This window comes from Carassius auratus, unplaced genomic scaffold (assembly GCF_003368295.1).
Source record: "Carassius auratus strain Wakin unplaced genomic scaffold, ASM336829v1 scaf_tig00216365, whole genome shotgun sequence".
In the NCBI taxonomy this organism is placed as follows: Eukaryota; Metazoa; Chordata; class Actinopteri; order Cypriniformes; family Cyprinidae; genus Carassius; species Carassius auratus.
The window spans coordinates 60,695-132,283 of NW_020528528.1; the positions used below are offsets into that span (position 1 = coordinate 60,695).

At 37.0% G+C, this 71,589-nt stretch overlaps 6 protein-coding genes and 1 long non-coding RNA gene across 7 annotated transcripts in view; 5 read left to right on the plus strand and 2 right to left on the minus strand.

Moving 5' to 3' along the window:
• Positions 1 to 16,444: 16,444 nt before the first annotated feature.
• Positions 16,445 to 17,591, plus strand: LOC113097669 (uncharacterized). Its single transcript, XR_003288915.1, has 3 exons — positions 16,445 to 16,744; positions 17,012 to 17,095; positions 17,548 to 17,591. It is a non-coding gene; the product is annotated as an uncharacterized LOC113097669 (long non-coding RNA).
• Positions 17,592 to 27,125: 9,534 nt separating this feature from the next.
• LOC113097683 (uncharacterized) lies at positions 27,126 to 31,409 on the plus strand. The gene is made up of 5 exons (XM_026262945.1): positions 27,126 to 27,312; positions 27,396 to 27,588; positions 28,328 to 28,479; positions 28,790 to 29,006; positions 31,017 to 31,409. Exons 1-5 carry the CDS (start codon positions 27,277 to 27,279, stop codon positions 31,124 to 31,126), a joined length of 708 nt encoding a protein of 235 aa, XP_026118730.1. The 5' UTR covers positions 27,126 to 27,276; the 3' UTR covers positions 31,127 to 31,409.
• Positions 31,410 to 31,680: 271 nt separating this feature from the next.
• On the plus strand, positions 31,681 to 36,566 carry LOC113097685 (prosaposin receptor GPR37L1-like). Its single transcript, XM_026262947.1, has 2 exons — positions 31,681 to 33,356; positions 35,529 to 36,566. The coding sequence occupies exons 1-2, from the start codon at positions 32,763 to 32,765 to the stop codon at positions 36,432 to 36,434; spliced, it is 1,500 nt and encodes a 499-aa protein (XP_026118732.1). The 5' UTR covers positions 31,681 to 32,762; the 3' UTR covers positions 36,435 to 36,566.
• A 3,457-nt stretch (positions 36,567 to 40,023) lies between these two features.
• Positions 40,024 to 46,322, minus strand: LOC113097670 (ADP-ribosylation factor-like protein 8A). Its single transcript, XM_026262929.1, has 7 exons — positions 46,055 to 46,322; positions 44,290 to 44,370; positions 43,716 to 43,789; positions 43,546 to 43,639; positions 43,371 to 43,438; positions 43,211 to 43,281; positions 40,024 to 42,702 (listed from the first exon to the last, which is right to left on the minus strand). Exons 1-7 carry the CDS (start codon positions 46,241 to 46,243, stop codon positions 42,653 to 42,655), a joined length of 627 nt encoding a protein of 208 aa, XP_026118714.1. The 5' UTR covers positions 46,244 to 46,322; the 3' UTR covers positions 40,024 to 42,652.
• A 1,039-nt stretch (positions 46,323 to 47,361) lies between these two features.
• Positions 47,362 to 50,734, plus strand: LOC113097668 (bombesin receptor-activated protein C6orf89 homolog). Its single transcript, XM_026262928.1, has 8 exons — positions 47,362 to 47,490; positions 47,598 to 48,015; positions 48,093 to 48,258; positions 48,740 to 48,876; positions 48,945 to 49,039; positions 49,122 to 49,257; positions 49,334 to 49,457; positions 50,403 to 50,734. Exons 2-8 carry the CDS (start codon positions 47,827 to 47,829, stop codon positions 50,483 to 50,485), a joined length of 930 nt encoding a protein of 309 aa, XP_026118713.1. The 5' UTR covers positions 47,362 to 47,490; positions 47,598 to 47,826; the 3' UTR covers positions 50,486 to 50,734.
• A 2,008-nt stretch (positions 50,735 to 52,742) lies between these two features.
• On the plus strand, positions 52,743 to 60,086 carry LOC113097667 (zinc finger protein 76-like). The gene is made up of 13 exons (XM_026262927.1): positions 52,743 to 52,870; positions 54,387 to 54,474; positions 54,854 to 54,937; positions 56,072 to 56,149; positions 56,224 to 56,357; positions 57,248 to 57,319; positions 57,400 to 57,516; positions 57,699 to 57,900; positions 58,149 to 58,328; positions 59,041 to 59,241; positions 59,309 to 59,463; positions 59,536 to 59,640; positions 59,836 to 60,086. The coding sequence occupies exons 2-13, from the start codon at positions 54,402 to 54,404 to the stop codon at positions 59,917 to 59,919; spliced, it is 1,485 nt and encodes a 494-aa protein (XP_026118712.1). The 5' UTR covers positions 52,743 to 52,870; positions 54,387 to 54,401; the 3' UTR covers positions 59,920 to 60,086.
• Positions 60,087 to 69,785: 9,699 nt separating this feature from the next.
• The window catches only part of LOC113097684 (protein BTG2), a 2,067-nt gene continuing 263 nt past the window's right edge, over positions 69,786 to 71,589 (minus strand). Inside the window, exons 1-2 of the mRNA XM_026262946.1 lie at positions 71,543 to 71,589; positions 69,786 to 71,035 (exon numbers count right to left, since the gene is read on the minus strand). The exon at positions 71,543 to 71,589 is cut by the window's right edge and continues 263 nt beyond it. Coding sequence (XP_026118731.1) covers positions 70,680 to 71,035; positions 71,543 to 71,589 — 403 coding nt within the window. The 3' untranslated portion in view covers positions 69,786 to 70,679. The remainder of the gene's footprint in view (positions 71,036 to 71,542) is intronic.

Below are 71,589 nucleotides of genomic sequence, written 5' to 3' on the forward strand. Positions count from 1 at the left end.
TTTTCCTACAGAAGAAAAAAAAGATCATATTGTGCTTCTCTTCATTTTCATGTCATTCTCAACAGTACAAACAGCACTTTTAAAATAAATTGATTAAAACAGTTTATTAAAAACAGTAGATCTGTGTGTAATATTTTCTCTGATCATTTATTTTTTATTGTGATTTTTAAACTACTTTCCTCATCACTACTTTTGTATTTGAAATAATGATCACAAATAATAATAAATGTTTCTATATATCGTGTATATATGATTGATCTCGTATCAGACGCATTCGGTTGAGTTGCGCAGCAGTAAAGCGCTTGATTGTTCGGTGATTATCTCTTCAGATAGCGAGCAGACAAACAACTATGACTGGGACTGTCATACAGATAACATTATAATGAGGACACTATTATAATAAAATGCTGTGAATGTTAAGAGTTTAGTTGTGTTTCTGCTCGTTGTTGTGTGAAGATCGCTTCCACAAAAGGAGTTCATTCAGAGACACACAGACACGTTCACTTCTGCGTTCAGGGGATTCTGTGCAGATAGATATAAGTCCTAATATTAATGCTATGCTGTATAAATAACGAAGCGTTTAATATAAGAGATAAATGATGAGTTAAATCCCGTTTATTATAAACCTGATATCAGATGCCTCATTAGTGGCCGGGTTTCTCGACAACGATTGATCTGAGAGTTTAAGAGCGTTTTCTGCGAGTCATTTTACGATCTTTCGTTATTGATTCACGTGTGTTTCTCAGAAATGCACTTAACACAATCTCAGTATCTGTGCTTTAAGAGCTGCTTAGAGTCGCTGTCCGTTTGTCAAGTGTTGAAATCTCATCTTATAGAGTGACTCGTGATTGTAGCACACGCTCGTTTACTGAAATGTTCATCTAATGCTGTGTTCAGACTCTGTCAGCAGATTGTCATTTGACTGACAGCTTCTGATCAATCTGGAAGCAGCCAAATATCTCCAAATGAAAGAAAACTCGGGTTTATCTTTGCAACAATACCCTTCAAAAGGCGTTCGGATGAAGAAAAAAAGAGGATAAAGGGGCTTGGATCAGATCGACTCAACTTGTGAATTCATCAGTAGTCAAGTGATCTCGGTCGAGCTTACACTCGGGGCTTTTCCATCACTTCTGATGGGAATCACTGACTAGCTGAAGTGATTTTCTCTCAATCCAGGCCGACGAGACACCGATATTGCCACACAGTGTCCACTTGTGCTTCTGCTGCGCTACACTGATGCCAAAAGAATGGTACAGGAGAGTTTATTCCTCTGGGTTCAACCACAGCTGAGTCCATCACTACAGCACTAAAAGAGTGTCTTGCTGTCATCCTTCCAGAGGATCAGAAGAATAAACTCATCTCCCAAGCGTATGATGGAGCCAGTGATGAGGAGCGACACTGCAGGGGTTCAGAGGAAGATGAAGATGTGGACCCAAATGCCCATTACATCCACTGCTATGCACATCAGCTCAATCTGATCATGAAACAGGCCACTTCACACAAACCCAAAGTCATCATCAAACAACATCATGCCACATGTGGACCTCCTCTATGCCAAACTCCAGAAGAAGGACACAGATTCAGTTCACATTTAGAGGAGCATCCAGCAGTTCCAGCAGGACAGACAGAAGATCAGGTCACAGCTGTATTCCTCCTTTTGCATTTGTTATTATTATTATTATAATTATTACTCCTCCTTTGCAGAAATTCTCTCCATTCGCTGGTTGACCAAAGCAGTGAAGGTGTTTCTCAACCGAAGAGGTGGCGGTCATCAGCCCAGAGGTTCATGAACGGATCACAGCAGAGCTAAGTTTTTATTGCAGTCCATGTTAATCTGCAGGATTTCATAGAAAGCTATCAGAGGAAACTATCAGAAAGAGAAGTTCAGCTGCATTGATTCATTTACCCTCCACGGGCACTTGTCTTCTCATGTCTTTGATGATTTTATCATATTTGTGATTAAATATTGTAGTAAAGAGTAGATCTTTCAGTTAAAGACATATCTATATAATATAAATATAATAATAATAATAATAATAATACACATTTTCTCCCCTGCAGGGTGGCCACAGGTTCTTAAAAAGTGGTAAATGTAACTTGTTTATATCTGTAGACACGCTGTGATAGATGTGTGTGGGATTAATGGGAGGAGTATATCTTAATATTACTGAAATATTGAAGAAAACATATTGTAAAGTCATCAAAGGCGTGAGAAGATATTTAAAATTACCCATACAAGCTAACATTTTTTTTAATCTATGTATGCATTTATTTATTTTGATAGCTCCCTCTTTTTTTTTTTCTTTTTTTTTTACAATATAGCCAAAAGTGTCAATAATAAGGATCCAAGCACAGTGGCTTTTGTTGATGATACAGTTATACAATGGCCATGTCTCTTTTCTAATAAGAATCTTTAGGTGTCTCGTTTTAGAAATATTATTCCATTTAATACATTAACTTATTCTAATTTTATATTCACTTTCCTTCAATTGGGCATATATTCAGTCATAGTTGGCAACATATGTTTTCAATATCATTTGGATATAAAAATATTAATGATAGTATGTATTTTTGTATTTTAAAGACACAGTCTTTAAATAGTGATCTAAAAGAGTTTGTTGTGTGATTTCCTCTAGTGGACAACATTAGTATTACAGCCTTCATCTCTGTTAGCTCCCCGAGCAGCAGAAATTCATCAAACTTGACTTATTTACTCAGAATGTCTTGTCCATGTGTATGAATTTCTGAGAATTTATGGATCCAAACTAGGGCTGGGACAACGCGTCGAGGTCATCGATGACGTCGACGTATTTTTGGCAAAATATGCGCATCGACCTGTTTTTATAAAAAACGTTTGCAAAACGTTTACTTTATGTGCGCTGAATATACGCGATTGCCGGATCAACATTCTGTCCAACGTTATATAACCAATCCAGGGGTTTTTCTGCATTGATCTTTTTTTTTTTTGGCAGCTGTCAAAGCCCTATTTGCGCTGACAGGGCGCGTAAGAGAGAGAGCCCCGGCTGCGCGCGAACACTCACAGTCTTCAAACAACACGAGCGCTTCTTGCTCTCTCTCTCCCTTGTGCATATTAATCAAAATCATTAAACACGATAGAAAAAGGGCGAAACACCAAAGTTTCACGCACGCTCGCGCACTCACAGTCTTCAAACTACACGAGCGCTGTCTTCCTCTCTCTCTCTCTCTCTCTCGTCATTTCCGGTGCGAGCGTGAGTGTGCAGAGCGTGTGGGTGAAAGTTCTTCGGTGAGATTGAGTTTCTTTTCCTTTTTTTCTAACCTACTTTTGCTTCTGTCTGCCAGAGTTTAACTTAGGTTTGCGTAAGGTGTTCGGGAAGCGCAGTCTTCCAGCGCGCGCTGGTTGACGATGGCGTCTTCAGAGCGCGTGAGTTATGAGCGGCTTTCTCGCCGGCATGGAATCAAGATCGCGCCGGTAATGAATTGCTCAGTTGAAGACTGCAGTTTAGCGGTCGGACAGATTGTTGGACACGACAGTATTATGTCAGCATCTCGAATGAATAGTGCTGTGGTGATCTTTTTGGATAACGTTGAGAAAGTAAACAGGGTGGTGGAAAATGGAATTTCTATTCAGGATACGTTTACGCCAGTAATTCCTCTAGTCCAACCTGGAAAAAAGATAATTTTGTCCAATGTTCCCCCGTTTATAAAAGATGACTTGTTGATAGCAGAATTGTCTAGACATGGAAAAATTGTTTCACAAATGAGGAAAGTTCCGCTAGGCTGTAAGTCCCCTTTACTTAAACACGTAGTCTCTTTTAGACGACAAATCTTTATGGTTCTTAAAAGTGAAGTCGAGGATTTAAGTGTGGCGTTCAAATTCAAAATTGATGGCTTTGACTATGTTGTGTATGCAAGCTCTGAGACTATGAAATGCTTTAAGTGTGGATCAGAGAGCCACATTCGTAGTTCGTGCCGGGTACAGAGCGTGGATGACAGCGCTCATGTCGAGGCTGATGAAGAGGTTGTAGATGCGGTTGTCAGTGGTTCGGCTGAAGCTGATCAGGCTGAAGGTGCGTCTGCTGCACCAGCGGCAGGAGCGAGTACTGCTGTGGAGGGAGAACCCGAGGTGATAGCGGAGGAAACGGTGATAGATGCTGTTAAAGCAGCTAAACGGGTGACTGGAGAAGAAATTATTACAGATTATGTGGGCGATGACGCACTGTTTAAGACACCTCCTGTTAAGAGAAAAAGAAACAAAGCAAAGATGAGGAATGAAAAGTCAAAACAATGGTCTGAAACACAGGTTGATGAATGTGATGATGTTGAAAGTAGTCCTGTTGAAGATTCTGACAGTGAAACTCAGGAAATTAAGAGTAGAAGGAATACAAGTAGTGATTATTCTTTTGATAAAGTCAAATCTTTTCTACAAAGATCAAAAAATGTGAAAAATGTGCAGGTTACAGACTCTTTTCCTGATCGCAAAATGTTTGTTGATTCTGTTGTGATGTTGATGAGGAGTGAGGGTGAAGAAAAGTTCACTGTTCAAGAAATATATAGATTAAGGAAAATTATTGCTAAACTAAGATCAGAACTTCAGGCAGAGGATGGGTTTGAAACAATGTAGTTCTCTCTGTCTTTACATGCTGAAAGCTGCTTTGTGTGTAATCCTTCTCTCATTCTTCTTGATGAGTGTGGTGAGAATAGGCTCTCTTAATATTAATGGTGCACGAGATGCTTATAAAAGGGCATTGTTATTTGAATTAATAAGACAAAAGAAAATTGATGTGATGTTTATTCAGGAGACACACAGTGATGTGTTAAATGAAACCGATTGGAGGAGAGAATGGGAAGGGGTGGTGGTGTGCTCTCACATGAGCTCTTCTAGAGGAGGGGTAGCTCTGCTTTTTGCTACACATTTCACTCCTGTTTCTTTTGAAGTGAAGCAAGAAATTGCTGGTAGACTAATTTTTGTACGTGCACAGTTTGAAAAGTTTAATGTGGTGTTTATTAATGTATATGCCCCTAATAGTGGTAATGAGAGAGTTTGTTTTCTTAATAATCTTAATGAAACTTTGCAGAGCTGTAATTCAGATGAATATGTGTTTTTAGGTGGGGATTTTAATTGTACTGAGAATTGTGTACTAGATCGAAATCATGCTGAACCCCATACAGCTTCCAGTCGTACCATGCGCACCTTGATTGAAACCCATAAACTGTGTGACATATGGAGACGTTTAAACGGAAATGATAAACAATATACATGGTTGCATACTCGGGAGAATTTTATTTCTTTGGCCAGATTAGATAGACTCTACTGTTTTAAACATCATTTTAATATTGTCAAAAGCTGTGTAATTAGTCCTTCTGGGTTTTCTGATCATGCTATTGTTATTTGTAAAGTGTTTATATCAAATATAAGGTCAAAGAGTGCCTACTGGCATTTTAATGTATCTTTGTTGAGTGATGCAAAGTTTAAAGAGGTTTATCGCTTTTTTTGGAAGGAATTTAAATTAAAGAAAAAGTGTTTTATCAATTTAAAACAATGGTGGGATGTTGGAAAAGTTGAAACCAAGTTATTATGTCAACAGTATACTTTCAATGTCTCTAAAAATATCACACAAAAAATGAAAGAACTTGAAGATGAAATTGTAGAGGTGCAAACAATATTGGAGTCCACTGGAGGACAAAATGGTGTTGATGTTCTCAAGTCCAAAAGGATGGTTCTTGCAAACCTGCTAGGCGTGAAAGCAAAAGGTGCATTGGTTAGGTCACGCTACCAAAATTTAACACAAATGGATGCCCCATCCAAATTCTTTTTTAATTTGGAAAGAAAGAATGGCTAGAGTAGATACATTCACTCCTTGCGATTGGAGAACGGGCAAGAGCTTACAGTGCTGTCTGAAATAAGACAAAGGGCTGTAAGGTTCTATAAGGATCTGTATGGGAGTGAATATAAACATGATGAAGAAATGTCTTCCAGTTTTTATCAAGGTTTACCGAAGCTTCCAAAAAAGTCAAAGGAGGCACTAGAGAATCCTTTGTGTGCACAAGAGCTGTGGAAAGCACTGCAGACTATGGAGAGTGGAAAAGCTCCAGGAATTGATGGGCTCCCGATTGAGTTTTATAAAGCCTTTTGGGAGGTGTTGGGTGAGGATTTTTTGGATGTTCTCAATGAGAGCATAGCTGAAGGTCTCTTACCAGTGAGCTGTAGGAGAGCTGTGATCACTCTCCTACCCAAGAAAGGTGACCTTCAGGAAATTAAGAACTGGAGACCAGTGAGCTTGTTGTGCTCCGATTTGAAATTTTTTTCTAAAACTCTGGCAAATAGATTAAGAGAAGTGATGGGGGACATTATACATCCTGACCAGACGTATTGTGTGCCGGGCAGGTGTATTTCTGATAACATTTTTCTTGTTCGAGATGTAATGGAGGTTGCTGGCCTTTTGGGCATTAATTTAGGACTCATCTCCATTGATCAAGAAAAAGCTTTCGATAGGGTTGAGCACCAGTATCTTTGGAACACCCTTGATGTTTTTGGTTTTGGTCCAGGTTTTATTGGAGTAATCAAAGTGTTATATAAAGACATTGAAAGTATGCTAAAAATCAATGGTGGTTTGTCCGCCCCTTTTAGTGTTAACAGGGGCATCAGACAAGGTTGTGCACTCTCTGGAATGCTGTACTCCTTAGCAATCGAACCATTATTAAACAAATTACGGTCTAATATAGAAGGTTTACTGTTACCTAACGTCAATCTGCAACACCAGATATCAGCTTATGCTGACGACGTAATGATAATGGTCAATGGGCAGAATGACATAAATACTCTGGTAAAAATTATTCAAGAGTTTGGGAATGTATCTGCTGCTAAAATAAATTGGAATAAGAGTGATGCCTTAATTGTTGGAAAATGGGAGAAGGGGCCACCTTTATTACCGGGTGGGTTAACTTGGAAAAAAGGAGGTCTTAAATATCTAGGTGTGTTTATTGGAGATGCTGTCACACAAGAAAAGAACTGGTTTGGGGTGATCGAAAAAGTAGAGGGTAGGTTAAAAAAATGGAAGTGGATTCATCCACAACTTTCTTTTAGAGGACGTGTTTTAATAATTAACAACTTGGCTGCTTCAACATTGTGGCACAGACTGGTATGTGTAGACCCTCCTTCCGGTCTGCTTTCAAGATTACAAGCAATGCTGGTAGACTTTTTTTGGGATCGGCTTCACTGGGTCCCTCAAAGCATACTTTTCCTGCCTTTGGATGAAGGAGGTCAAGGTCTGGTGCATCTGTTCAGTAGACTTGCAACTTTTCGCTTGCAGTTTATCCAGAGACTGCTAACTGGGCCTGAAGATCTAGTCTGGAGGAAAGTGGCTCAGAACATATTACAGAGGATTGATGGACTTGGACTTGACAGTACTCTGGTATTTACGGATCACAAACAACTGAATTTCAAAGGACTTCCTTCATTTTATCATGGACTATTTAAAATGTGGGGACTTTTCAGTATTATCAGGGTTTGTAAAACAGAGTCACTGTTTTGGTTACTTGAGGAGCCTTTGGTTAAAGGATCTCGTTTTGACTTGTCAAATGAGTGTTTGCCAGGTCTATCATTAAGACTTTGTGGCTCTGGTTTAGTAAAGTTAAGGAACTTAATTGATGTGGCTGGGCCTCATTTAAGCGATGCTCTTGCACTGGCCGCCATTTTAGGTCAGAGATCCACACGCCAAACTGAATTTATTTTAAAACTCTGGAAAAAAAGATTAACAGAGGAAGAATTAACTATGTTACAAAGCTTTGCTGATGGAACTTTGATTCCAGATACAAAAGATCCTTTTAAAAAAGTTGCCATTTCTCCTGATATGAGAGGTATGTCTAGCATACTGCTAGATATAGAAGGTCTAAAAGATCTGGATCTGAGTTGTGCTGGAGGAAAAGAGCTTTATAGGGGTTTTGTTAAAATTTTGAATAAAGGGGCATTAAACCAGAAAAAAGACACTAGTTGGCGAGAAAAATTTGGTTTACGAGAGGAAGACAAGCCGGTTTGGAGGGTGCTATACAAACCACCATTGAATAAGCAGTCTGGTGACCTGCAGTGGCGTATCTTACATGGGGCTATAGCGGTGAACGCCTTTGTCTCTGTTATTAACTCAGATGTTGTTGATAAATGTGTGTTTTGTGGGATAAGAGAGACTGTTTTTCATTGCTTTACAGAATGTTTTCGATTGGGACCGATCTTTGCCTTGTTAAAGGGCTTATTTTTAAGATTTCAGGAAAACTTCTCTACTAATGCCTTTATTTTAGGATTGAGATATTGTCAGAAGCAGAGAATAAAGTGGCAGCTGATCAACTTTATTGTTGGACAAGCAAAATTTGCAATATATGTTACAAGGAGAAACAGAATTGAAAACAGACCAAATCAAGATGCTGTAACTCTTTTTAAAGCTTTTGTAAGGGCTCGAGTGAGTGTTGAATTTAAGTATTATCAACTAATGAATGATTTGGAGTCTTTTGAATTACAGTGGTGTTTTAATAATATTATTTGTGTTGTAATTGATGGAGAATTAATTTTTGATATGTTGTTAATTTGAGCTTGGGGTATATGTTTTGATTTGATTTGGTCTAAGTTGTTTTGTAATGTTTTATTTTAATGTATAATAAAGGTGTATGAAATCTCTCTCTCTCTCTCTCTCTCTCTCTCTCTCTTTCTCCCTCGTGCATATTAACCAAAATCATTAGAAACGATAGAAAAAGGGCGGAACGCCAAAGTTTCACGTGGAGCATTCTGAGATTTTTTTTTTCTCCATGACAGGCTGCTGGCTCCCACTGTTAATTTTTATTTATTTATTTTTTTGTAAAAGCACTCTCTGTATTAGCTTAAAGCCCTCAAGTTTTCATTGGTTACTGTATTCTTTCAATTGCTCTAAACAAGTATTTTGGGTGACCTTTTTTTTTTATTTTCATCTGAAAGAATAACGTTTTTTTTTCAGTAAGCTAGGCCCTATGTGTTCAGTAAGCTTGTTTCAGTAAGCTATGTGTTTTCAAGGCTTCAAGGTTTTATTGAATGCTATCTCTATACAAGTGCAAAGTAATGCATTCTTAGTCAGTCTTTTATATTGTAATTTTAAGAGCAATAAACATATATTGCAATGTTAAGGAATTCATGTTTTTTTCATTCAGATATGTAAATCAACATAATTTGATATAATAACAATTTATATTATATTATATTTATATTACAATTTAATAACAATATAAATTGTTAGTAGTCAATTAATGGGGAGATAATCGAAATCGAATCGGTCTGAAAAAATTAATCGTTAGATTAATCAATGCATCGAAAAAATAATCGCTAGATTAATCGTTTAAAAAATAATGGTTTATCCCAGCCCTAATCCAAACACTGACACTGATCTCTCATAATCACCTGATTAATGGATATTTACTGTCCTGCGTTACTAACAGTTTAGTTTTTCATTTTGTGCAATGCCTCTTCAGTCCCTTCTGTTTCTTCTGCAGTGGAAAGATCAGTTTTGTAGATAGTTTTTGTTTTATAGGATTGGTAACAGCCCTATATTGTCTTATATTAAGTGAAATTATTAATAAAATGTAAATGTAATAGAATTTGATATGAAAGATGATGCATGCATTTAATTACGCTTAGGGAAAATGCCCTTTGAATAGGTTAAAAATGACATGGAAATCAATTGAAATAAATTTTTGTATGCAGTTTTAAGTCATATACTGTAAAACAATTTTCCAACAACAAAATCATGGCCAGTGAAAATGATAGCAATGCTAGTAGATGTGGAAAAATTGTTAATGTCAAGTATATATCCCAGGGAGTCGATGTACAGAAATAAAATGTAGGAATATTCTTGTTATTTTTTAGCATATTTAGTCAACCTTATCCTATTATAAGTTTCAGTGACTAAAATTTCATTTTATTCAATGAAAAATTTACGTGAAAGCAAGAAGGTTATAATTAAACACACAGCAGTATTAATTTTGGCAGCCATTTTTAATTTAGTCTTAGTTTTACTCAAATGTAAAAACTCAATGAAATGTATGTCCATTTTAGTCAGGTTGCAGTCAATGAAATCTTAGCCACATTTTCGTCATGCTGTATAATGGTTAAACTGATAATGGTAATATTTGTTGTTCTTTGAGAAATGTACTTTTGTGTTTCAGGTATTGCTCTTTCACCAGTAAACACAAAACAATAGAAGGTGGACTCATACACATGGTTTATTTAATCTCATGTAATGTGCTGATTTATTGGACTTTTTATTATATAAAATAACACCATAGACTTATGCACTCAGTCTGTCTACATTATAAAAACTGGTGAAACAAAGAATAATATTCTAACAGTGAAATTCCTAACAGTTATTACATGATTCCAAATGTCAGTAGCCTTTTTCTGTATTAAAACAGCAGCGGTTGAGTAAGTGTTTTTGCGCTTGTTATATCAGATTCGTTCAAAGACCTCGTCATGAAGAAAAACATACTACTTTTGGGAAAGGACATATGGAACAAGGATGAAATCAGGGGTGTTCATGTCAAAAAGAAAATGTTGGACACCAGCAACGAGGTGGAGGCTAAAAAAGTGGATATGAATAAGTCTTTATGTAATATTGACAGCTTTATGTCATAGTGATAGTAATCTCTTAATTTTCCAGAAGATATGCTAAATGTAAAATTGATTCCATGCATGTCATATTAAATATGAGTCCCTAATTACACTCTGTACCTCAGGTAGTTCACAACTGTGCTCATTTTGAGAACAAAAAAACCAAACACAGATACATTATCATGCTCATTTTTAAAATCCTGTCTTGAGGTTACTTCGTTTTTCTCTATTTGTACTCAAATTTGGGTATTGTACGCATTCTGGAACAATAAACACTATATATGTTTCATTCATAGTCAAAGCTATAGAGACCTCTCTCATGCAGAAAGTCCACAAGTAAGACTTAAACAAGTTAAAAAAATAAAATCAATCCAGTATTTTTTCATCAAAGAATATGAAGTTATGAGTTTCATAAAAGATATGCAGCATTTTTATTTACACTGTTCTAATCACATAAAGCTTACAAATAAAGTGTGTCATTCTGCCATCTCCAGCAAAGCAGTAATCTCAGATATTACAGTAAATGATCAAATAAATCTTTGGCCAGACAACAATTCATTGTGACTGCTGCCAAAATATTTTCTAATCAGAAAAAACAATCTGAATCAAATTTCAGTATACCAGCATGATGAAAATTTGCATTTTTTTATGTACACAAATTGTTTCTCTCTTGATTTTCACACATCTCTTATAATATATATATATATATATATATATTGGTTTTCTCCAAAGGTTTTTTCTACATCATCTGATGGTGTTTGTGCCCCCTTGGTTTAGGTAGTCAGGGACAATTTCCATTTAGCAGTATTGTTGATTTGACTGCTCTAACACTATTAGATGAGAAATACTTGAAAATAATTGTGCTGAATAATGGCACTACTCTCTTATTATAACTGAAGTGAACAGTTTTCTTTTACAGTTACTGCTTTTTTGTGTTTTTAAGCCTTGCCAATTTAAACAGTCAAGTGCAAGAAGATGTAAAAGAGAAGTCAATGACGTAGTTGTACTTTGTGAGATGTTTTATTTGCACGCACATCTGAGGCATGTACATAAAGCCAGGTGTCAGCAAGCCCACAACTCACAAATTTAGTTCACTTACACGCATTTTCTTGTTCTTGAATGAACAAATACACACACATTTATGTTGAAATGCTTGTCTTGTTGACTAGTACTCACAATCAATTATGCCTGAAGTAAACAATGAGTCTATGTATTGGCAACAAAGTCACGATACACAATGACACATATTTGACAAAAACATGTCTGTCATATGAGAATTTTAAATGCCAGTAAAATTTGACAATTCGTTCCCCCAAATACTTAATGTTGTCTTTTTTCTTTGATTTATTTTTTAAAATATTTATTTCTGGCCATTGTATGCCTTTAATTGGAAATGACGGTTTAGAATAGACAGACAAGCTTTGGGTGAAGAGAGAGGAAAGCGGGATTGGCAAAGAACGATGATCCGGGATGAGTGCAGTGGCTCTGTATGTCAGCGCAGTAACCGTGTGTTTTTATTATTATTATTCTATGTCTCATACACATACGTTTGCATATGTAAAAATAATAATAGCCTAACTGAAACTGCAGCAAGTGATTGTCTGTCACTTTAAGACTGAATGCAAGGATTCTGTTCACAGCTTAATGTGCTCTTTTTATTTTTTGTACATTACTTGAATGATTGTTAGCAGCAAAAAAAAGAGAGACCATTTTAAAGCAAAGAAACAGAATCCTGCACTGTAATTGTTTAATTTCATTTGCAATTTTTCATGATTGCTTGAAGCAAAATTAAAAAGTAATTCAATTACTTGCACAGCCCTATCTTTTATGTCATTGAATTTAATTTGAGAAACCTTGCACTTCTTAAAGTTCACCAAAAATGAAAACTTCTGTCGCTAATTCCTTCCCCTCATGTAAACATGCTGCGTAACTAGTGTGTGTTTTGCTGCATGTTTGACTTTCAGGAATATGCTGTTTATGTTCACAGAAAAAAGATCTTCATTTCTGTTCCAAACATGAACCAAGGTCTTCGGGGTTTGGGACGATATGAGGTTGAGTAATTAATGAAACATGTTTCTATTACTTTTTATTTATGTCATTACATTGATTTTGGGTGGGACCAGTGAATTTCTGGCAGGCCAAGTAAGAATTTGAAGCATTGGCCCAAGCAGGGCAGTAGCAAAAGTCCTTAGCATTAAGGCCTACAGCTGTTTTACAGTGGAATTTAAATTTGAGTTTCTTTCCTGACTTTTTTTATTGTAACAAACATGTCAACGTGATATGTGACTTTAATGAAAAGTTGAAATGTTTTTTTTATTTTATTGGCTGTTAGCAGATAAAAGCCAAAAATGCTGTCTCAAATGGATGAAGAAATCATGACATCCCTTCGTGGTAGGTATTCAGGTTGGCATTGGAGGGATTGACATTACAAATCCCACAATACGCATGACTGCCCTGCACTGAACATTAGTACCAGTATTTCTGTAATGCTGGCCAGCTTTTACATGTCATCCATCTGTCCAGTGCCACAGATGCACAAAACAAAGGTTTTCCCCTTTTCCCCTTTACTGTCACATAGAGCTCCCAGAAATGATTAAATGAATGAAGGAGTGTGTGCAGTGTGTCCCTCATCAGGAATGTCTTCCTCTAGTACTGTGCCCAGTGAGATTGAAATGGTGTGAGACCCATAGTTAATTCATAGATGTTTAGAATGCAGAATCTCTACCTTTTAACTTCATGGTAAAATGGATCAATATTAAAGTCATCCATCTGTCAGAACAGCAAGCAAGTCATTAATTGAGTCCCTTTCACATTTAATTGCCTTTAGATGGCTTCAAATTGATTGAAAGATTAAAACAAACAAAATGAAATGACAGTTCATACAAATTTTAACTCCATAGTGAAACTTACAGACTACATTGTTTTCCCCCAAAAAGCTTGTTTTATGCACTTTACTGTAATATTGGGATAAAATGTATTCCTCATAGATACATCTCCCTAATATGTATTATTTTGTCAGTTGAGTCTCTCTTTCTCTCTCCCTGCTGGTCTTTATTCAGCACTCTTTGGCAGAAAGTGCAGTGAGTGTTTTCTGAAGAGGGTCTTCCAGCAGCTGAACAGATCTCACAGGACCATTTCTGCCCAAGAGCGGGCTGTTCTGGAGACCACCCTAACAGGGAAATCTGTGAGAGGGCCCCCCAAAAACAGCTGGATGTTGAAAAAGTTCAGGCCATAACAGGTCTGCAATTTTGAGCTAATTTTGTGTCTGGAAAATTGTTACTGAAAATGTTAATTGTACAGTAGCAGGATTGCATTGCATTGCAGGATTGAGTATTGTAATCAATTTCATGTTTTGATTTTGATTCAAGCTTGCCATTTAGTTCAAATTATGATTCATTTATTTGATCAAAATACAGAAAGGAAATAAAACTCTTAGGCTAATGCAGTTTCTAATATTGGTTTTCTAATTTAATATATTTTAAAATATAGTGTATTCAGTAGTCTTCAGTGTCACATGATCTTCAGAAATCATGAAAATATGATGATTTATTATCAGTGTTGAAACTGTTGTGCTGCTTAATATTTTAATCATTGATTATGTTTCAGTTTCAGTTCAGTTTATTGTCATATGCATATTCGTACAGAGTACCACAGCAATGAAATACAATGTGCCTCAGCACTCTCTCAGCACCGGTCAATAATAAGATAGAATAGAATAAAATAAACTAAAAATAAAATAAAACAAAATAAAAAAATGCTAATAAAAAGTAAAAAAGAACAGCATTGATTAAAAACATAAATATTTTCTAACACTTTACTATAATTTTTTTATCCATTTAACACATCCTTGCTGAATAAAAGTATTAATTAAAAAAAAAGTAATAAATAAGAAAGAAAAAATGTACTGACCCCAAACATAGTTTGAATAGTTGTGTATATTGTAACACAAAATTTCTATTTTGAATAAACCCTGTTCTTTTGAACCTTTTATTTCTCAAATAATCCTGAAATAATGTTTTTCCAACATTATAAATTAGCATTTTAGAATGATTTCTGAAGGATCATGTGACACGGAAAATTCAGCTTTGCTTCACAGGAATAAATTATATTTTAAAGTATATTAAAATAGAAAACTTTTATTTTAAATGGCAATAATATTTCACAATATTATTTTGTGAAATAATATTCAGTATTATAGATACAGCCTTGATAAGCCTAAGAAACTTCTTTAAAAACTTTACTGAACTTTCTCAGGTAACTTAAAATGTAGATAATTTAGTTATATCAAGGGTCAAATCAAATATAAAGAGCACATTAGAGTTAAAAGCTACACATGTTTTTGTGCATGCACTGTTCAGGTCTGGTATAAAGAATGTTTTTGCTCAGGTGGCTGAAATGTTCCACTAATAGAGAAATGCTTCAGATGGTAGTTATCATGTCAGCCAGTATTGTGGTGCATCCAAAGACATCCATCTATAAATGTCATCCCCGTGCAGAGACCTTTTGTACTTCTTGCAGATGTATTTTCTTTTATTTCTTTGACTTTGGGGACTGTGTTTCCAATAGAATTTCTAACCTCTCTTGTTTGAGTATTAATAAAATAAAATAATCAAATTATTTTGTAAAGTGTTTTTCACTATACATGCCATTTCAAAGCAGCCTTATAGAAAATGTGCATGTCTCTATTACAATTTAGTCTGATCTATAATATAAATATACTTTTCAACTTGATTTGATTTATATTGTGATGTTTCTTCTCTTGTAAACTCTGTTTGATTAACACGCTGGAAGCAATATTGACATTTCCTCACTGCTATTCACGATGTACTTTTATTAAGTATTTTGGGTGTAATACATTATGTTTACTGTCTGATGTAGTGGCAAGTAAAAGTTGTATGAACATGTCCTCTGACCTTCCCTATTTTACTTTGTTAACAGACTGTTTCCACACACAAGAAGAACTGAAGTTTGCTTGAGGTCTTGGAGTCTTCACTGATGAGTTGAATCAGGTGTGTTTGATCCGGGACACATCTCAAATGTGCAGTGTTGGGCTTCTCCAGGACCAGGATTGGGAACCACTGCCTTATGGGACACACTTAAGAGTTTACAGAGATTATTATTTTTTTACTTTCAACTTCGTATTTTAAAATAAACTTCTAAATGTCTTATCAATAGTCCCTATTAAAGATGACAATTTAATTTGTGGTGCTTCTAATTAAGTGATAAAAAGCAGTTGCAAATGATGAACAAAATAAATATACTTTTCTCTGCACCAAGAAAACATGCAACACTTTGTTTTACTACCAAATTATTCTCAATATCTAATTATTATTATTAATATTTCACATACATTGGAAAGGTTTCTGTGAAGAACTAAGTGTTGTATAGTGATCAGAAGTAAAATGAAAAGTGTGAGTAAAATAAATAATGTTTAATTTTTATAAATCTATGATTGTTGCTTTATTAAATAGTTAATGTATCCCTCAAGACATCTTAGTGTAAGCTTGTATAATACAGACTAGTATCTCAGTCTGTTACAGACATTACAAGCAATATGTTGCAGTCTTTCAACCAATCTTGTGTTGAGGTCTGAAGTTAGACACATGGTAAATGTGGTGGCACCCATCCAAGTACACGACCAAATCTGGTACTTGTTGGTTATATTATTTTAGAAAACCTTTTTTTTATTCTCTCTTCTTTTTATCATTTTTATTCTGTGTCAAAAACTTTGTCGGATATTGCATAAATGACATAAATTAAGGAGATTACATTAATAAAACTGCATTCTGTCTCTCTTGAATTAAAACTCAATGGTCAATGTGTGGATGAACTGAAATCCCATGAGCTTTAATAGGACTATTCTCCATCACATAATTGTGTTGTTAAAAGCCAGGAATGACATGCTAACTGTCCATGCTAGAAGGCCTTCATCTTGCATTATCCAGCAGATTCATCAAGGTATGATGCTATACCTTCAGTTATGAATACAAAGCTTTTCATCACTTCTCTCAGTTTTTAAGATTGCAAAGTGAAAACCCTTGTTCATCTTTTATTTTTGACCCCAGACTCTCAAGAGGATTTGAGCAGTGAACTAGTGTGTGCTTCAGTGGGTACATGATGTCAGACAGTGGGCTACTGAGGGTACAGTATTTTACAGACAGTCATCGAAGTAGTTTATTATTGCAGTCTGCTAATCATGTGTAGAACTGAGAATCTGTGCCATGCATGAGAATGAAGGAAGGACTTGTCTTCCTGTTTTGCTTGCTATGAACTTGTGGGCTTGTAACTCCACTGAGACTGTAAACACTGATTTGGGGCTCTAGATTATCTTAAAATTGGCATTGAAACTCTTTTAAGGCCGAGCCTGAAATACATCATAATCATTTACTTGTATTATTGTTGCTTTAGGATTCTGTAGGTACCAGATGTGATGACCAACATAACCTTCAGAAATCAACTGAACAAATGTTTCTAGCCTTTATAATCAGACTGGTATGTTGACAACTCATCTAATATATTTGTTATTTGTATGACTTGCAGATGGGTCATCTGGATTTTTTTTTTTTTTTGGAATTAACAAATTTTCAGGTCCTTAATTTTAAAATGTCTTCCTCTTAATTTTACAGATATTAAGCCGACTATGCATTTTAAATTTATTCTTTATTAGGACAAGTCATTTTGAGCAGGAGGTCTTCATCAGGCTACATCACTTGTGAGATGACTGAGGTATTTAAAGATCTTAAACAGCTGAGCAGTTCTTGAAATAAAGAACAAGGGAGACAATCTTTAGTGTGTGTTGGTGTCTTACTAACGTCTTGTTCCTTAATAAGCAGACTTTTTACATTTATGCACCGACACCAGGTTTTGGGAGGTACATACACTACTTCTGTTCAGAATGTACAGGTCAGATTTGTATTGTAGAGATGTTATTTATGTGATTTCAGAATCCAGCAACATCCTCACCAAGAAGAAGAGTTTGATGCGTACATATGAGGAGCCTTCAAATCAGCAACAGTTAAATATGGCAGGCTACTATATATGAAATTAAAGTAATTAAAACAAGTTTTATTACAAGTGTAACTGTAACGTGATTGCTAAGAATATAAATATAATCCTGAACATTACCTTGTTAATGGAAAGACATCTGTTTGCAGTAATCTTAGTAAAAGTGATCTACAGTAATAACAGTGTCATCTGAAGAGGAAGGGGATCCAGGGACAGCTCCATCCAGAACAGAGTAAACTCACAAACGCTGCCATAATGACACAAGACACATATGTACAATATTTTATGAGCTCACTAACAACAGCTTTTAAAAACCTTTTTATTGGTATAAAGTGCACGGTGCAAATGGACAGACTTGAAAGTTATAATTATTTTAAATGATGGCATCTTTATTTGACACTGCTCAATAGTTTTATATAAATTTGAAACATTTATTTAATTATTTCCCATGTAAAATAGCTTTGTATAAAGATATCGTAACAGTTTGTCAGTTAATTACCAAGGCATTTCCAGAGTTTGATATAGATGAAATGTGTATCCAAAATATGTGATAAATAAAGACAAGTTAAGGATCAACCACTATGAATATGTTTATTTATTTTATGAGACCATTCTCTGAACAAACTCCCAGATCAATTTTATGTCTTACACTTTGTGTCTGAAAATAAAGAAATAAAAAAACATTTCTAAAAAACAGTATGATGAAAACTCATAAACCCACTCAAAAGTGTCAACAACTGATGTGTGAAACGAACAAACAAATTATTATTTATTATTACAACAGAGGAAAATAATATACAATTATAGTTGTTTCAACTTTGCTATGCAAGTTCAAAATAAAGTGAACTCAGTAATGAGCATTCTGTTAACTTATCCCCATTAGTGGGTTCAACGTAGTAATTTCAATTAAGTTATGTCTTTGAATTAGGGTATCAAGTTAAGATGATCTAAAAGAATGTCTTGTTTTAACTTAATTATAAAAAGACATTTTTTTTTTCAAATTAAAACCAATGTTAAGCTAATACAAGCTATGCATAAACACTTCAATCATCTCAAACTTGCAATCAATACTTTTTTTGGTAGCAAACTTCAGTTGGGTGCAGGTCACATAATGAGTCTAAGTGGGTTGTGCACAATCATGGGGAAGACTGCTGGTCTGACAGTTGTCCAGAAGACAATCATTGACACCCTTCACAAGGAGGGTAAGCCCCAAACATTCATTGCCAAAGAAACTTGTTCATGCCAACCCGACTCATCTTGTCTGACGGAAAGATTAGGCACCCCACAGCAACAACGCCAGTGTACATTGAACTCAATTTGAGTCAAATTTAACACTCTTGAAATGTATATATGACTCCCTCCGTTTTGGGAGTTAAAATAACACTTTCGAAAGTGTGAAATAAGTACATATTAACACTGAAAGAGTTTATTTGTAAATCCAGCATGGTGTTGAAATGTACTCTGTGCGTAATGTACATATTTCACACTTCTGAAAGTGTTATTCTAACTCCGAAACAGAGGGAGTCATATATACATTTCAGGAGTGTTAAAATTGAGTTCATTGTGTGGTGTTCAGGTTCAGGAGTTCAATGTTCAAGTAAAAAAATAAAATACATACATACATACATACATATATATAAAATAATCCACAAATCAATGCGTGTTTACAATTATTTATTTAAATTGAAACATTGTAACTCTTTATCCCTGCACAAAAATGTCTTCACATTCAGTGATTTCAATACATTTAAACATATTCTTAAAAAATGAAAACATATAGTCAAAGCAAATCAGTATAAAAGCAAGTCAAAGCAAATCAGTGCAAAATCTTATTTTGTCAATATGTATTTTGAATTTTATTAGGTTTATAGTGCTTACATTTATCAGCTTAAACCACTCTCCCTGATATGTCATCTGGCTGAAGAAAAATGTAAATGACCATTAGGCTTACAAAAAATATTAAATAAAATGGTAAACTGTTAAAGGATTGGTAACACTTTACAGTAAGATCTTTGTTAACTAACCACACTGTAAAAAAATATTTAGCAGTTTAGTTGTTTCAATGATTTTTTTTATGTTGACACAACTTGCAGTTACTGAATTTGTTCATTCAACTAAAAATTTTAAGTTTTCAGTGTCTCAACTAGTTTGAAAGTTGACTGAACTAGGTCATTTGTCCTCATAACTTAAAAAAATTTGTTGACTCAATTCAATAGCAATATCACGTTCACAACATCACTTATCGCGAGATCTCGTCATTCTCCTGAATGCTGTTGAAGAGAGAAGAAGGTCGTCAGCCATTCTAGTCAGTTTCTCCTCAAAGTTTGGACATTTGACTAGAATACAACTTTGGTAAGTAAAATATTCGTATTTATTGGCTTAATGTGTAAAATTACATTTGTTGTCTCAGAAGAGTAAGTATTGTTTAAAGAGTCGTATATTCTGTATGTAAGTTACTGTATGTAAATGTTCGTTTCGCGGCACTCTGAAGCCTCAAAATACAGGCGGTTCCACAGTATTCTCCTTATAAATATTAAAACAGATATTCTCCCATGCGGGACAGCGGAGCTAAACTTATGTGGAGCACGATAAAAATACAGTTTGTATGTATTATTTGAGCCCAGGGCTGCGTTAGAGGCCGTGCAAACAGAGCGCGAGAGATCAACGCGGATCACTGTATGGATTAAGAACGGCGGGAATAAAAAAAAAAAAAGAAACTGCTCTAAACCTGACAGCGTAATACATTCGTCAGAATATACATCGGTGAAACATTAGGAGAAAAAAGAAGATTCCTACTCGAACTGTGTCTTTTCTGCATGTTATAAGGGAAACGAATGAGCAGCCCAGATGAGCACCTCCCTCAGAGTTCTTCTGGAGCGCGTATCTTAACGTTACATTTGATATCGCTGACATAAGCTTAGTTCTGATGATTATTTTACAGTCTACGGTTCAGATGAAGTTCTGAAGGTAGCGTTACAAACTCTTCTTTCAGTTTTCTGAAGTAACGTTAGTCATTCAAGTGCCTCGCTAGAGCCTAGAACCCAGTGTAATACTGCGTGAATATCTGTTTTTATATAGTCTATGGTGAATATACGGTCATAAGTAAATTGCGTACGTTTAAATCTATATATTTTAGAATAAAAGTAATAATATAATATATCTTGTATAAATAGAGATACAATAACGATCGACACAAATGTGTTAAATTTCCTTTTATTGTGTTATAATTATGTGTTGTGTCATTTAAAAGCATTGTCTGGATGGTATAGTTTGTCTTTGGCATTTAATACAAACTTGTCAATACATTTGTCTTTCAATGTAAAGATTTATTTATATGTATGTTTATTATTTTACAGTGTTTTAACATGTTTTGTATTTTTCATGTTTATGATATTTGTGAATGACTGAAGATTCAGCGCAGAATTCAATAATCCTGTGGATGGACCGCAGCGAGTCCTTTTGCAGTTATCCATCAAAAAGATATGCAGACATAATGGAAATGGCATTTACATTGTAGAGCTTGGACGAAGTTGTAAGTAAATTAATTTATTTATAAATGCACATTTATTGGAGTCTATATGCTTTACAATTGTAAGGCCCTGTTTAATTCTTCCCTTTGTTTTTATTAAAGCACACAGGCTCTGCGCAGGAATTCATCAAGGACATGACTGCTGGGATTACGCTTGTGGATGACCAATCTGAGCACCATCAGTCTGCAGTGATGTGATCCAGGTAAAAGAAGAAGAAGAAATCTGGGTGATCTGGGGTTGTAACTCGTTGTTAGACGATCTGTGTACTGTGTTAGACGATCTGGGACTGGGACTAACAGAAATAAACTAATTCAGGTTTAAAACAACTTGAGGTTTAGTAAATGACAATTTTCGTTCTTTTTCTTTTTTGGGTGAACCCTTTACGAAAATGTAGATATTTGCATTGGAAAACAGCTTCAAAATTTAGAGAACATAATTTGACATTATTTTCCCCAGTTTTATTCCGTGAATTTTCTATAATTGGTATTTAAAATGTCTTTATAAAGTGTTGAATTTATCTTCATAAAACCACCAGAAACCCTGTTTATGGACATAGCCATTCTTTATTATTTTGCTGAATACTGTTTTGAATCCTGAAAAATTTTCAGTTCTAGCATATTGGCCATTAGCAACTTTGCTTAAAGGATTGTTTCACCAAAAAAATTAAATTAGGCCATGTTTTACTCATTCTCAAGGCACCCTATGTGATTTTCTTCTTTCAGACGAATCTGATCTGAGTTGAATTTAAAATTGTCCTGGCTCTTCCAAGTTATTTAATGGCAGCAGACAGGTGTGTTTTTTTTCTCAGCAGTCCAAAAATAGTCAAATAAAATGCACCCATCCATCAATAAAACGTGTCTCACGTGGCTCTGGGGGTGAATAAACGCTTCCTGTCGCAAATCGATGCACTTTTTGTAAGAAAAATATCCATATTTAAAAAGTTGTAAACACTTTTTTTTCTCTTCCACTGACTATCATACGTGCAAGCCTAATTTTGTGATTCTACTTTGTGATTGGCGTATTGTTGTCTCCTCCGCTCTTCCGTGTTCGTCACTAATCACCGGTGCATGCATGACCCCTATGTCCTATTTTCATCCACCCGGAATGGCTCTCACGAAAGTGAGAGAAAAGGGTTTAAATATGTTTTGAATAACATTTTAAATATGTATTTTTTTTTATTACAAAAACACATGGATTCGCTACAGGAGGACATTATTCACCTCTCAGAGCCATGTGAGGTACTTTTTATTATGAATTGATGCACATTATTTGAATACTTTTGGACTGTTGAAAAAAACACCCACCTATTGCCATAAATATTTTTTTATATAATCCGACTGGATTTGTCTGAAAGAAGAAAGTCATACACACCTACGATGCCATGAGGGTGAATAAAACATACATGGGTTAACCAACCCTTTAGGGCCATTTCATAGTCAACGCATCTGTAGGCATACGTGTCCCTGAGGCTACGCATCGTTATGCTTCGGCCGCCATTATGCGTCGGTGCGTAGCCAAATGTGTGGTCCTAGTTTTTGATACGCGACATGCCGATTCACGCAATACTATGCGTTGTCGGTGGGGGCAACATTGCAAGTATTGTACATTAATTCAAGTATATTGTGTTTACAAAAGAAGGTATACAATGAATTGAATACAATGGCGGGCAAAGAGGAAAAATTATACGAACTTATACATATTCATCCACATTTATACGATAGTTCATCAGCAACAGAATACACTCCTCTTCAGTTGCCATTGTAATCTGAATATCACGCGACCCGACTCTACTAATATCACCCGACTCTACTACCCCCTGTTGCGTGAGCCGTGTATTGCATACACGCATCAACCGTGACGCTTGCGTTCACTGTTTAGACTATGAAAAGGAGTGCGTCGCTGGCGTTTCTTGCTCGCGTTTCCCGCGTTGACTATGAAACGGCCCTTAGGAGTCATGCTTTACTCTGAACATGCAGTGCAACAGACTATTATTTAAAAGGAATACCTATTTACACCAATATATTTTCTGATCATTGTATAAATGGTGTGACAGATTAGACACTTAGAATCAGATTAAGAAAAAAAACCTGAGTTGTATTGGTTTGTCACATTTTATGTAATTCAGAAATCATGTAGAATACCAGTGAAGAAAATAATTTCCCCCCATTTTTAGAATAGTTGGTTCTGGGGGTGTATTTTACACTTATCTTCCCATGGGATTTTAAACTCTTTGTGTTCAGCAGAACAAAGAATTTAGTACAGGCTTTTACCAGTTTAATACAGGAAGTTATTTTGAATGTTTCTAAACGAAACCGTTGAGGAGCACCATTTAATTTTGACTTTCATTTTTGGTTAAATTTTTCTAAATATCTTCCACTTGAAGGTGAATTACACTTTGCATTAATTGGTAGCTGTGCTTTTAACAAAACACACAACTTTAATAGTGTATGTACATATGTGTGTTCGTTTATAAATTTATTAAGTAATGTAATATTTTTTTTCTTTTCCCAGCCATCCAGTGACATTAAGGATGTTGAGAAAGAAATTGAAGAGGGCATTCTGATTGTAACTGAGGAACAGCAATGTGATGTGCTTCCCAAGGAATAACCAACATTGCTCTCATTTGGACATCCTGTCATCACTGACATCTCCCATGTCTCCAAGGCATTTGGACTCCTAATGGGTCTGTATGCAGTGAACATCCTCTACCTCCAGCACATTAAATACACCATCGAGGCTCTGCAAAAACTTGTGAAGATCAGCTGCTCCCACCATGTGCTCGCTACAGCGGCAGGAACTGTAGGTGTGGAGGAGTGAATGTCCAGCGCCCTCTCCACCCTCAACACCACAAATAAGGTGTCCTTGAGCAAGGCACAACTTCTCCCCGGGTGCTGCAGCATAAATGGCTGCCCACTGCTCTGGGTGTGTGTTCACGGTGTGTGTTCGCTGCTGTGTGTGTGCACTTTGGATGGGTTAAATGAAGAGCACAAATGTATGTCATGTCACTTTCACTTTTCAGTGTTCATGATGTGTCCATCGGCTCCACAGCACTCTTTCTTAAAAAGAAGTGTTTTTTTTTTTTTTTTATAAGGAAAGGTTCTTTTGTGCCTTTCACTATATAGAATGTACATTAAAGTTTACATGTCATGACTTGGACTATGCATGTTCTCATGTAAACAAATGTTGTTTCCCCTCTCATTTTCTTAAACAGTATGTACACATTTTCAGTATGTAGCATTATGATGGGGGACGAGTTTGGAAACTTTCAAGATCCTTCTGATGTTAACACCTCTGTCTGGTCATGTTGTGCTATGAAATTTAGAATCTGACTTTAGATATTTGTGCTTCCATGTGCATTCATTCCATTAATATCTTATTATACAGAAGTACAGTATACTCATTTTTTGTAACTAATTGTGATATTATATTACATATATCTTGGTTTCTCATTTTGACCATGACTTGCATTATGGTGGGGGGAGTGCATGTGAACTTGTGCGGGGTTAATATGCAGAGTTCAACCTTCTGATTTTCATATTGCGTTATGAAATTAAAAACAATCCCTGTGGTTTTGATCTGATGAATTGAAATGCAACTATTTGTTTCTCAATCCCATGCCAATGTTATTTATTATACATCACACTTTCAAGTGTCGGTTCAGATCTTTAGACGTGTGTTTGTATTTTGCATTTTTTGTTTTGTTTATCAATTATCAGTTGATGTGTTGACAGCAAATTGCTTGTTCAATTTAAATGTGAATGAAAGTGTTGTCTCTATCATTAAATAAATTACATTAAAAAAAGTGTTTTGTCGTCTTTATTTAAACATTTAAGGCAGTGGACAAACATTTGTTTATGATTATTGATCGAAGTAAAAAAAAATCCCTGTTGACACAACATGATTTAGTTGACTGGACTAGAAAATAATAGTCAAGTCAACTTAAAGAAATTTGTTACCTGGACTAACTCCACTCTAGTTTGAAGTTGTTTCAACAAGATTTTTTTTGTCAAGATAACAAAAAAATTTTAGGCAGCGGGGTAACAAAATATTTTTAGTTGACTCAACAAATTCTTTTTTACAGTGCATGAGCAATACATTTGTTTATTTTTTAATACAAATATAGCGGTTAATTGTTTGCTCAGTGTATTAACTAATGGTAATAAATACAACATTTTATTTTAATAATGTATTAGTAAATGTTGAAATTAACTAAGATTAATACATGCTGTAGAAGTCTATTGCCCATTCTTAGTTCATGTTAACTAATAAAACCTTATTGTAAAGTGCTACCAATTGATTGACTGCATGGTTGGCATACAATCAAAATGAAATAAATAAATATGATTAAAATAAAATATATATATATATATAAAATCAAGAGCAAACTAAATATTTTGTAATACCTCAGTGAGTTGCCTAGCTGCCTCTTCTCTGCAGAGCAGTTGTGTGTCTTCCTCAGACTCAGCATCAACTCGGTTCTCTGTGTGTGTCTAAAGTAAAAAACTAAATTACCTTTAAGCCAGTTGTGTAATGTCTCCATGTATTGCAAAATGTGTATTATTATAATGAATAATAATTAAAAATACTGTTAAATAATATTAAGGGAACTGAATTAGAGGTTATATTGGCTAAGATGTATTTATTTAATTGAACTTTGACTTGATTTATTTTACCTGAGGTGACAGGCTTGCAACATCACCTTCCCTATTTCTCCGCACACTTGTGCTTCTGTGGGGTTCTTCTTCATCTTCCAGAAATATTTTATACTTGTTTCTTCTGGGATTTTTTTTCTTGTGAATATAGTCATCTTCTAAAAAAGATTTGTATTTTTTTCGCCTGTCGGACATTTCACCCTCATAGATCATTAGCACGCGCGTGACTAGATCTTCTTCGCGCGTTCGTTGCCCTGACAACGAGTCTCGAGAGCAACTGATACTTGATGAGCAAACTGTCAGTCAGCGTCCTACGTTCGCTCAGGATGGACATAAAATACGTTTTGGTAGATTTTTTCACAGACAACACCGTTCATATATGTGAACTTTCACAAATAAAACACAAAAATATGTCAAAACTACACCCCGAGGCCATTCACAAGTGGAACAAAGATGAGGAAGCATATGTTTACTGGAAGAAAACTTCGTCAGGCGAGCTGCAGCGTTGGCCTTGTCGAGTCATCCAGTTTAGTGGTGAGTAGGCTATAATTTCCTCTTATCTTTGGTTATTTAATTTAGAGAGCTGTACAAATACTTTTATTTATCTTTTATTCAAACACAGTTGAGAAAATAGGGGGAAACGCTGCTTTCGTACTGATTTGTAGCGCACGCGCAGGTGCGCAATTAAAGCACGAGCACAGCCTCGCGAGGACTGATCAACACAGACCTCGAGTCTGATTGAAAGACAAAACAATGTTGTTTTTTTGGAGGTGATACATTCACTGTCATGTTTTAGTTATACAGTTACCAGAAGTAAACTGACCATTTATGGGATCCATTTTATTGCGTTGGAAAGATATTAATTTCAAAGTGAGACTGATTAATCGTAGGCTATCATAAAAATCTCACTCCAACCAGTTACGTACAATCCTTTGTGAATAGACAAATGTATTAAGCTATCATTGAAGCTCAATAATTAAAATATAAAAACTTATGAAAAAAAATATATATAATAATGGAATAAACAAAACTGCACTGAATGTCTTTTTTTTTTTTTTTGGAGAGCGTCAGCCCTTAATTGACTTGAGAAAAAAATTTGAAAATGGCTGTGACTTTGACAGTATACCCCTCTTTGCAACAGAGGAAACATTAGGAAAGGGTAGAAGAGAGAAAGTAAAAAGGTCCTCAACAGATGTTGGTGAGACTTCATTTCTGGACCCGGTAAATGGATAAAAAGAATTCGACATTCTAACTCAAATGTCAACCTGATTTTAGATAGTATTTAAATGAGATCAAGAAATCCAGTTACATGTAGGTCTAATCCTGTGTATTTTATACATGTACTAAATGCACTGTAGACAAGCATTTATGTTTAATAGTTACATTTTTCTGGGATACTTTTTTATTGTGTGATTTCTATTTTCAGGAAAATGCACCAGTAACCAAAAAAAAGAAAAAGACCAAAAACATCATTCAACAGAAGATTATGGCTGCGGTGAAACAAAGCTGCACTCAAATAAATGTCAGCAGGAAACTACATTATTTTATCTTTTGTAAACTATAACTTTACAGCTAGAATACATAATAACTGATATTGTACTTCAGGAACCAAGACCTGCCGTGGGAGTGCTGAAGGATTCAAGTGTACCAAGTCCTTCGTCTCCTCAGCCATGTAAGAGGTCAGACATGGCTGAAGAGATCAAAGAGTTTAAAAATGAAATTAAAGAGCTTAAAGAAGATTTAAAATATGAGCGTCGCTTCAGGATAAAAGCAGAGAGAGAGCTGAGGGAGTGGAAAGGTAATGAAATCTAGCTATAGTGCAGCAATTGTTCTCAATCTTCTTCAGTATATATAATATCATATTCTTTTTGAATACTCGATTCTGATTGGCTGGAAGGTGTGCATTAAACAATGAATGCACAGGTTACAAGTCAGTTGAATCACTGTTCTAAATTAATGTGCTGCTTTTATTGTAGGACACACACACACACACACACACACACACACTCACATACACTCACACACAGGCAGTCACTCGCAAAAAGAGATCTTGCAATGATCTCACACGCAGAAATATCAAAAGTAACCGAAAAGTAACCTGGTCTGTCCTGTCTGTCAGTGAGTGCGTTGTCAGTCTCTTCTCTGCCACGCAATGTATTTTTCCTTGCGTAAGAACATGGAAGGTCATGAGAGCAGTGTAGCTTGTCAGGCATAGCGACAGTAACTAAGGGGGGTGGGTCTTTGCGAACTGACAATTAAAGTGACAGCTTCATTAGGAAAATGCTGTGCCTGATGAAAATAGGCTAATTTTTCAACTGTGCCTGATGAAAATAGGCTAATTTTTCAACTCCCCATTTATCCTGACCACGACTGTATTTATCAATTCATATTAATATTTTTCCCAATTATTTTATTTTGATTTTAGATTAGAATCTTGAATGAAAGACCAAGAGGATAAATGGTGCCAATAGATGTGGAGGGCACTGTAAAGGTTTTGTGGATTGTGAACATGATTGTGTCATTCTGCTTTTTTCCAGAAATGCATGCTGTTGTGCAGGAGCTAAAAGGCACAGTAGGAGAAATAAAGATGTGCATTTCAAAGCACAAGCCTGGCACTCTGCAGACCTCATCTTCTCAAAACATCTGTTCTCAAACTCAAGAACCATGCTCTGCTCAAGGAAGTAAGCAGGTAAGTAGGTCCCAATTATACAGTTATTGTATTGTATTCCATTTTCTGTCAGAATTTTCAATTCTGGCTAGAAGGTGTGTTAAAATCTACATCTTTCACTTAACACAACTTGTGGTTGCTGATGTTGTTTTTAACTCTGTACTGGGCAAAGTATTTGGATTTTTCTCTGTAGCTTTATAATTTATTCTAAAAGGCATTTCTGAGCCATTTTGTTTTAGATTGTAGTCTATCACTGTGGTGGTCAACTTTTTTTCAATTCTTTTACTTTTTCAGAAAAGAAAACAATTTGTTCTCTGCTGTTCCCCACTAGGTAGTCGATTACATCAATTTGGGGGAGGGGGTGCGGATCAAGAGAAGCCAGTTTGATAGGATCAACACCCAAGATTTTAAAAAATTTACCAGCGAGCTTTTCCTTGTAACCTTTGGGCGAGAAACTCTTGCCACTCACTCTCTAAATGGAAGAAAGGCACCCAATGCAGAGACCAGCAAGGAGGCACTTCCAGCTCACACAGTGTCCGTCTTAATAGGTAACTCCTCATGTATTTCTACAGACTAGCTCTGCTGTGAAAGAGAATTTGGAATTTTTATCAGTTGCTTTATTATTTCTTTGTCAAACAATTTAGTTTGTTTCATTCCATGTATATAATTAGTTGTTTATAGTAAATTTGTAAGTATTTTCGAATTGTTATATTAATAGCTTTCAGAATTAGGTGAGTATTAAATCAAGATTTATCTCCCATTTTAAATAGCATGTGATCTTTTGTCATCAAATGATAATAAAAGACTTAATTAATTGCAAATTTAAAAACTCTGGAGCGGAATTAAAACACATTTGATACTCACATGCTCTTAAGCCCTTTATGCCTTTTACATTTAAATTCTTAACATTTAAAAAAATGCATAAAAAAATAAACACTTTAATTCAATTATTTTTTTACAATTATTAAATAATTGTTGATAAACTGTATACATATGGAAAAGGTTTTTTTTTTTTTTACATAACCAACTATTTTCAGATATTAAATTATATAAATAAAGAAAAAATATCAAAAAGATAAATCATATCAGTTAGCATATGATTCAAGTTTTAGTACTTCTCCAGTGACTGCTATATCCCAGATAACTTAAGATCAACATATTTACCTTGCCTAATAAAAAGTAAAGTTTCAACAACAGAAATCATGATTTTCCATGAAGTGGGTTTTGCTCTATATGTGAGCGTAATGAGACCACTTCCCCATGTGTTTTTCATTGTATTAATGCATTAGATTTGAGTAACAATTCCTATGAAGCCTGTACTTATCATTTTGTATTATCCTATAAAAAAACATAACAACAGTAATAATACATTATAATGCATACCTATTTGTGGTCGTAACGTTTAAGAGTGCATAACACCAGCCTTTATAATGCATTATATAAACAAATAAACGTATAAACAACCTTATAATAACTGTTATATCTTCTCATGGGTAATAGCAATAATATTAATAATAATTACTTATTTGTGGTAATAACCATTAAGAGTAATACTGTTTATAACACACAATGAACAATTTAATTCACTTATACAATAATGGATTATATAGCCCATAGTTTCCTTTATTTTGCTTACCCAAGACTCATATCTTGACATTGTTGACATTGAAGATCCGCACAGTATCATTTTACATCTAATGAGTCTCTTTATCTGCTGAAAGTAAAGCGACAATAACAAATTTTAAAGATCTAAAGCACTTAACAATGTGCTCATGATATTTATAAGTAGTCTTTGTCTGCTTTAACAAGCCAGAACTATCCCTTTTAACTCACTGGAAACTCTTTTACATTTAAAAATACAATGTTGTAACTTAAGTCAACAAAGTCAAGATACAGTATGACTCTTGGGAAAACAAAATATATGAAACTATGGGATATATAATCCATTATTACAAGTGAATAAAATTATAAATAGTCATACTCTTAACACTTTTAACCACAAATAAGTATTATTACTATTGTTACGATTATCATTGAGACGATATAACACATTATAAAGTTGTTTATAAGGCATTATGCATGCATTATAATACAATAAAAATACACTTTTAATGCATTATAAATACAGGCTTCATAAAAAAAGTGTTATGCATAATGTGTAATGCATTAAAACAAATGACAAACAACCAATTTCAGATGTAACAACCAATCTGCAAATATAATGCATTTTAACTTTAATAACAATTACTTATGAAAATATATAATGCAATATAATGTGCATTATGAACACCTTAATTATGTATTATACATAAATGCTTTAAGAAGTAAAGTGTTACCTTAACTTAATTTACTTGAAATGTTCATAGCCATTAATGCTGACCAGTATGCCATTACAAATGAATTAGGGAACAGTATGAATAGTTACCCCAAACATTTGGTGAAACCACAATGCAAAATTCAGTTTAAGCATACTATATGCTATATGTTATTATATGTTGTAGACAGTAACTGAAACTTGATAGTTTTTCTGAATCTTTTTTTCTTCTTTTATTTTTCAGACTATATCCAAAAGAAATTCAGTGTGTCTTCATCTGATGTAAAGGCAGTCATAAGAACCAAGCTTAACAACGAGGACAAGCTATTCAAAAAACGAAACCTTCCTGAGTAATGAAAATAGACTATAAAGTGTTTATTTGCAAATGATTAATTTATTAATTTAGTTTCTAACTCTCAGCCGGTTATTTAAAGTTTAAATAAATAAAAAAATGTATTGTTAAATTGCAGATTCACTGTTGTTTTGTACATAAATTAATATATGTGTGAAAATAAAACTATTTTCTGGATAACCCGGTTGTATCTGTACAGCACTTTATTAGTACTTGTACTTTAGTTGTAATCTTTATTTTAGTACTACTGCAGTTGTACTGCAGTTTAGAAATACTTCAGCTGTACTGCATCTGCTCCAATACATCTAAAGTACTAGTAAAATAATACTGATACAGATTCAGTACAGCTGAAGTACTTCTAAAATACAACTGCAGTACAACTGCAGTAGTACTACAATACAAAAGTAAAACTTCAGACTTCTTTTTTTTACAGTAATACTGCAATATTGCAGTTTTTTCGTGTCCAAAAAACTGCATTTTTCTACATGTAACAAAAACTGTAGTATTACTTCTAAAAAACTGCAGTAATTTTTTGTAAGGGTGAGGAATAATTTTAAGGACAAAAACAACAGCAGTTAACCATAAAGATACTGGTCAGGGTATATTTTAGCAAACCGTTTAACAATCATGTTTCTCAATCGGCAAAGCAATCTGTGTACTTTTTCTTTTTTTAAATCAGATTGGCAAAACATTTGATTTAGATTGGAAGTCCAGAGCACATCAAACTGTTTCTGATTTCAAGTCAATACAGCTATAAAAAGCAAAACATTGAAAATAAATAAAGTATACACAGACACAAATGTGTTGTCAGGTCAACAAACACACAAAGTGTAATAAAATGTACACTTTAGGCACACATGATGAATAGAGATGCAGTTTTCACTGCTTTAGGGTTAACAGAGCTTTAGATTTCTACCCTAGTTTAACTTTGTACTTGTCTGGATAAGCTCTGAATACAGAAAATACAGGTTTTAGAGTCAGTAAATTGTGAAATTTAGCTAGCATGAAACACAAGTTATATTTTTTATATTTTCTCTTTTGAGCAGTCAAACAATCCAAAGAAAATATCTTTATAATAGAAAGAGTAGTAACTTACAAAGTTATATTGAATGAACACAAAAAACTGTAATGATAACTATAACAAGAAATATAACTACAAGGATTTAATAACTCTAGAGAAGAGTGAAGTCCACAACAACTATAATAACTGTTATAAAGGTTATATTAGGGATTGTACTGGTTTTGGAAACTGTAATGGTTCCTGTGGCTCGTTAAAACCACTCAATCCTAATGAAATTTGTCCCAATACACTCAAGGAAACCATTTTCAATGGTTTTAATGGTTAAAAGTTGATGGTTCGTAATGGTATTTGTAGAGGAAACCATTAGAATTTCTGTGATGGTTCTATTGTTTTTATTGTTTCAGCAGGGAGGTAGTATCACATGGCAACATCTCCAAACTCTCCAGTTTTCTGTAAGCACACAGTGTCGATTCTGGTCCAGAAGGGGGCAGATTTGATCCTGGCGCTCTTCATGAGTTCCCTGGAGGAGAATCTAGAGGAGCAGAACTTGTTGAGATGATCAGACTGGAGCTCTCGCTCATCCGCAGCACATCAGATCCGTTCAGCAGAGCGTCGCGATGATGCTGCGCGTTTTATTCGCTCTGATAGCGTTCTCCGGCTCCGTTCAGGCGGATAAACGCGCGGCGGAGATGAAGACGAGTCTGATGCCGTCACCCTCCTCATCCTCAGCGCCGGAGCTGAACGCCTCCACAGCGCGTCGCGGTGATGATGATGATGATGATGATGGAGACGCGCGCGCACCGAGAGTTCCACGCGGCTCCAAACACAAGCAGCAGCGCGAGCGGAACGCGCAACGTACTCCGCGACCGCATCCCGACCCCGACGCGTTCTTCACCACGCCGCGAGCGTTCAACGGCTCGCTACGCGTCCATAACCCGCTGTTCCCGCTCACGGAGGAGTCGTACAGCGCGTACGCCGTCATGCTGCTCGCGCTCATCGTGTTCTCCGTGGGCATTGTGGGTAACCTGGCGCTCATGTGTATCGTGACGCACAACTATTACCTGAAGAGCACGTGGAACTGCGCGCTGGCCAGCCTGGCCTTCTGGGACTTCACAGTGCTGTTCTTCTGTCTGCCAGTGGTCATCTTCAATGAGCTGACCAAGAGGAGACTGATGGGAGATCTGTCCTGCAGGATAGTGCCATACCTGGAGGTGCGTGACCAATCAGTCAATTCATTAGGCAACCAATCATATGTGACCCTGGAGCACAAAACCAGTCCCAAGGGTCTTTTTTAATTATTGAGATTTCTACATTATCTGAAATCTGAATAAAACATCTCTGCATTGATGTGTGGTTTGTTAGGAGGACAATATTTGTCTGAGATAAAACTATTTGAAAATCTGGAATCTGAGGGAGCAAAAAAATCTAAATATTGAGACATTCATCTTTAAAGTTGTTCAAATGAAGTTCTTAGCAATGCATATTATTAATCAAAAATTAAGTTTCGTTATATATTTACAAAAGGAAATTTACAAAATATCTTAATGGAACATGATCTTTACTTAATATTCTAGTATATAGTATAGTATATAGAATATCTAGAGTAATCTTTAAATTCCATAAATTAAATAAAATTAAATTCCATAAAGTCCCATAAATGTAGTTTTTTAAATGTTAAATGAAAGTAATTTTTCTTGGTTACACAAACATTTAACATTAAGGGAACATTTCATTTTGCAAAAATTATGGGAAGTTTCTTTTGAATGTTCTGAACTAGTAGCCTAACATAATTTGTTTTTTTTTAAACGTCCATTCAGGGAGCTTTCAGAAGTAACAATCCTATAATGTCTGTAAAATGGTGAAATAGAATGTTTGAATAAAAATAAATGTTTTTTTTTTTTTTGAAAAAACATTTGATAAACTGGATGGTTGGACCATCTTGAGAACAGTTAGAAAGAGTGCGTTATGGGAACATTAGCAAAACTTTCTTGGAACATTTTTCTTTTGACGTTTTGAGAACATTATTGGCCACCAGATGACAGTGCTATGATTGTTTTTCATAACTTTGAGAGAACTTTGTAAAGAAAACTGTAAATAGTAAGAAAACTAGCCGTCGTAATCAGTCAGAGTCTGTGTGTGGTATTGTGGGTAGTTTCTTGAGTTCATTTTCTAGCCTCCTCTTTACAGCACCAGCTCTCCTGATTGTCATGTAAACGAGATCTCCGGGTAACACTAATTGGGCCTTTTAGTGTGTTGAATGAGTGTTTAGAGTGTGTTTTAAGGGCAGGATTGTCTGCGGAGAGCCTGTCTGTTGATCCACGTTGTGGCCCTAAAACATTTTATTATACAGTAGTAAATTAACATATTGAATATACTGAATTAGATGCAAATCAAATCAAATCAGCATTCTGTATAATACGCACCGTCACTTGGGAACATCAGACCTTATTTATTTCACACTTACTGACTAGTGATGGTGTAAAGTGGTACAATCGTTCTCTCTCTCTCTCTCTCTCTCTCTCTCTCTCTCTCTCTCTATATATATATATATATATATATATATATATATATATTGAATGATTGCATATTAATATACCATGGTACTAGATGGTTTTCCAATGTATTTCAAAGAATACCTTGGTACTACATAAAATATGCTTAAAAAAATTGGATATGTTTCCAAAAAAAAAAAAAAAAGAGTATCACCATTGTGTATATTCAAAAAACATAATCACAGTATCCAAAATCATGGAATTACTATCGAATAAAAAATTATGGTATCACCAGAGTAGATAAACATGGAAAAAACATGGTGTGACCATAGTACTATAGTTGTAGATTTCCTAAAAACATTGTAGCACCATAGTAAATATCCTCAAAGAGTTAGCATTACCATGATAGACATCCAAAAAGGAGTGGTATCACAATGGTAAATGTAAAGAAAAGTTTTACCACTGTACATGTCCAAAAACAATGTATCACCAGAGAAGACATTTATAATCATGGTAAATGTTGTTTTAACATTGGTCATCAAAACACATGGCATCACCATAGTAGATGTTAAAAAATATATTACCATGGTAAATGTCTAAAAAACACATGACATCACCTTAGTAGACGTCCATAAAAAAAAAAAAATGTTTTACCATTATACATGTCGATAAAAAATGTTATCATCATGGTAAATGTCAAAAATGTGATATCATAATAGTAAATGTAAAAAAAACATGGAATTACCATAGTAGATGTCAAAAGAAACATATCACCATGGTAATTTTACAGCTTCACTCCACTCAAAAAACCACCATAGTTACCTCTATGGTACCATAGTTAAGTGTAGTCATAGCCATATGATTTCATGTGTTTGTTGACGTGTCTTTCAGATGACGTCTCTCAGCGTGACCACGTTCACTCTCTGTGCGCTCAGCATCGACCGGTTCCACGCGGTGACCAGCGTTCAGCCGCGGACGCAGCAGGTGGAGTCCTGTCAGTCCATCCTCCCCAAGCTATCGGTGATCTGGCTGGGATCTCTGGTCCTGGCCGCTCCGGAGCTGCTGATGTGGCGTCTGGAGCAGGAGGTGTCTCCATGGACGGGTCTGCCGGTGGACTCGTGCGGTCAGGAGCCGTCCGTGATGCTGCCGGAGATGCTGTACTCGCTGGTGCTGACGTACCATCAGGCCAGAATGTGGTGGACCTTCGGATGTTTCTTCTGCTTGCCGCTGCTGTTCACTGGCGCGTGTCAGCTGCTCACGAGGCACATTGCAGACGAGAACGCCAAGAGCATTCATCCATCCTCTTTGTCATCTTCCTCATCTTCATCTCTGAAGAAGAAGCAGCGGCGAGAGCGTCAGCTGACCTGTACGGTGGTGGCACTGGCGGCCGTTTACGCCGTCTGCAGTTTGCCGGAAAACGTCTGGAACTTCGTTCTGGCTTACTCGGGCATGGAGGTGGGCGTGGCCACACGGGCTCTCCTCGCTCTGATTGGCCAGTTCCTGTTGTTCGTGCGGGCGGGAGTGACGCCCATTCTGCTGCTCTGCATCTATCGGTCTCTCGGCCAGGCGTTCATGGACTGCTGCTGCTGCTGTTGCGAAGACTGTCTTCTGGATACTTCGTCATCAGCGACATCATCGTCTTCGTCCACCAACGCTACGGCTCTCTCCTCGTCCCTGTCCTCGCCCGTCTCCGTCCAGGAGGAGAAGCTGAAGATCATGTCTGGAACGTCGCCCGCAGTGTTCTTCGATAAAGTGAAAGATGGTCCAGCTGAGCTGATCATCGGAACGCCGTGTTGATCTCGGAACATCGGCATCAGTCTCCGTTAAAACTGTGAACCAATCCATCTTTAACACTCTTAAAGGGAAAGTTCACTCATAAATTATAAATTAATTATAAATGTTCCAAACCTGTTTTATTTTTATTTTAAAAAATTAAATAAATTATTGCAATACTTTATCAAATTAAAAATATTATAAAATAAAAATGATATAAACCACAGATTTATCATGCCGTCACTCACCGCTGGATGAGGAGAGTTAAACGCAGAAACACATCTTCCTGTTCCTTTGTCTACATCCAATCACATCCTTTTTTTCTCTTGATCAAGTTTAGTGATTTAAAATTCTCAATAAGTTGCTGTATTTCAGTCTGTAAGTCTATTTTCTTTATAGATCCATCAGTTCTACACAACAGAAATACACATTTTGAACTTAATTGTGTCCCAGTGGAATTAATAACTAATATTTTGTTTATCCGTAAACATTGTACTGCTGGATGGACACTTGCGGAAAACTTGAAACAGTGTATTTTTATGCCCTTAATTAACTTCCATCTTTAAATTGTCAGTGTTTAAAAATGAAAGCGTGGTTTGGAAAATTGGAAATGGTCTTTTCAGATCAACCTTTATGAGTTTTAAAGTAGAAATGTGTTTTATTGAGTCTGTCTCACATATCAAAGACTGTGATTTGCTGCTGGAATTAAACGACTTGTGCCCGTCCACAAACTCTCAGCAGAGACAAACGACTCTACGAACTATGAGGAAATTTGGAAAAAACTTTACAATTTAACACGTTAGATAGTACTGATTATAATAGCAGAGTGAACCAATGTAGATTGTTAGGATTAGAACTTTTGTATTTCTTTTATTTTGTACTCCGTTGCAGACAATAAAAGTTTCAAAGAGTTTGAATATGTCGCACACTTTGCAGTCTCACACATAAATGCTTAAAGGATTTGTACTTATGTGACCTGGCTGTGTGAAGGAATTGGACACACAGTTGAACTGCTGTCTCTTGGCCATTCTGAAGTGATTTTCCTCCTACAGGAGATTCTCAGGAGGAGTCGTGGGGGCCCATAAGGGCCGTATTGTTCCCGAGCTGAATATCAATAGCGGTCCCTGAGCAGTTGCTAAGTGACTGTCACACGCCAGCTTTCGGCATTCAGACTCCAAACAGCGGCGGTCCAGAAACAGACGAGACATTCTCTCGGACTCATGGAAACAGAAGCCTTGCATTGATGTGGGTAAAGTGGAGGGGCTTTTCCGCGCAAAGAATAGGGTAACAAGTAATCGAGGGTGGATTAAAAGCTCTGTGCTGTCATGAACCACACAGAATGAGGTCAAGAGTGTGTTGTACACATTCAGGGAGGTTTTTAAAGAGAGGATTCTGTAGCTGATTCTTGTCATGTGATAACAAACCTCAGAACACTGAATGAAATTGCTTAAAAGGTTTTGCCGTTATACCAGATGATTTTCAGGTAGATACATTTAAACATGACAACAGTTTATGCAAGTTTACATAACTTGTTCAGAACATTTATCTGAGCTGAAAGGGAAAACCGGCCATAGAAGGAACATTTTCAGCGCCCCTTGTGGTCAAATGTGCAAAATGTCAGAGATAAATAAAGTTATTACACTGATGCACTTCATATTGTTAAAAACAACAAATTGAATATGTTTTTATTCTTTGTATTTTTATATCAATATGGTAAACAATTTTCAAATCAATGTGAAAAGGTAAAAAGTAGCCCTACTCTGATTATGTTACCCAATATGTTAAATGTGATAGATTACGTTACGAACTTCAATTTTTGTCATGTTATTTGGAATCGGTAACGGATTACAATTTGTACGTAATCTACCTAAACTCTGATTAACAAACAGTTTTGTGATTTATTTATAGAATGAAGTATGGTTAAATCAAATTTGTTTGTGTATCTGCTGTTCAATTTTACTTTTGTTGATCTCTGTTTCCCTCTATATAGAGTAAAAGTACGAAAATACAGGCTCTGATAACTTAACTACATCAAAAAAAAAAAATTCCCAAATGAAGCTGTTCCAATGTTCACAAAAGGATGTTTTGTCACATTTAATGGACTTCTGTGGACGGTTTTGTTCCTAAACTATAAACCCACACAGTGTTCCTCATAGAGGATTAGTCACAAATGTGAAGTCAGCATAGTACAAAATGCTGGTTTGCCACACAGAAAACAGGTGTTACCAAGTTTAACATTTTAATATTTAATCCTCATATGGCAACAATTAATTTCTACTTATTTCCTTGTGTGTGTGTGTGGCAGATTTTTATAAAAATTAAGATTGGATGCATCAATTTCTAAAATAAATGTGCATTTCAATTGAAAATTAAATAATTTAATAGAAAAACAACTTTTTAGCCATTTTCCATTGTAGTTGTCATATGGCGAAGTTTTCCTAAATTTCAAAGGGTTAAGAGTTAAACCGCGTTAATGGCATATGGGAAAACCCAGTACTTTACTGAAGTTCATAAGTTGTGTGAAAGTCCCTCGGAGCAGTGTGTGTTCATTATTCATCTGAGAGATGTGTGTTTTGTGTGTGTTGACGGCTCACGGACTCTATGTGTTTTGTCCCGCTGAAGGAAACCGAAGCTCCGCGTGAGATCGCCGTGGAAACCGTCTCAGAGCCGCATCAGATCACTGCGGGCTCGGCGGAACCGACCGCTGGACATCCGCTCGCTCGCTCCATGACGACACTCACCTCTGACCTTCTCATATCCTACCGGCTGAATAACAGAGCCAGAGTCCAAACCCGGTCCAAAACCAACAGCTGCGAGGGGTCCGGCGAGAGGAAAGTGCGCAAACAGACCGCACGAACCCCATTAACTTCCTACAAACCAACAGAACGCGGGAGCGCTTGTGTGTACGTTTAAATAAAAAGAGCGCGAAAGTCGTCGATACGCCGTTAGTGTCCACCACGGTTGCTGAGGGCTCAGATCTCTGATATTGTATAATTTAAATATAAAATCAATTAATATAATCATGTTTTGTGTGCCTTCTTAATTTAACATGTACCGTTTAATAAGCATTACTTACAATTTTCACGTCACATAAGTAAACAAAGTTAATCTTGAGAGAATAAACTGTGTTGAAGAGATTTAATATTATTCAATAATAATTTAGAAGTATTTTATGTCTCTACTGCCCTCTACTGGTAAAGTTAAAGACTATACTGCTCTCTGTTTAATGCACAGTATATTTTTCTAGTCTTACTTTTTTTAAAGGTAAATTGATAGCATTGTGCGATATGGTATACCTGTATATTCCTTAAAGTACAAAAATAAAACATGTGGCACAGTACATATAGTACAGTACATCATATATATATATATAAAACACAGAAATGCAGTATGATGGTATGTTATTCTGAATGCTTTACTTATCACATTTAGGTCAAAACTACCAAATAAAACTCTTTGTATGTTTTTATTTTACTATTAAAGCTCCTTAAAAAAAAGTCAACATTTTCTCTTTTGTTTTAAAACGAATTTCATGAAGTACATTTTTTACCAGTATCACAGAATTAGACTTAAAATCAAAAACTCATCGACTTCAAGAAAGAAGAAACCGTGGTTCTGAGAGGGGAATCATTTAATTTCATTTTTAAATAATCTGTAAATAACAAGAACAACATGTACAGTTATCACCGCGAGTACGAGAGAATAGAAAGATCCCAAGTGAACATCTCAACTGATGGAGTCTGGTACAGGAACGCCTGTTATGTGACTGCTTTAAAAACTTACTTTATATAGTCCATATAAAGGGGTATGGGGGGGGGGGCCATCATCGAGCTCGGTCCTATCACACGCTGTTTATACAGTAACTATGGCAACCAGCTCAATCCCATAATGAAGTCATGCAGGGGGGGAGGATCACATGACTCCCCAACAAACATAAGGGCGCGACACTGCTACTAACCATTAAAACATCAAAACAAACATTATGGCCACATGTAATTAGACAAAAAATATTTAAATCAACACACATACAGAAACCGATAAGAGTGCGGATGAGCTCTTGTCCATGATGAACTGACGACAGGAGTCAACATGAGCTTCAACGAGCAGCAGAAACAAAGACGTTAATAATTTATCAAACTCGATGTTAAACAACTAAGTTGTGCGCTACTAGAATGACCTTAATATGTGAGGGTAACGAAGCTGACTTTGACAAAGCCATTACCGAACCTAACAAAGTCACATAATAAAGTTGTGTAATTCAACTGCTAACAAAGTCAATTACGAACATAAGTATGACTTTGTAAATGGTGTTAATACCAACAAATTCAACTTCATCAGACTGACTTCGTAAATGACGTTCGCAATGTCAACTTCAACAAGGCATTTACAAGCTTGATCTTACAGAAAATTTTTTTTTTTTTGATGATTCACTTTGCCGTGAATCATGAATGTAAATTAGGTTGACTTCGCAAATGACTTAGTCAGAAATCAACTTTGTTACACTCTGCGTCATTATACTAAGTCTGTCTATGTTGCAAGTTCACAACATTGTTACATAACTGAAAGTCAACTTCGTAAATAACTGCTATTGTCAACACAGCTGTTTGCGTCACTTTCCAACGACAGTTGTATTGTAGCAAACAATCTTTTGTAGCTATGGTTAGCATTGTAACCAGTGTCGTAACACAAACTTTGTAACATCAATTGTTGACTGTATCATGTCTTCTTAACCAGTGCAGCAGTGTTGATTACCACCAGTTTGTCGCATTGCGTCGTTCACTCTTGTGTAGACTATGATCTCATGACAATCAAACATTAGTGAATGAACAGGATGAATATAAAGTGATTAACAGTTGCGTAAAAGTAAACCTTAGGCATTTATATCGTAAATATTGTTCTAGTCGTCATACCAAGGTATCTGTGCATACAAACACCATCACTCACTTTCGCGCGCACACACACACACACACACACAATCCATTCATTCAGATTGCTGTGATATGAGCGGAGTCTTCTTTATTATTATTATCATTATTATTATTATCATAGGACGCTAATCACACTAAGACAAACACCGTAACGCTTAGGAGGGAGATCTCATTTGGTTTAAGTTGCTATTTACATAATCCAGTTGAAAAACACTGTGAAAAGACATGCCAAAAACAACTGAAATGTGTCAATTTACATATGTATAATCTACCAATGCGTTTATAAACCGTTATGATTTAGGCCAAAAACATCCACGTGTGACAAAAATGAAACACAAAACAGATAAATTAACAAAATAATCACAATAAAAAAAAAAAAACACAAGATTTTCATCTCTCCCAACAGTGTTCAGAAACAACACTGGACTTAAGCAGGAGAATCACGCAACATTTGCCGAATCTCCGCTGTTTTAAGTAGCCCGACGATCTGCAGGTCCAACAGAGACAGATCAACATTTGTCATTGTGTCCCGTTAAGCATCAAATAAAACACTGATGTTGCTCTGCACGCACTCGCAGACTGACATTCCTAAAAGAAAAAAGAAAAAAAAAAAAACGCGATTGGAACCGTTGCCATTACAACCCACCCACTTCAACGATACAACGCTGTAGACACGGCGACTCAAAAGAAACGTACAAAACCTTCATTTGGACATGTTTAACTCTTCAAAATGATTCATGTGCTTTCAGATAAAAAGTTGTGGTAATGCTACAGTAATAACGCAAACCAAGGGACCCTGATGCACACAAGATGATGTCACGTTCGTAGAAACGACACCAGCACTAGGTCCAGCTAACAGGCTAATAATACAAAAAAAACTAATCCGCAAAACAATAGTGTACATCAACGAATTCTCCCAGTGAACGATCAGAGAGCATGTGGAATGTTCTCACAACGTTGGAACGTTAAAACAAGATGGCGGCGCGAACGCCCAAAGTCACATGACCATCGAGCGCTGGTTCGGACAGATGCTGTGGGCGTCGAGTCGAGGTTCGATCACGGCTCCGAGCAAACACGCAGAACGACACGCACGACCGAAGCACGTCACGTGACTTGTTCATGACGAACCGTATAAAAAAAAGCACATTCAAGTGAAAGTAAAAATCAACGTTCAAACGATGTAAATGATGTGGATTAGTTTATAAGAACACAGGGAGGGGCGGATGCTTGTTTGTTTAGAACGAAATCAAAAGCGTCTAAAATGCAGTTGATCACATGATGCGGTTCCTCCAATCAGACGCTTGCTCCGCCTCCTCAGCTCCGCCGGGTCCTCGAGTGCTGGATCAGCCACTGTAGTGTGATGTCTGCAACACATGACCATGAGCTCATTAACATACGACCCGCCCACACAGTGTTGACAACTTAGCAATGTTATTGCTAAATTTAACAACTTTTCAGACTACCCTAGCAACTTTTTTTCTTCTATAAGCACATAATTCAACAAATTCATCTATTTTTTTAAATTTACTTGCCAACTTTTAGCAACTTATGATAAGTAATAATACATTTGTATTACACAAAAAGAGAAAACCAAAGATGCCTAGCAGTACAAACATCACGTGAATTGAGTTAGCTGCTATTTGCAATTGTTGGATTAAAAAATAATAATGATACTAATTGAATAATTGTTCATTTATTATACACTTTCTTAGTAGCTTGTTGATTGTTGATCATTTGGTACACTTTAAGATAAATATCTCGAAAAATAGAAAAGTTGCTAGTAATTTTGCAGGACCTGAAACCACAAAATATAAAATGCAATTAAAAATGCAGGTAAAAAACCTTTATAACCAGAAAATTTCTACGTCTTACCGATGTTGTCCTGCTCCTTGCAAGAGATGGAGTAACAGCAGATCTCTCTGTCCTGGATGGCCGACAGGTTCCTGTGCATCAGATTTTCAGTCATCGGATCACAATCAGACTGCGTTAAATCCTAACATTTTTAGTTGTGAACTGTTACGGATGAACTCACATTCTCTCGATGAGCTCCTTCTCATCCAGAGCTCCGGGAAGATCTCGCTTATTGCCCAAAACCAGAACCTGAGGAAAGACGGACACTCTTATGATCGAACAACCACACAGAAAGGAAACCGTTTCGTAAAACCTGATCTAAACGCATGGAAAGTATCAGGATGGATCAGACTTACTGGGATTCCCTGCAGCTGGGGTTTGTCTAACAGGTTGTGCAGCTCGTTCTTGGACGCCTCAATCTTCTCCGGATCGGCCCCATCAACCATGTACCTGAAGGACAGACGCGATCCGTTACGATCGTGTGACGGTGTTTACGTGACGTACCTGACACTATGAGTATACTCACACGATAGCGCTGACGCCGCGGCAGTATCGCTCCCACATGCTCCTGAAGCGCGGCTGACCGCCGATGTCCCACAACTACATCAAACACAGTCATCACATGCAAACAGACAGAAACTCAATATTATACAGCCTTATTATTGCACAATTTATTAAACAAGGACATTTGATTTGACAATTTTATTTTCTAACAAGAACTACTAAATACACATGAAAATATAAAAATATATATCTTTTTATAAATGTATGGTTTTTTTTCCATTAGGAGCTGGCTGATTTAGATTCAAACGTTGTTATAGTTACTGATAAACTTATAATTGCCATTAATGAAAGGAACATTTCATTTTAATCATTTGTCTTACGATGACTATGGTCTACACTAAAACATGTGTAGATATTAGCACTTCTTATTTTTTGTGCCATCGGGAACTGTCCTAATTTGTGCAAAAGTTTTGATAAAATATTTTTCAAACTTCTTTCTTATTTTAAAAAACATTTTTAATTGAAAAATAATTGTTGAATGCAGTTGTTCAGGTAAATGTATATAAAACATGAATGATTTGTATTTTGGTCCTGACCTTGATGGTGACGTTTCCCTTGGTGATCTTGCGCATGTTGAAGCCAACCGTAGGAATCATGTCCTCGCTGAACTGACCCGACTGCACACACACACACACAGAGTTTCACAAATCAAGCATCTGAATCCACTGAAATCTGCCTGATCACGGACCAAACCTCCCTGCAGCTCCAGCCTGATTTACTGCCGCGAAACTCCTGAATTTATGCACCGACGACCTTCCTGAGTTTATGTGTGTGTGGGGGTGTGTGAGTGTGTGTCGTGGCTGTTGAATGCATAAACACCGTTCAGGCAGACCACATGATTGGACAGAATGCCAGATGCTGATTGGCTGAGAAACAGGGTCAGCTGATCAACTATGATGCTAAATCTGATACACTGTATCTGATCTGATGACACTGTGTAATAGATTGTGTCAGCTGAATGATTGAATGTTATAATACTTTATGAACAGTTTGTGTGCGAGGGTGCTGTATCTGGAACATTGTGTCTGACTGTATCTGCTGATGCTATATGTGACAGGTTCTATCTAATATCGCTGTATCTGGGAGGTGTGTTTAAGGGTAAGTTAGCAGATAATCTCAGCTTCTGGTTGTAAGAGCGAAGGTTACTCTCAGTGTATGGCAGTAACCATAGCAACAGATTGTCTGAAGGTCACCTGCTCCTCAGTAGATCATGTTTCAGGGTTAGTTAGCGAGCGCCACCTACTGACCAGCGTGACCCATAGCGCACAACATTATACATTATTACAGTATAGTTATCAAATATAAAATATACACAAGATACATATAGTATGTTAATTATAAACGCCATTACAAGTACTACATAAGGTAATGTTATTATATTTATTGTATTGTCATATATAATAATTATCAATATACTGTTAATATATTTAATGTATATATGATATAAATACATATGTGATTTCTTATTGTATAATAAGCATCAAACAAACAACGCAGTTCTTATTCTCAGCGATTGAGAGATGAGATGAAAGCTATGAGAAACGACTGCACAAGCATCATTAAATCTGTAATTGACCAATGAACAAAAGATGAGGAAAGATGCAGCACGGCGTTTCCATAGGAACTCGCCGATTCTTGGCTCTGTTGTGTTAACTTGAGCTGAATTACTCCCGGATGTGTTTCTGGATCCAGCAGACCTCGAGAGAGAGAGAGTGAGGTCTGACCCTATGATGCTGAAGCTGACACACTGAGTCTGACACACGGAGTCTGATTCACACACTGTATCTGATGATGTTAAACACATGACATCTTCTGTACTGTATCTGACCTGAGGATGCACACACTGTACCTGATCCTGTTTGATCTGACACACTGTGTTAAAAGAAGCCGAATCAGACACTCAGACCGTGATACAATGATCTGATCCTCATATAAACCGACACGTTGTATCTTTTAGCTTGTGTCTGATGTGACACACTGAATCTGATGCACTGTTGGTTCCATCATCTCTGAGCTAACCCAGCTGAATCTGACACAATGTGTCCAGAGACGCTCATCTGATATACTCTATCTGATCTAAAGATGCTGACTCCGACACATTGTATCTTCTGTATTGTCTCTGATCTGACACTTTGTATCTAGTGACGCTGAATCGGACAGATTGATATATATCCGACACATTGTATATCTGATCTGATTCTTCTGTAGGTGACACATTGTATCTTCTCTATTGTATCTAATGACACAATCAGCGGCGCGGGAGGCGCGAGGCCTGTGATAACGCGCGGAGGGCTCGGTTACCGCGATCACGTTGACGAAGGTGGTTTTCCCCGAGTACTGCAGGCCGACGAGCGTCAGCTCCATCTCCTCCTTCCAGAAGAGCGCCTTGAACCAGTCCAGCAGCTTGTTGAACAGCGCGATCATGGTGCGGCTCGAGCTCGGTGCGGGTCTGCTGCTGCTGCTGCTCGCGGGGTGAGGGTTCTTCCTCATTGGGTGGGGTTTCACGTCCACGCACAGCGGAGCTGAGCCAAACAATGCGGGACTCGCGGCGACGCGCGCCCCCTTCTGGATGCGCGCCGGTGACGTCACCGCCGCTCTTCCCTGCGAAACATCAATAAAACATTACGAAGTCTGAAAATCTCTCTTTTCTCATATCTTTAATGACGTCTGAAGGTTTTCTTCTTCTCGGTTTGCAATGTATTAAACACCGCTTTATTTATTTTTATTTTATTATTGCTGTCTGTCATTTTTCGTATACTGTTTTTGATTTTTGAGCATTGATAAAAAATTAAATTAAATAATGGAAAATCTATAAATGTAATTTACCAATAATTTAAAAGTACACCGAATGCCTTAATTAAATTGTTAAATGACCTGTATGAAAAGTTTGGTTATTATTTAAAGTATGTTTTATAATAATTCAACTATTTTATTTGATTTGATTTCTTTACAAATCCAAGGCACTTTTTAATAATAAAAAATCAGCAAGAAATAATTTATTTTTATTTTATGTTTAAAAATGTATTACTACATTAAATTATAAAATGAACAGTATGAAAAATTAGGTCATTGTTTTGAACATGTTTTATTATAGTCCAAATATTAGTTTTTTTCGTTGTTGTTTGTTTATTTAAACTTTTTATTCAGGAAAATCTCTTTCAAAATAATATAAAAATCAGCGCTGCTTTACACTATTGAAGTGTTTATATGACAAACTATATTTTCCATAATTAATATATTTATTTTATTTTTCAGCGTGTACTTTTTTGAAGCAGACAAAACATTACTGTAAATATAATTTAAAAAAACCTGATTATTTTTCTAATAATCCCTGCAGTGATGTAACGACAAACTGTACAGTTTGATAAAATCCGCTCTTTCGAGTTAATATTTAATATTTAGTTGGGTCAAGGTTTATGGCGTCATCTGATCATTTAAAACGGCACTTTCGCTTGTTTGTCTCCCCAAAACATCAACTACATATTTACGCGAATAAACTGTTTATAAACTACAAACCACCCAAAGCATTTACTTAACCTATCCTCTAATTAAAATAATATAAACTATCGCGGATAAGTGTATCGTTATCGCGTCGCGCCAGTCGAATCAGCGCTCGTGAACTCGCAGATGAGTGACACGGCAGCGCGAGAGGTGCTAACGCGAACCCGCGAGTGAAATAACTCCCGAAACTGCGGGAAATCATCGTCGAATCAGCGATAAACGGCCCGGTCGCGACGGTAAGACGGTTGTTCGTGTCTGATAGCGCTGTTTTGAGCGGTAAGCGGCCGATAGAGGCTGTATCTGAGAGTGTTTTGGTCAGCTGATACCTGTTTGTGTGTTACAGAGATCAGCAGACATGAAGGAAGACGCCTTCTCTCGGGATTTAGGATAGGACACAGTATCACACACGCACACATAATAACACACTGTTTCCACACATGAGAGATGATGATGAGACCCTGACTCACACACACTCATCTGCGGCCGTTTCCTCACTCTGATGAAGAAGATGATGCTGGTGATGAAGGCGAGACACTGACACATACACACACACACCCACACACACAGGTATCATGGGCTCGTCTCTCAGCGAGCCCTGCATCTATGACAAGCTGTCGGAGAGCATCGACATCCTCCGTCAGTCAGGATACAGGTATGGGATGAGCGAGAGCGAGATCGAGAAGTTCATCAAGCAGGTGCTGGAGACTAACGAGCCGCGCAGGGAGCCCCCACAGTTCCCCATCCTGAGGGCCACGGTCAAGGTGCGAGGAAACACACACAAACACACTAAAACTCCCTGTGTTTGACCGGTGTGTGACTGATGTGTGTGTGTGTGCAGCTGGTGCTGGCGCTGGGGCTTCTGCTGATGGTGGTGTTGGTGTTCACGTATCCTCACAGAGCACCGCTGCTGGACTCCTCCAGCACAGCTGGACTCAACAGATCATCCCCGCTCAGTCACGCACGGCTGCTGGAGCTGCCCATCGCCAACAAATACAACCTGCACGGTGAGATCAGACTCAATCAGACACCATTAGACTTCATTAGACTCAATCAGACACGCTCTGCACACACAGTGTTGGGGAAAGTTACTTCTAAAAGTAATGCATTACAATACTCCCATTACTCCCTAAAAAAGTAATTAAAGACGTAACTTTTTATGGAAAATCATGCACTACATTACTTTTGAGTTACTCTTTAAATCTGGGCCAGGTTTGCTGGTTTGTTTTTAGTAGATACATTATATTTGTCTTTTTTTTTTTTTTTTTTTTTTTTACATATTTATTTATTGCAGGTTTGTATAATGCTCTGAGTTTGTATGTGACTGTTTTTATTGATTGTGAAGAGCACTGAATGTGTTTGAGTAAAGCTGGAACTACAGTGAGATCCTGTTCACACTGACTCCTGATCTCTTGTATTGCGTTACCCCCAACACTGGCCACATGCGTCCATCTCAACACGCCTGTGTGTGTGTGTGTGTGTGTGCAGGGTTCCACGAGTGGTGGGCGTCCGGTACGCTGCAGACGCCGTGGGGGAACTGCTCGGCCTGCGCAGACGTGACTGCGGTGCTGGAGCTGACAGCGTCTGCGGGGATCAACAGACACACACAGCCACTGCTGCTCAAGGTACACACAGACACACTCAGTGTGTGTGGTGATGATGATGGAGGTTAACGTGTGTGTGTGTGTTTCAGGGCGGAGAGTCTCTGTCTCACCGTGTGTCTCATCTGGAGCAGTTCTCTCAGCCGCAGATGCTCACACAAACACCGGCCAACTTCACCCTGCTCTGGTAACCAGCAGCCCTCGGGTTATTACATGATCATCAGCATCTGTATCAGTGTGTGTCTGAAGCTCGTGTGTGTGTGTGTCAGGAGTTTCTCGTCCAGTCCCAGAGAGACACTTCTGCGCTGGCTGTTTCCTGACACTGAGCTCTGCCCTCTGCTGGAGAACACAGGAACAACACTGCAGCGCTGCCAGCTGAGCGACAGCACTAGCACACAGCACACGGTCAGAACACAGCGTTTCTTTTATTTATACGTGTGTGTATACATGGCCACCTCATGTTTGTCTGGTGTTGTTGCAGGCGGTGCAGGTGTGGGGTTGGCTGGTGGTGGCTGAAGGTTCTCCGTGGGTTCGTGTTGTTCCCGTCCAGCGATGCCAAACCCTTTGCCGCTCCTTCAGTCTATGGCTGGAGCCGGGAGACATGGGTAAGACACATCTCTCAGAGCAGTGAGCGTGTGCTTCTAGGGGTGGGGCATACGGGGTTAAAAAATAAATCACCATGCTTTCTGATATTTATTGCGATAACGATATCAGTAACGATAATTCAGGGAATCCTCAATGTATTATCTTTCCTAATTTCATCCAAAATGATTAGTTGTCGACCGATATATCAGCATTTTTCAGATATTGGCATTGGCCGATGCATTCAAGGCTGTCAAAAAACACATTTCTGCTCTCGCGCAAAAACTCCACGCATGCATCGTATAAGTAATAGCACTGACGACACTCCAGGAAATCTCTGGATACCAGAAGTATCCAGTTATCACTGAATAAAACACACAACGGACATAAAGAAATTAAACTGATGAAACATGAATTAAAAAATAATAATAATAAAAAAATTTCACTATACTTTCTGGTATTTATTGCAATAACGATATTAGTGACGATAATTTAGGAGATCCTGTTCCTTTAGAGAAAATATTATTTTTCCTAATTTTACCTAAAATAGGGTGTCATGATTAATGGTTGACCGATATATCGGCCGATATTTGGCATTTTTTAAATATCGGCATTGGCTGAAGCATTCGAGGCTGTCAAAAAACACGTATCGGTTGACCACTATTTATGAGCATTACTGAGTACACACGTAATGTAATTCAGGAATATACAAAATATATAAAAAGAAAATACACAATTATATAGCACATATACAATCAGCAGTGAAATGTAATGAGTGTTTTATTCACACTGGAAGGCAGAGGGCGCACTTGCGCAGAAACTCCACGCATGCATCGCAGAAGTAATAGCACTGAAGGTGCTCCAGGAAATACCTAATGTGGGAATAAAGTATATTTCTAATGCAGTGCTGATCGACATGATTTGTGGCTCCTTCTGTGGTCTGATTGTGTTGTTGTTCTGTTGCTCAGTGTTGGCGGATCCACGCTTCTGGTTGCTGGAGCTCTCCCCATCTGGAGCTCAGAGAGTGCTGTGTGACGGCCCTGTGCTCTGAGACTCTGATCACATCCGTCCGGACGCCTCTCCAGGAAGTGACATCAGCACTCAGACTCTCTTTCCTCAAGACGCTGGGGTTTCTGGGATCTTTGGCTTCAAGGACGTTCTCTGATCCTCGGGCACACGTTCAGAGAAACTGTATTTTGTTGAAAGAAAATCAACCCTATTTTAGTACATTTTGACAGTCTTTTCGTGACCTTTTGAGTGCATTCCGTCTACAAATTACTGGGATGCAAAAAAAAAAAAACTACTAAAAATCTCATTACGGTGTACAAATAAATTCTCATTACCGTTACAATACAATTAATGTTAATATATAAAATCAACTGTAAATTATTTTAATATATTTGCTGTACCGACTCAATTTAGATAAGAATACTATTTCTGTGATACAGTGCTTAGAACAAGATTTTTTGGGGGGAAAACATTTTTTGTTATGGTAAAAAAACAAAAAGTGTAATGGTAATGAGCATAAATATAACTAATATAATGAGAAGGAGATATATTTATTATTATAATTTAATTCTATTATTTTCCAAACATTCTCCCATGTTATGGTAAATCTTTCTGTTGGTGTATTTTTTCATTATGGTAATGAGAATTATTATTTTCAAAATCTTTATTTTTTTGGTGAAGGTAATGAGAACGATCATATTTTTTTTAATTGTGGCTATGAGAACAAGGATTTTTGTGTGTATAATGGTAATGAGAATGATTTATTTTTGTGTATGACGGAAATGACATTTAGAATATTTTGTAATATTATGGTAACAAGAACTAATCAGGAGAATTTAAGTTAAAAAAAATAATAAAATACGGTAATGACAGTGAATATTTTTTAGTGCTGTCAAACGATTAATCACGATTAATTGCATCCAAAATAAAAGATTTCGTTTACATATGTATGTGTACTGTGTATATTTATTATGTGTATATATATATATATACACACGTGCATGTATATATTCCTGAAAAATTTTATGTTTATATATTAAATATATTTATAATACAAATTGTATTAATATAAAAATAGACATGGAAATACATGGATATATTTTCAAAATATATACTATATGTGTGTGTATTTATATATACATAATAGATATACACATCACACATACAATACAAATAAAAACTTTTATTTTGTAGGCTATGCGATTAATCGCAATTAATCGGTTGACAGCAGTAATATTTTTGCATCACAGTAACACGAGTGTGTCGGAAAATGCGTTTTATTGTCACGAATGTAATGTCAGTGTTGTTCCGCGATCAGCCAATCAGAGCACTTTAAATGTTGTTCGTCAGCGGATGATGTCACACGCTGGCCGAGCGATGACTTCACCGCTGTCAGGTTTAATATAGCCAACGTTTGTTTTTGTTTTTCAAGTCCTCTGGAGTTTAATCATCGTAAACAATGAGAATAAGATGCAGATGACGTGATTTACTAATCTGATTCAGAGATTAATGTCGATTGTGATTTACACAGTAAACAGAAGCTGCTGTTCGTAAACTTTGTTTAATGTGATTATTGTTCGTCACACAGATGGTTGTTAATAAGAATGATGGTGATTGTATAATGTGTAAGGTTGCTCTAAATCCAGACCGAAAGTGGGAAGTGTTCAAAAACAACAGAAACCGAGGAGAAGTGCCGTGAAGAACACTTCCTCCTTGTGAGCTTCCGGTTATTAAGAGCAAAAAGGCGGGCTCGCGGCGGAAGTGAGTGGTGAGCACCGGATGTGAGTCTCCCTGTTCACGGCAGGAGGCGCTCTGTGGCTCAAACACACAGGGCTTTGGACTGGATACTTAACATACAATGTATTAGATATATATTTTAGTATTTACATATATAAAGATATACTTGGTTTTCATTTTAGCCTCTAAAACGTGCTTCTTAGCTCACCTATTTGTATTTTTTTGTTTATTTTTCTATACTTTTAAACATCATGTCATAAGTGGCACAGGTAATGTTTGTAGCAATACATTGTTTGGGTCAAAATTATACATCTCTTTTATGCCAAGAATCATTAGGATATTAAGTAAAGATCATGTTCCATGAAGATATTTTGTAAATTTCCTAATATAAATCAAACTTAATTTTTGATTAGTAAAATTCATTGCTAAGAACTTCATTTGAACCACTTTTAAGATGAATCTCTCAATATTTAGATTTCTTTGCTCCCTCAGATTCCAGATTTTCAGATATTGTCCTCCTCACAAACCCTACATCAGTGGAGAGAGATGATTTATTCAGAGAGAATGAGCGGTGTTGTGCTCCAGGGTCACATGTATGGGTTGATCTAGCGATTTCCGGTATGAGCGCCGCCTGCCGGAGGAGCGAGGCGCGTGACCGGGTGTCGCGGTGCATGTCGGGCCGCTGGCGGTGGTGAGTATCCCAAGCTGCGCTGCTGCTGCTCCGGAGAGAATGATGGGATAGTGGCGGACACACAGCAGCTCTGCAGACACACGCACTCCGACATTACTCGCGTTATCCCCGCGCTCCGTCCGTCTGTGTGTGTGTTTGTGCGCGTGAGAGTGAGTGAGTGCGCGTGAGTGTGACACGAGGCCTGCGGCGTGCGCGTGTCTGCCTTCATCTGCTCTGTAAACACACTTATAAAAGTCCTGTGGCAGTACCATGAGCTGTATAATCTCCAGAATCATGTTCCGAGTGATTCACACGGTGCTCCCGGGCTCCCCGAACACACCGCGGTATTACCGTGGCACACGTGGAAAAACACGGTAGTACCGTGATACTTTTACTGTGTTTGCAGCAGCGCAGATATGCTGCTCTTAACTTATTTTAAAACTCAAATGGACCGTGTGTTGCTTAGCACCAGCACCAGTGTCTCCTGGATTTATTGTTGTCAACTTCTGTTGCTAAGCAACGCCAAAAAGTTCGGTAGTTGGCGCGGCCTTAATTTCGCGAAGCAAACACAATAACTTTCAAATCAGTCAGATTTCTGTTGGTCTACATGACAAATTCACCTGACCAACATGTATTGCAAACTCCCAGTCGCGTGTATTTAATAAAATGCAATGAATAACAGTATAACTGACGTGTGAAAGCTAAACGCTTTGCACTTGAAGTGTTGGAAATCACTTAACTTTAAGTAATTCTGTGCTTGCGTCAGGTTATTCGTTTTTATTATTTTTACTATTAAGCTTTAATTTATATTTATTTCACTTATAGTTCTACCACATTTAGTTCCTAAACTACTAAAAGTAAACTACTGGGTGTTTCGTAAATCTCAATATTAGTACACTAAAGTAATTTAAATTAAAATCAACATAAAGCAAATACTAATGTAATAAATTAAGTTATAAATAATTGTAAATTTTTGTTTTGTGATCATGAGAAATCAGGAGAAAAAATATTTAAAATAATGTTGCAATTGCAATTTTTGCTTTATTTAGACCGATAGAATGATATTTTTTTATTAATTCAATTAGATCAAGAGAATATGAAAGGAAAATCAGCTTCGTTAACATTAAAATAATGTTGCAATAACAGGAATCTTGAACTTAATCGACCTAAAATGCTGAATATAAATTAAGCAATATCAGAAATGCACGGTAGGTTAAGTTCGTTAGTTGGTGCGGTAAAATATCCACTGTACGTGAGTCACTGTAAAACCAAGCAGGGTTCTGTCGGTCAACACGATGAAACAATATTTTGTACGACAAATCCCAGAATAACGGTAAATGTGGCCAAGATGGCGTTTGAAATCTAACACTTTACATATTTGAAATGAAGTGAGTGATTCTACTTAAAGATGTTCAAATATGGGTCAAAAGGTATTGTTATCTGACTGCTGTGTGTGAGGTGTCAAATGCTGACTGTGTGTGTGTATAGTTGTGTGACGCGGCTGTGTGTAAGGTGTAATGTGTGTGTGTGTGTTCAGAGCTGCAGTGAGACGATGGAGGGTTTGGGGCTTCAGGCCGTGGCTCTGAGCGATGGATCCACCGCTTACATTCAGCAGAACATCAGCGGTGAGATAATCTCATGGAAATATAAACATAGTATTAGAACTAATGATGTCAAACGAATAATCGCGACTAATCGCATCCAAAAAGAACGTTTTTGTTTACATAATATGTGTGCTGTGTATGTTTCTTATTTATATATAAATACAAACAAGTGCATGTATACATTTCAGAATTTTTTTATATTACACATTTATTAATAATATAACTTCTGTCAGAATTAATTAATCGCGATTAATCGTTGACCGCCCTAGTATTATAAATAATTTTAAAGGCTATTGTTTGCTTAGGTCTTCAAAAAAAAAAAAAAAAATTATTTGGTCACCCAAATAAATGTTAGTGGCAGTGGGTGGTGTAAGAGATCTGATGGTGTTGTGGTGTTCAGATGGGAGTCTAATGGAGGGAAACACGGTTCAGCTGGAGGACGGGACCACGGCGTTCATTCAACACGTCAGCGTACAGCAGAAAGGTGCGTGACGCCGCTGAGCAATATGTGTGATACCAGAGTCTTACACGGATAATGCACTTAACTCACCGAGAAATTAAAGAAGAACTAAACTGTCGTAGCTTTAATTATGTAGTGAGTAGCTATTTGACTCGGATTATAAATGACAAATTAAATTCATTAAATTCATACACTACATGATTGAGTGTATAAGTGCATTGTATATTGTGTTATTTTGGAAACAGTTAATGTCTTTAGCAGTCACCGATTGGCTCTTTTATTTAGAAGGCGGGCCTATCCCGCTGTATTGCGCGTTGCAGTTTCTATCATTCAGACCCTTTTCGTAAGAATGTGATAACATGTTTCAATTGTCACCAGCATCGTAAATCCTCAAAACTTTTTTATATTGAAAAAATATATATGAATATATTTACAATGCTAAAGATTCAGTGTTTGCGAACAGTGATTTTTTTTTGTGGGCGGAGCTTATCTGGAGACAGAAAATTAACAGTTTTCAAGTGGCAGTCTCTGTTAGCCATGGAATAAAAAAAAAAAGTTATTTTAATGAGTTTATATTTCAAAATGCTGACTTTTTTCTCGCAATTACGAGATTATATATTACAATTCTGATTAGAAAAGTCATTCTCTATTTTCCCCTCGGCTCAGAATCATACAGTTAATATCCCACACGTCCAGATTTTTTTCCCCTCAGAATTGACAAACTTAAGTTAAATCGAATTCTAAAGTCTGAAATACGAGATGTAAACGAGTAAAAAAGTCAGAATTGGGAGATAAAATAGGTAACTGTAAAATGTTATAGGTGTAAATAGCCCATTTCATGCTGTAACTGTGTAAATGTAACTATAATTATTATTATGAACTCTGTGTGATTATTTTGTAGACCTGTTGTTTAAATCAAATTAAAGCTTTAAAAGTAGAATAATCATACCAGGTTTCATCCATTAGTCTGACTGTTTAAACATATGTTTCGCTTTAAATTTGTCTTTGACAACAATAATCTACAATAAAGCTTTTTTTTGTTTGTTTGTTTATTTATTTTTATTTTTTTGCTATTTGAGCAAATGGGAATGCAAAAAATATATATTTGTGGTACACCATTATTTGCCAAAAAGATTGAATCAGAAAGTGTGTGTTTAGAGTCGCTGGCGTTTGAGGACGGTCAGGCGGTGCAGTTGGAGGACGGGACCACGGCCTTCATTCACCACACACCTAAAGGTGCCCATATGCTAACACACTTACACGCGCCGAGTCCCTGAGCACGCTTGACCTCTGACCTCTGTGTGTGACAGACGGCTTTGACCCCAGCTCCGTGGAGGCCGTTGAGCTGGAGGACGGCAGCACGGCGTACATCCACCACCAGACGAGCAGCGCTGTGGAGCTAAACGCAGAGGCCATCGCCACGCTGGAGAGCTACGCTAGCAAGGTCCGACCACATGCTACACGCTAGCTGCGATTTTTAGGGTTGGGTATCAAAAACTGGTGAAAATTTTTCAAGATCCGGGCATTCGGTAAGACGCATGCATTTTGATTCTGCTCAAAGATTCCTGCGTTCGCATTTTAATGTGATTTTAAAAAGCGCGTGAAATGGAAATAATTTGCACGATCCCAGCCTTTTGCGCAATTTCCACTTCAGAAAATATTGTTATGGCCCTATGATTTGCGCGATGCGGAAAACGTGGAATGAATCATGGAATCCAGTCATAAAAATGGAAGTTACATTTTAACGCAGAATGTCACGCAATTTGCCAAAGTTTGGATGCATTAATCAAAACGACGTCATTGCACTTCAATCGAATCGTGATTATAGTCTATTGAATCTGTGAATATTAAGTTGCAAGAAAAGCATTTTAAATATGAATCTCTCATGTTCTGCGTGACTCTGTGTGAATGAATGACGCAGACGCACGGTTTTGTTTATTTCACACAAATTGAAACGTGCAATGTTCACGATGATTTCGGCGTCTGTAAGAAATACAGCTGGGCAACTACTACTGTTGAAAAATGTATAAAAAGATTTTTTTAATAAATAATCACAATTTTTTTTTTTGACTACAAAATCCCATGCATTGGCCAAAAAAAAAAAAAAAAAATATTTTCATGTTTTGTGCCTTCATTCGATAACCAGAAAAATTTAAATAAACAACACAGAATTTCATAAGGCTGTTGTAAGGATAAATAAAAATAGTTTTATGCTATTTAGATAATAAGGCATGCTAAAACAGAATTTGGCAAATGTGTTAACAGTCGAACAATACCCAACCCTAGCGATTTTATATGTTCATCATAACTAGTGTTTTATTTGATGTGGCTCAGCTGACGGGGTCAGAGGTCGAGGTGGATGAGAACATGGAGAACACAAACGGAGCAGAGCAGACCAGCATACAGGTGCGATAAATTTAATTTGTTTATTTAAACACACAGATGTATTGTGAGTAACTGTCAGTATAACGTGTGTTGTCTGTCAGCTGATGTTTGAGGGGAAGGTCTGGAGCTCCGGTAAAGTCCAGCCGGTTGGAGAGAAGAGTTTCCGCTGTGGACACACGGGCTGCGGACGATATTACACCACAGCACACCATCTGAAGGTACAGAGCTTCCCACAATGCACTGGGGCAGAGCAGGCCTCAAGAGTCTCACAGCTGTGTGTACAGCTGAGGTCAAAAGTTTACATCCCCGTTTCAGAATCTGATAAATGTGGATTATTTTACCAGAATAAGAGGGATCGTACACAATGCATTTTATTGTGTTATGTGTGTGTGTGTCGCAGGTGCATGAGCGCTCGCACACGGGTGACCGTCCATACCGATGCGAGGTGCCGTCCTGCGCTAAAGCTTTCGCCACCGGGTACGGTCTCAAGAGCCATCTGCGCACGCACACGGGCGAGAAACCCTACAAATGCCCCGAGGACATGTGCTACAAAGCCTTCAAAACCTCCGGAGACCTGCAGAAACACGTGCGCACACACACCGGTACGAATGGAGTTTAAACAGAAATTTAGTTTTTCAGTATCATCATCTTGATTGCACAGATACCATTTAACTGAACTGCCTTTAACTAAAAATGTATAGTGTTTACTGTTGTCATTTTCCATTATTGACACACTATTTTCCTAATTAAAACTGTAAAAATGCTTTGACACTATCTGTACTGTATTGTTAAAAGCACCATATATATACAAAAAATTTAAATCAGTAACTTAAATGTCTTTCTCTTGCAGGCGAGAAGCCGTTTAAGTGTCCGTACGAAGGCTGCGGACGCTCCTTCACCACCTCCAACATTCGTAAGGTTCACACGCGAACGCACACGGGCGAGAGGCCATACTTGTGCCCCGAGCCGTCCTGCGGAAGAGCCTTCGCCAGCGCAACCAACTACAAGAACCACATGAGGATTCACACCGGTAACACAGCGCTCGCATGTACTGCTGCTCTAATAACGGCAAGAGGAAGCGGCACGATTGGGAAACTTGCGCAAACCGCAAAAATGTTAAAAGTGCAGATTTCACTCCAGTTAATGCTGGTCACATAAATTTGATGAGATGACCACCAGAAAGCTGATTGATTAGAAAGTGACTTCATACATGTTACTTTAGTAGACCTGCGAATTTCGTAAATGTGGGACGATAGCTGTAACAGTAAAAATAAAGGTCTGAAAACCGTTCTAATTCTTTGATAATAGGGAACTTCGCACCACAGTTATGATACAAAGGAACAATATTGTGGGAATCTCTTTCTGAACAATTAACCTTGTTTTTTTGTTTTACATTTTATGTTTTTTCAAGTTTTGATAATTTTATGTGCTTGTGTAATTTTTCTTAGTTTTTTTTACATTTCGGTTTATTAGATTTAGTTTATATTTACTTTTAAATTTAGCAGTTTTAGTATTTCAATTTAAACTAATTTTTCTAAGTTGCGATTTTTTTTCAGCTTACAAGTCGTATGTTAGCTGGAAAAATCACAACTGAGAAAAATTTGTTTAGAGCTCAAGCATTTAAAGTGTCAAGTCTGCAAAACGCTCATAATAAACAGTGTTAAGGTTTGGACGTTACGATTCGTTATGTCTACAGTCATCGGTCTTTATTGTCCGTTTCTTCGTTCTGTCTGCGGTCTCAGGTGAGAAGCCGTATCTGTGTACGGTTCCCGGCTGTGGGAAGAGTTTCACGGAGTACTCCAGTCTTTATAAGCATCACGTGGTCCACACGCACTGTAAGCCGTACACCTGTAGCCACTGCGGGAAGACCTACAGACAGACGTCCACGCTAGCGATGCACAAGCGCACCGCGCACGGAGACTTCGACACCGTGGAGGACGCCGGTACGCCTTCCTCTAGTTTTCCTACACTTCCAGTGACTTCGACTCTTACGCACACTTTCTCTCGCAGACGCTGAGGCTTTCGAGGCCACTTCGAACGAGTGTGATGCTAAAGTCACCATGGAAACCGACGACGACATCAGCTCACACCTGCAGGTGCTCGGCGCGGCCGTCACCATGGTGACCCAGGACGGAGCCGGCGGCGATGGCAAGGAGCTGCAGCCGGTGAGTATTATGGGATGGACGCTGTCGCGCGGTCATCACGGCTCCAATCGCTAACTGTGTTCGTTCCCGCAGGTTGCTATAGTGACGTCAAACGGCCTCATGACTGAAGTGAGCGCATCGCCGTACCAGCAGGTGGCGCTGCTAGCAACAGAGAACGGCACACAGATCGCCGTACAGGTACCAAACACTAAACGTGAAAATTGTATTAAAATTCTATTGCAAATAGTATGCGATTTTGAAGCAAAAAAAAGACTATATTGTGCCAAATACTTGTATTCAGGAACCGCTAAATGCTATACTGGTGTAGTTTGTAGAGTGTAAGGTGAGAATGTGTTGTTTGTGTGCAGTGTATGATGAACTGTTTGTGTGCAGTTAGAGGAGCAGCAGACGCTAGAGGAGGCGATCACCATGGCAACAGCAGCGATCCAGCACAGCGGACTGAGCTCAGATCAGTGACGGCTCAGAGAGAGATGAACAACACTTCACTTTTATGACGTTTAGAGAGTATGAGAAAGAGCTTCTGCACTCATCAAGGGTCTTTTTTACCTGCTTCGAGCCTGTAGATATGAAACCAGATGAAAATGTATATTTGTTAATAAATAAGGTTTATCCAGTAACCTTGTGTCAAATGTGTTTTTTATTTAGTTATAATTACTCTTCCTAAGAGAGACGCGATGAAAACCAGAATCTGGGAGAATAACGAATCTGTAGAGTCTGAGTCCTAAACCCGTTTGTGATGCATTTCTCCTCTGAGGTAGAAGTCGTTAGCAGGATAATACCCATGTATGAAGCTGAAAGAGACTTCTCTAACTTTATTCGTAAGGAAGTGTCCATATATTCCCTCAGTTCAGGTTGTAAACAAAGTTAGACCAATAAGGAACAACAGTAGGTGTGCTGGTGACATCTTTCTGGAATAAAGAGCGAATATTACCATTATTGTTCCTCGTTGTGGTTGTGAAACATGATTTACCAGCTGAGGTCAGCTTCAGGTCCAGGTCTGATACCAGATGGGATGGCGTCCAGAACAACTGCAAACTCTCTTGGGGAACTGGAACAGAAAAAAGTGTTCAGGAATAATTCATCAATGATCCACTATCATTTATTAGTTGGGAACGGTCTAGAGTCTAAACCAGTGACAAGAACAGCACAGATGTTAATTAACCATGTAATATAGTGGATCTCAGAACAAACAACATTTCTATTACTCTTCCGAACACACTTTATTTACCTCTCGTTAGCGGCTGCAGTACTGTGAAGTGTCCAGCAGAGGTCAGTATCTTTACTCTACTCTCTCTCTCTCTCTCTCTCTCTCTCTCTCTCTCTCTCTCTCTCTCTCTCTCTCTGTGTGTGTGTGTGATCGGAGCTCAAACTACAGTTTATCATTATATGATCTCTAAACTGTACAGTGTGCTTACACTAACAGATCCTCAGAGAATAACACACAGATTGACACACCTGAACGAGGACCTACCATCGAGATCTAATCATTAAGTTAATGACTACAGTCTACACATATACTACTATTTTTTGTTTTGTTTTTTAGAACAATATCAATTTACAAACTCAAATAGGAAACAATAACTTGCATATGACAAAATATACACTTTTCCAGTCACATCTCCATCATACATAAATGTCTATATATATCTATATTCTTTAAATATTACATATTAATGATATTAACCCATTGTAATAATAATGTTTAACATCAATGACATGCGTTTCGAAAGTCCTATAATCCTAGAAAAACTATAAATATTGTTATAAAACATTGTAATACCCTTGCTAAACCCCCAAACCCAGAGATCCTGAGTGTAACTCATGCTCCACCGTATCGAAAGAGTCTTTGATAATGACAGTGACTGATAGTGATCATATCCAGGATTAGTCTGATATGGTCTGAATATATCTTTCCTTCATGAATGATGACTGATACTCCTCTACAAGTCTCACAAGAACCTGTTTGAGATGATTAGCAAACACAAGAGCAAGTCATTTATCATCTGTACATCATAAAGCTATAGGTCTCCAATTATCTAATAATAGCAACTGTTCATTGGGTTCAGGTAGCAAGGTTATCAAACCTGTTTTCATATCAGGTGATACGCTTGCTTCCTGAATGCATTATATAATAATTTCTGAATATCTTTTCAAAAATGTTTAAAGTATTCAGTAGTTAATCCATCTACAGCTGGTGATTTATTATTATTTGTCTGTTTTAAAGCTACATCTGATTCCTCTAAGGTCAACTCATCATCAATTAAGAATTGATCTTCTTCATTCAGTTTATGTATTTTATTTCTTATAATCATAAATAATCACACTCAGCTCTTTTGTAATTAGATTTATAAAGGTTAGAATAGAAAACCCAGATTTCTTTTTGATCCCCTGTTGTCTTTGAACTCTCCAGAACTTTCTCTTGTAAGAAAACACAGTTCACCTTTTGTTCCTTGCAAAATAAAAAACAGCTTTACACTTAACACGGTTTTTAACCTCCTAGCATTCAAAGATAGAAAAGAAATGGACATGAATGAATGTTATCGTAGTGTCCAGCAGAGGTCAGTATGTTTACTCTCTCTCTCTGTGTGATCTGAGCTCAAACTACAGTTTATCATCATATGATCTCTAAACTGTACTATACGTGCTTACACTAACAGATCCTCAGAGAATAACACACAGATTTACACATTTACACACCTGAACGAGGATCTACCACCGAGATCTAATCATTAAGTTAATGACTACAATCTACCCAAACACTTTGTTTATTTTGCATTTTAAAATGCTTTGCCTAATTTTTAAGTAATACATACTGAGATATATTTAACAGCTTCTTTACTGTGTCTTTTTAAAGATGTTTTCCATTACATTTCCTGTCATATAGACACCGAATGTGAATTTGTGTTGAATTGGATGTATTTCCGTGCTTTACAGCAGTTCTCACACACACACACACACACACACACACGCGTTCTCAGTTCTTCCTCGACAACAGTCTCTGATTGGCTGAGCTGCTGTGACGTCAGCCGGTGACGATGGGGCGCAGGAAAAACAGCGGTTTTGGGGTTTCCTTCTAAATACTGACTGGAAACATCAGTGTGTGTGTGTGTGTGTGTGTGTGTGTGCAGGAGAGGAAGTTAAACCGAGGACACACCCTGACTAAGTACACACACTCAACCGTGTGTTGGTGTCAGGTTTTCTTACGTGAGCTGATGAGGGTGGAGTGTGTTTGGGTGTCACAATAAACTCAAATTACTGCCAAATCTCTTCTCTGGAACAGTATGTGCTGGACCGACACTGTGTGTGTGTGTGCTGTAGTACGCTGTAGTAGTTCGTCAGGGTTGTGTGAAGCGCTGAGTTCCTCTAAATCTGTGTGAGTTTAGTCGTTCGGCTCTTTCAGGACACACTGTGTTTGAAAACACAAGCTACAGAGACAGGAAATGCTCTGAATTCTGCCCTGATCTCTTCCTGTCACGACCGGGGATCAGATACACCAGTAAACTTTTACCTCTAGAGTCTCAGATGTTAGTTTGCTCAGTTTAACTTCACGAGTCAGTAATGGTCAAACATTTAAACTCTAAAGGGCTATAAACTGAACCTAAAACACTGATGTATTACTTTTACTATTAGTTCAGTATGTTATTATTAACTTTTACTTATTTGTTATTTCTTATTAGCATTAATATTTATAATTTGCGTTTTCCATAAAATTTTGTTGCAAGTCCAGTTTTACTAATTTTAACTGTTTAAATAAATAATACATAAAATGCGATAATAGATAAAAAAAAAAAAAAACTTAACACATTGCCTTGGCTAAAACAAATTGAAGTATTATAGAGTATTAAATCTGAAAAAGAAATATAAAAAAAGCTAATAGAAATATACATAAAAAATGACAAAGGCACACTAAATGACTAAAACTAAAATAAATAATGCAACATTGGCAACTAACTGAAAATACATTGAAACTTAAGTATTAAAACTTATAGTCAACAGTAACATAGAGAGAGTAGCGCAGATATTTTGAGGAGACATTTCTGCGCTCATATCGACTTAATTTAGATATTTTGTTGTGTAGAGTTGAATCTGAGCTGAGTTTCACACAGTCAGTATATCAGAGATGATAGGGTCTTCCTCTGGACTTTTTCTTGGTCATTTGTTTTGCGTTTGATCTCATTGCTGTAGGATTGGTTTCGGTTCCTTGTCGCTTTAGCTTGCTTAGTTGAGGACACTTAATTTCTCCCAATATTATTGATTTGATAGCACAGATACTGAGTTGGTCGAATTCAATGATGAACTGACTTTAGCTAACGTCCTCTTGCATTATTATTATTATTGCACCTTTTTCTTGGTTAATACTGTAAAGCTACTTTGACAAAAATCTGTATTGAATAAAGCAGTATATAAGTAAGTCTGAGTTGACTAGGAGAAACTGTAGAGATCCTGGGTGTGTGAAGGGTTAACGTGTCCTGGCTTGCTGTGCTGAGCCCCAGCTGAGGGATTGTTTGGACTGTGATGGGGGTTTGTTTTGGTTGTTTGAGGATATGGGGGTGGTGTGTGTGTGTCTGTCGAGCGACAGCTGCTGGTTTAGTTTCCCGGGAACTTAAGGACAATGAGACTCTGTGAGGCTTGGGCCAACAGCTGCCAAACACGTCAACACGACTAAATCACTTTACAAACTCTCACAACACTAAATCTGCTCACGCCACTTCACCTTTCTCAGCAGGGTTTGTTTTGTTTCCTGCACTCTTTCCACAGTGGATCCTCAACAGCGAATTAACAGGTCGAAAGGAACGTTTTTACTAAAACTAAATCTCCATGCGGTCAACTTTTCTTTTGTGATTTCAATTCAGATTTCAATTCAGATTTGGTCTATCACAGTGACAGAGATTTGTCTTAGGTTTGGGTTTACAAACAATGTCAACACATCTATAAAAACAGACACATTAAATAATACCAAATACTTAGAAGTAAAACTTTGGGGGAAAAAACAACAACAGAAACTTATTACCAAATCTGAGCAAACAAACTTTGTACTAAAATTAAGAAAGCTTTGAAAGATCAAGAAATTAGTCCTAAATTAGTTATTAGAAACTTATAAATCTAAAACTTAGAAAATGTAGAAAAAACAAAGTAGCTTTTTACCAAAACTTAGGGAAAGAAATATAAACTACACGCTAAAGTTACGAAGATTTAGAAAAATCTGTAAATTAGTAGCCTACTAAAACAATGAAATTTGTGGAAAAAATTAATTAATTGAAAAAACTTGGACCTTAGGGGGAAAAACATAAAAACGTAGCACTAACATGTGAAAAATCAGGAACTTATTACTAAAATTTAGAAGAAAAAAACAAACAAAAAACAACAGAACTTAATACCAAAACTTAAAAAAAAACATAAACTTGTTTGTAATTATTTTTTTTTAACTTAGTACTTAAACTTTGAAGAAACTTAGTATTAAATCTTAGAAATTTTAGAAGAAGAATATAAGAACTCAGAGAAAAAAAAAAACAGGAACTTTGTATCAAAACGTATGAAAAAACAACTAAGCACTACAATTTTCAATATTCAGAAAAATCTGTCACTTAGTACTAAAATGTATACATTTTAGCAGAAAAAAACCCATATGAACTTAGTAACATAACCTTGGGGGGAAAAATATATAAACCTTGTACTTAAACTAAGACACTTCCTTGTGAGACTGTTTTGCTATCTTATTTAATAATGTTGTTACATAAGGAAAAGGATAAAATATAAACATAAAAATGTCTCTAACTGTGCTCCGATTTGTCTGCAATTAAAAGTCTTCGATCCTAATATAAACTCAAACACTTCTCATTAAATGATCTGAACTATGCATCAGTCGTATACTTTACTGGAGGATGACTAGTGACTCATTTATTTCTGCTGAGGGATTATAGTTGAAACATCACAGATCTAGCAGACAGTTTCAACAGTGTGTGTGTAACACCCTTCCTCCACCCGTCTGAGACTCTTTTGTGATGCATTACACACACACACACACACACACACACACAGTGAATGGCTGTCGTTCACACGCCCACAGGACGCTGGGCTTCATGAATGATGTTTGTGAAACTCCAGGAGCATTCAGCTGAACAGGTTTGATTTGCAAATCATCTGTGTGCTGCTCTCTGATCCAGAAACACGGGTGCGAAGGGGGAAATGCCACACGCACACACACTCACAAACACACATCCAAACACCCAGCAGACAGACATGCACACATACTATCCATCTTTTCTTGCAATGTTGCTTTGATTAACTAAATGTTTTTTTTAATTGAGAATAGAAAATGGACACAAAAAATATAGTTGGTGAAATACGTGTGTTTTAGTCTTTGTTCCTCACTTTCTGCCATGGTTTTTCCCAGCTTTCATTATAAGGAAGTGACATCATGAAAGTTTTTTATTATGTAGAGTATGGTCAGACCAAAGTGAGTTTCTCTCACAGTTTGGCTTTGTCAGTATTTCATGACATTTAAATGTTTACTGACTTCATCAAGCTTAAGTTCATCTTGTTTTGAAGAAGAAAAAAAAAATCCCAAGATCCCTTTTTAGAGAAAAATATTGTCCACAAGATACAAAATATCCAATCTGCACCAGTTATTGAGAATTATGGTTCAAAGGCGATTGTGATTTTACAGTAGATCAAATCAGGTCCATATCAGTTGTGTCCATAAAATAACATGCAAAGTTCACTTGTGTGTGTGTTTAATGCGGACTAACTCCTGATCAGATTAACAATCAGCTTTATAATAACTAGCAAAATAATCAGAGAACAGCTCACTGTGTGCGTGTTTTCTTTGTCTCGTGTCTGCAAATGAAGGTCACAGTGTTTCAGGGATTAAAAAACTAACCAAATGTCCCTAAACCCCCCGCCTTAACACCAACCGCCAGCCCACCATCAGATTAGGAGATATCTCTTCAGATTTCCTCTGAAACAGTTTGTAAAAACCCAAGAACTGACCTCAGATCTGCCCAGATACGACCACCGGCCAATCACATGCAGCTGAAGGGTCAGAGGTCACACAGGAAGCTCAACAGGTTTCACCCCCATCATGACATCCAACTGCACCTAAACAGAACAAATGAGGACAGCTGAAGCAAATGAGACTCTTTAAACAACGAAATGTGATTGAACATATAATGAAATATCAAATTAAATCTTTTTTTCAGATTAAGAAATATTATGGTCACGTAGTGATAGAAATGTTGTCCTAGATTAGAGCTCATGAACATAAAAACCATTTGAAAATCAGAAAACAACGAAGAAATTTAGTACTTAAGTTTTAAAACTAAGAAACTTACAAAACTAAAACAAACATTTTTAGAAACTTTACTTTTTTTTACTAATGCTAGTTAGAAACTAAGAAATGAAACTTAGACAAAAATTAGAAACAATACCAAACTTAGAAAAAAACTTGGAACTAAAAGTTAGAAAATAAGTACTGAAATGAGGTAAAACTTAGAAACTAAGTACTGAAATGAGGTAAAACTTAGAAACTAAGTACTGAAATGAGGTAAAACTTAGAAACTAAGTACTGAAATGAGGTAAAACTTAGAAACTAAGTACTGAAATGAGGTAAAAATTTAAAAATAAGTACTGAAATGAGGTAAAACAGAAAATAAGTACTGAAATGAGGTATAACTTTGAAACTAAGTACTGAAATGATATAAAACTTGGAAACTAAGTACTGAAATGAGGTAAAACTTAGAAACTAAGTACTGAAATGATATAAAACTTAGAAACTTAGTACTGAACAGATAAAACTTAGTACTAAACATAGATAACCTTGAAACAAATACTAAACAGATGAAACTTAGAGACTTAGTACTAAACTTAGATGAAACTTAATACTAAACAGCTAAATTTAGAAACGTAGTACTAAACAGATGAAACTTAGAGACTTAGTACTAAACTTAAATAAAACTTAATACTAAACAGTTAAATTTAGAAACGTAGTACTAAACAGATGAAACTTAGAAACTTAGTACTAAATTTAAATAAAACTTAATACTAAACAGCTAAATTTAGAAACGTAGTACTAAACAGATAAAACGTAGAAACTTAGTACTAAACTTAAATAAAAATTAATACTAAACATAGCTAAATTTAAAAATACATTTAAATAAAACCTAGAAACATATTACTGAACAGATAAAACTTGGTACTAATTATAGATAAAACTTAGAAACTTAGTACCAAATAGTACTAAAAATGTAGAAAACTAAGAATAGAAATGAAGTAAAACTTAATTAGTACTAAAACTTAAGGTACTTCCTGGTGAGTTTAAAATTGATATTTTACTAGAAATAAAAGATGCACGCTAAAAAACAAAACAAACAGATAAGCAGATGTTAGATGTTTAGTCGAAGGTTGAAAGCTTCTGAAAACTGAGCCTAGTAATCTGACACACATACATCTCCTCTTGAGTTTCTCTCTTTAATGTCTCGAACTGTGCTCTGATTTGTCTGCCATCAAAATCCAGAGATATTAACATGAGTTCAAGTACTGACTTTTTGGTTTAAAAGGAATACTGCCCTGGGATAAAAGACAAACACACGCACAAATATAATTAAAACGTATTAGCCAATCACACGGCAAGAAACCCCCGCAGATGAAGGGTCAGAGGTCATGCAGGAAGCTCAACAGGTTTGACCCATGAAAGCAGACCTGAACAGAACGAATGACAACAGCCGAAACACATGAGTCACTTGAAACGTCTTCATGTCTTTGAACACAAAATCTCAAATCATTTCTTTGTAAGTAAAGAATCTCTGTGTGTGTGTGTGTGTGTGTGTGTCCCTCTCTGTTCCACTGAGCTGACGGTGTGTGTGTGTGTGTTCAAGCGTCAGCAGCGTCTCTGAACAATAGTGTGCATCTCCATATGTGGGCAGCCTAGCGCTCAACAGGCCATCTGCCCGTGTGTGTTTGTGTCTGACACACACACACACACACACACTCGCTCACAAAATAGCCTCAATTAAAGCAGCGATTGTGCTTTTATGACATCAGGACAGAAACCCTCCCAAATCCTGTGCTGACCGTAATCGCTCACAAACTGAACAAAAAAGCCAGAGGGACACAATAGTGCAGCCTTAACTGCACTACATAGACAGCTACTCTTTTAGATATCTAGTGCACTAACCCTAACAACGACACCTCATACAGGAATGATGTAAAACACCTGATATATCTGATGAAAAATAACACAGGCCTTTTATAGACCATTTGTAGTAAGGGTTGTTGCTAAGTTGACAACTACTGAGTACTATTTTTTCCACACTGGCATCTAACAAACAATGCCTTGGAAAAAACAGTTAATCTAGAAAAATAAAGCATAAACCATAAACCCACATAGGAAATAAAACAGTTATGGAATAAGCATGTGTACTAAACTCATATTTCAGAGCAGTCAATGCAATAAATAAATTCTGTATGTGTAAAGAAATATTCAGATGTAACCCCCTTGTCAAACGTTAACACTTTCATAAGTAACTAATTTAATAACCTTTTTCTCAGCAAGTGTAACAGATCAGTTCCATTTATTCTGTTAACTAGTATATTATTATCTCCCCAGTTACTCATAGCATGACAACTCACTAATTCCACTAGCCTAATATAATTATAAAATTTCATTCAGTGCAATACTATGACGGTAACTTGTTGCTCATAATTGATTTCAAAAGAGTTTGATGTTAGCATGTTGCTAAATGTGACTCACAACCAATTCTAATAGCTCAATTTTAATCTCATTGTACAAGAAATATTTATCTCATCCCAATAATTTAACACCCGTATTTCTGATAAGCAAACAACTTAACTTAGTTGAGTACAAGTCTATTTAAGAGTCATTTATCATGTTTAAAGCACAATTTGGTGGTTTTTCGATCTCTTTGTTGTCATAAGCACAGCAAAACTACTTTATATAGGATAGTTGCAGATCTAAATACAGAAACTAATTTGAATAAAATGAGCATGAAATCTATATCATACTGCATACATAAAGTAACGTTTGAGATTAACATGAGAGGCATTTCGAAGTATGATACAGTATTGCATGTAATGCTGCCAATTGACAAACCATTAGTTAATTGTTTTTTTTAGAAGGAAGCATGATTTTAACTTTCATGTCAGTTGATCCTATGATGCCTTAATGTAGTCGGAGTCTGTCAGTGTGTGTAGGAGAAAAACAAGCCCAGACACATCCAGATAACACCCACCGAACGCCAACCATGGGTGTTTTCAAGAAGAGATCGGAGATATGACACTTCATTACAACACATCAGACCAGAGAGGAGGGTTTAACTCATAAAAGGTTTATTGTAATAAAAATCAACTGTACAGCTATAGATCTGCACAAATGCATTTAAAAAATAAAGTACATTAAAAGCAACTCTGCTCTGAAATAGCTTACAAACTACATCTAAAACAGTAGACGAGCTGCTCAGCAGCCCGCGAGATGCTACAGACGAGAGTCTCTGCTCACACTCCTGCCCCAAACCAACCAACACCTGCAAAGCATCCTGGGAAAACACGATCCCTTCCCCAGAGACGCCAGCAGTGGAGCCTCCAGTCCACACGACTCGTTTCAGGACATCACCTGAGGACTTCACCTGAATATTGCACAGTAAGACTTAAAGAGTCAGGCAGTGGCGTTTATTAAGAGAGCGGTGGTGCTGGGGTTAAGGCAGAGGGGATTATGGGAGTTGGTTCATAATTATAAAAGTATATTTTACGTATACATCTTTCGTTAGCAGCTCCTGCAGAAATTATGAAGCACCATCACCGGTGCCTTTTAGACCTGAAACGTACTGAAGGTAAACACGTTGCATTCTCCAAGTCACCACAGGTGGCGCCATACAAAACGCAAATTAGTTAATCATCATGGTCGACTTTGAAGAGAACCTTTGTACAGAAAAACAAATGTTTGCGCAAAGTACGTTTCAGGCCCTTAATTGCTTTACATTCTCGTGAGAGTCGTGAGGTATTATCGTAATTGCACTAAAACAGTGCGCGAGCACCAGTGGAAACACGTACAAACAAGAGAGTCACAGTGCCGAAATCTCTCTCGAGGCAGTCGTCCAGTCGCGTAACAACCAGTGCTTTAATGTTCATCTTAAATAAAGGATGTGAAGTCGTGGGAATGGTAAACTCTCGGCGGTTGGTCAGTTGGTCGTTCAGTCGCGTGTTCAGCTGGACACCATCATTAGGTAGTTTTTCGGTGGACTCGTTCGGCCACTCATCATGAAGCGGTTTTTGCAGTTCGCCGTGTGGTCGTATGCTGAGGGGGCGTGGCCTGAGACCGGTGGCTCCGCCTCGTAGAGTACACAGATGGAGCCGTCCTCGCCGATGCGGTAGGACACTTCGTACGGGTCGACCCACAGCGTCAGCTCACGCGGCAGGAGTGAGAACAGCTGCCCGCTCGTCAGTCCAATGTGACCGGCCGCTCGGCCAATCAGAGGGTCCATCTCGTGATTGATGCGTATACAGCGGTATCCAGATCCCTTCTGTGGCCTGTCGGGGAACCAGTGGTGCTGGTAGTGTTCTGGAGAGGAATAAACACTCGTTAACATCCTAATCCTACGATGTTAGATGTACTACGAGTATATGATGATTGTATCAATGTTAAAGTGTTTTTACATGTGACCCTGGAGCACAAGAGGGGAGTAGCATGAGGACATTTGTAGCAATAGCCAACAATACATTGGAGTCAATTATAAATTTTTCCTTTATGCCAAAAATCATTAGGATATTAAGATATTTAGTAAACCACTAATCAAAACATAGTTTGATTAGTAATATGCATTCCAAAGAATTCATTTGAACAACTTTAAAAGATGATTTTCTCAAGATTTCGATTTTTTTGCTCCCTCAGATTTTCAAAAAATTGTATCTCAGACAACTTTTGTCCTCCTAACAAACCAGACAACAATGGAGAGATGATTTATTCAGCTCTCAGACGATATATTAATGTCAATAATAATAAAAGTGACTCTTATGACTGGTGGAGTGCTCCAGGATCACATCTATGCGAAAGTCTATGTTCCAGTACCTGAGAGCGCCTGCGCGAGACCGTCTCTGAACACGTGCAGCTGCGCG

Bases quoted from the DNA above. Each gene is read 5' to 3' on its own strand.
- LOC113097683 (XM_026262945.1), top strand. From the start codon at position 27,277: ATGGCTGCGGTGAAACAAAGCTGCACTCAAATAAAT. The intron at 27,313-27,395 runs GTCAGCAGGAAA...ATTGTACTTCAG, and splicing joins AAAGCTGCACTCAAATAAAT to GAACCAAGACCTGCCGTGGG. The intron at 29,007-31,016 runs GTAACTCCTCAT...TTTATTTTTCAG, and splicing joins CACAGTGTCCGTCTTAATAG to ACTATATCCAAAAGAAATTC.
- LOC113097685 (XM_026262947.1), top strand. From the start codon at position 32,763: ATGATGCTGCGCGTTTTATTCGCTCTGATAGCGTTCTCCGGCTCCGTT. The intron at 33,357-35,528 runs GTGCGTGACCAA...CGTGTCTTTCAG, and splicing joins GGATAGTGCCATACCTGGAG to ATGACGTCTCTCAGCGTGAC.
- LOC113097670 (XM_026262929.1), bottom strand. From the start codon at position 46,243: ATGAGGAAGAACCCTCACCCCGCGAGCAGCAGCAGCAGCAGACCCGCA. The intron at 43,790-44,289 runs GTCAGGACCAAA...TGTTTGATGTAG, and splicing joins AGGGAAACGTCACCATCAAG to TTGTGGGACATCGGCGGTCA. The intron at 43,439-43,545 runs GTAAGTCTGATC...GTCTTTCCTCAG, and splicing joins CCCAGCTGCAGGGAATCCCA to GTTCTGGTTTTGGGCAATAA.
- LOC113097668 (XM_026262928.1), top strand. From the start codon at position 47,827: ATGGGCTCGTCTCTCAGCGAGCCCTGCATCTATGACAAGCTGTCGGAG. The intron at 48,259-48,739 runs GTGAGATCAGAC...GTGTGTGTGCAG, and splicing joins CAACAAATACAACCTGCACG to GGTTCCACGAGTGGTGGGCG. The intron at 49,458-50,402 runs GTAAGACACATC...TCTGTTGCTCAG, and splicing joins GCTGGAGCCGGGAGACATGG to TGTTGGCGGATCCACGCTTC.
- LOC113097667 (XM_026262927.1), top strand. From the start codon at position 54,402: ATGGAGGGTTTGGGGCTTCAGGCCGTGGCTCTGAGCGATGGATCCACC. The intron at 56,358-57,247 runs GTCCGACCACAT...GATGTGGCTCAG, and splicing joins TGGAGAGCTACGCTAGCAAG to CTGACGGGGTCAGAGGTCGA. The intron at 57,517-57,698 runs GTACAGAGCTTC...TGTGTGTCGCAG, and splicing joins CCACAGCACACCATCTGAAG to GTGCATGAGCGCTCGCACAC.